Below are 72,089 nucleotides of genomic sequence, written 5' to 3' on the forward strand. Positions count from 1 at the left end.
TGCCAGGCTCTGATTTTTCTGCTCGAGCAGGTCAGCCAGGAGCTGGGTTTTTTTGCCAGAATGGAGAACAGGAGATTCCTTCATCAGGAAAAAGCCCTTCTGAGCGGGCTAGGCTAGCCTAATGACAGCATATCCTTATCCTGAACGTACGTGCTCCTTGACAGAATTACAGGATACGCTTCATGATACCTCCTGATAGTAACTCCCCTTTATCATTGCACTCTCCTTTGAATTGTGCTCGTGCACTTGTGATCTTGTAATTCACCATCCAGTGTTTTCATGATGCCTGTATCACAACCTGCACAACTTGCATACGCTGCTAATCAGTGACAGAGCTTAAAACAAGCCCTCAGTCACAACTTCCAGTCCTTCTCTTATTGATTTATGCCTGTGATCAATATCGTGCCTTGCTGAGTTACTTCCTATCATCTAAGCTGCTGTAATGGATTTTGCACATCCACAGATCACCCCATCTGTGAGACGAACCTTTTTTTCAAGCAGACCAACACATTGTACCTCACAGCTGGCTAGGAAAAAAGCACATTATTAGTCCACAAAGAGTTATGGAAGATTAACTGTCAGGAACTAAATAACTATAAATCAAACTACAACTCATGAAGACGTATTTTCCAGCAGTTTAGGGTATACTCACTTACCCCTTGCTCAGCTGCTCACTGCTAGTTCCCACAGTCTGCCGCAAGGTGTTGCCTCCTCAGCTGGGCTGGCCCAGACGCTTATCTTGCTACACTGTGAGATGCACCAGGGAATTGCTGGTTTAAAACACCCCAGAGTGTCAACCACAAAAAAATAAATGTCCATGCAACAAGAACTTAGAGGGATAGTTCCTATACTTTTTCACTTGATGATCTCTTTCCCAGACCTTTTCATTTCCCATGCAGCACCACAGACCCACTTCCATAAAATATGGGACTTTATGTGCCAAGCTGAGGACAAGCAAAGGTATGGGATTCCTGCTTTAAATATTTCCCCCCCATTGCAGTTACAAAGGTAACTTCAGCTACAAAGGTAGCTTTCAGCCAGGACTAGGCCTGATGCTGCAGCTCTTCCTCTACCTCCCAGACACTTCCCTGTCAATCAATACTGAGATTCAAACTCAAGGGCAAAGATAGTCTAAAGTGAAAATCATTGTGCCACTTTCCTTCTGAGCTTAACAAGAGGAGCATCCCCACGAGCACCCATTTTTGCATGCTCTCTAGCTCCAGACTCTAACTGCAGAAGTCTGGTTGTGCCAAGGAACGTGGATTTCTAGCTGTGAATACTTGCCAGATTGTGCTAGGACAGGGTTGTTCCAGTTGCACTTTGTTCAGTGGTACGCATTAGCACAATGAATCCTAGCTCCCTGTAAATGAAACAATATTCACTTCATGTGAAAAATTATAGTATTTTATTTCTTGACTCAAATTTAAACCACTCTATATTTTCTTTGGTTACAGTGCATTTAACATCGAGCAGTCAGTCATCTGCATTATATACTCAGAGGCTCATCTGAGCATCGTCAGTTTCTTCCAGATCTTTATGGGTTTATTTTGTAGGTTCTGAACTACTCTCCGTTGTTTCATATTTTGTGGGTTACAAGATGAAATGCCAGCTTTTCTGGAGGAGCCAGCAGAGTGCTTCCATCCCAGAGCTGAACTCACTAAAATTAAGCTGTGGTGACCTACTATAAACGCATAAGTCCTTTTTTTTTTTTCTTTTTTTTTTCTATTAAAACTACATTCTTTAACAGTAGTTCTAAGTAGACTGAACAGAGTTTGCTGATTTTATTGGAAAGTATAATGTTTTGTGTAGAGTCATCAGGTGCCAATGACAACCTATACACTGGAGCAGTTTAGATGAAGTAGTTGTCATGACAACTCAATTAACTAAATAAACATATCTGAATGCAGCAGCAGCTCACGTCCTCTGCATCATCTTTACCTCAGCACAAAGCATTTTGAGTGCATGTGCAAATGAATCTGACCCCCACCCGTCTGCCTCTCCTCCTCCCCTCCCAACCAGGCACTGATGAAAATGAGGTACCCCTCAGTACTGCCCACTGCTCCTGGGCACTGCAGCTGGAATCATTACAGGAGTGTAGCTGCTTCTGACAGTGGAGAAATCCAGGTCAAGCCATTGTCATCTTCCTCTCACTCCTCCCCATTCTTGCCTTGAGGTTGGCTGATTAGGTCACCTTCCCAGACGTGGCTTCTAGTTTTACTATAATTAAAGGAAAAAAAGGACAGTTTGTGGATAAATACACACTAAACTGCCTGCTTGCCAATAAAATATGATTTTACATAAAGAACTAACACAATCAAATATGACTGCCAGCCTGAGCTTGTCTTTAAATCAAAAGGGTTTGGTAATGCATGCTGTTTTAGAAATATGTAGCGTAGCAACTTAAGTTACTCAGATAGCTCCACTCACCAAAGATCTATGGGCTCTGGAATAACTGACATATCTAAGCGAATGCTCAGGTCACAAGTAGGTTTTAATTGCCTTCACTACAAAAGTAATGTAATGTTGCTTCATAAAGGAATAACTGTTCCAGTACCTCCCTCAAAACGCAAAGCACCGAGGAAAAGAATAGATAAAAAAGAAAGGTTCCTTGTTAGGAAGTTGTGAGGTTACTGCAGGTTGAGGCCTTAAATGCAATATAAAGAACAGGCATCGTTCATCTGCAGTCATCTAGCACCAATGACTTTTTTTATGTTTGAGAGATTTTCATGTTCCATCTTTTACCTCCTGTACATTTTTCTGTCAGTAAATATTATTGGGAGGGACTTACCTGGGCTGTATTTATTGCTATTGTTAAGTAAGGCATAAACCAGAAGGAAGATGATGGACAAGAAACAACAAAGCAAAGCACAAAGGTACATGCCACAGTCTTAACAGAGCACCTGATAGTCTTTAACTGTTAGCACCATCATCACTATTTTCATCCCTGTCACATCCTGGTAGTGCCCAGACTGATTTTTGATCCTGAAAGACGCCGCAGATCTATGACAGCCCTATTTAGCCCAGAAAAATGTTTGGTGAAACCACATTTGAATTTTAAGAATAGACTTAAGTGGCCCTTGTCTGGTTTGCATTATTTGGTGCAGAACAGTTTACACTGAGGTGAATTTTATCCAATATTGAGTCTGATAGGTTAGTGGAAATTTTAAAGAACATAACATAGGGTCTCATCCAGTAAAGCATTTACGCCGCTTACTTTTGTCCTTCTTGGCTTTGGTGTTTTTCTAATAGGATATAAGTTCATGCCTAAAATTAAACACTCATTTTTTGTAATAGAGATTATTTTCTCTCAGGTCCCTAGTGATCCAACCAGTAAGGTTTTAAACAGGCTGGCTCTGTGAGTTTACCTGGCATCGCTTTAATTGTACTCTAAAAAATTACAAAAAGGAAATAATTCTACCTTTAAAATTTTTCCTGCTTTAAGAACACACAGATAAGTGCCAACTGAAGTGCTCAAAACCCCAGCAACAATCATTCCTAAAAACGCTATATAAAGCTTAAGTAGCGTATTCTCAAAGGATAACGTTTCAGTATCACATTTCTGGGCTGTCAGATTCAAGCAGAGAATGATGGATGAACTAAGTCAGCATTTGCTTAAGATACAACCCTCACTTTAGGAGAACAGACATATATTATGACTGTTTTTGAGGTGCATCATCCCATTGTACTACTATGAAAGCTTGAAGCCTAAGGATTTGGAGTCTCTTGTCTTGGGCACATATACATGAAAGTCAATAGAAAGTGCCAAATTGAGGGAATTTGGTCCAAAGAAGGTTTAATTATATAGAGCGGAAATAAAAGACCATCTGAAGAATTTCAGAAATGTTATGGGAAATTGTGAAAAGGACTGGTTTTGCTGCCCAGGCTGGTGTGAGGGAATTGAGCGTTCCTCTGCTTTGTCTGCCTTTGCAAGGTAGCCCAGGACTCTGAGTCCCTGATGGCTGAAAGACACTGACTTCTCTGCAAGTGTAAAAGGACTCGTGCTGACAGGCACTCAGGAGAAAATTCAGATTACCAATTCAGTAGGAGCTCTGGTCCTATTTATATGATCAATCTCATTGAAAGCAAGGAAAACTTCTTCAAGCTTTTGAACAAAGCATATTTTTTGTACTGAATAAAGCTAGAATTTACCATGCCTGCTTTTCTAATGGACAACTCCACACAGTAGACAAATCATCAGTATCTCTGGAACTGCACTAATTTCCACCAGCTGCAGATCTGACTCACGGTGCTTAAATGCAACTGAAATGTCTTCATATCCTGAGCTCTGCAATACATCTCCAGGAACCATATGACTGCCCACCACACAAAATTGAGAACCATCTGTCTGTCCCACTTAATAAGCCTTAATGTTTAATAAGTAAATGAAATATTTAATATTTATAGAAATTGGGCTGCAGGCTGTACAGTTGGCAAGTGCAAAATGGCCAACAGAATGTACACAGCTGCATTTCTGCCTCTGTGGATGTAGCTGAGGAACTCCTCTGATGCCAGACACTTTCTAATAAGCAAGCTTCAAGAGCAGAAAGTTTTCCTATGTTTTTGTTCAGCAGAAGGGCACATATCTGAAGCAGGGCATCTGGACACAAATGTAAGTATTAATAAATAGGATCTATAGTTCAAGCAACTAAGAAACTTTTTTTGTTGTTGTTCCTATTCACCATCCTCCATCCTTCTCTGCTTCTCTCTGAATTGTAAATTTACTTTTTCTTCATGTTACACTCACAACATTAACTGGTAAAAATGCTCACCTAAAACTTTTCAGCTTGGACATCTGTGAATAACCAGTTCAGATATAAAAGACACAACTTGGAGGATGTCAAAAGAGCTTCCTTACTGACAGTTAAAACCCAAGGATGTATCTGAATGTGGCATACTAGCAATATCAGACACCAGCCCCCATCTGGGCTATCTGGGAAGAATCTAACTAACAATGCTACTCAATAAAGTTTTACTGGAGCATTTATTTTGACTGATGCTCTTAAATTCAGAGCAATGTTTTATGTACTATGAAAATTAGTGTGGTAATCAGCTATCTTTAGTCAAAGCTAGAGTAAATACCACAGCAAATTCTAATAATTAAAATCAGTATTGTAGTTTTAAATAATGGGACTATATTTAGAAGGCAGTTGTCAAATCAAAGAGATCTTTTCCTTCTATTTGAGAGAAGTATTTGTCCTACCAGAGTGCTCTTTCTTGTTCATTTCTAGAGCTTAAAAACCCAATTTTAAAAACCCATCAATTGCATGGCTTCACTAATCAGCCATATAAGAGGCTAGTAAGACAGAGTGAGCAAGGCAGGCTATGGATATTTGAGATCTGCTATTCATTCAGTCTCGAAGAAAAGCATGAATCCAGGCGCGTAGTGTATCTTCACATTGCTCAGCCATTGATGTACACTCAGTCTGAATGAACTGGAAGAATATCAGTATTTCTAGTATGTTAGAACAAATTCCAGGAGAATCATCTAGTAAACCCATCATTCTAGACGACATAATGTGAGCAAAACAGAAAGTTGTATGTGGTCAGTTACGTGATGCTAAGGAGATATACGAACACAGTCCCATTCTAAATAGTCAGAAGTCAATTTGTTTGGATAATCCTGTATCTATCCGCCCCACAGAACACAACAGCCGATCCAAGGTCGCTGGAACCAGCTGCTCCCTGGGTTACCTCTGCTGGCCTGGAGGCTGTCTGAAGCACCTGGGAGGTGACACCCCCTGGTGGCGGCATGCTGAGGTGCTGCCTGCTCATCCCTTCTGTTCTCCAGGCACACAATCGCTTCCTTGACATTAGGCACCTTTCTAATTCTTTGGTCTTTTCTCCTTCTTGGAAGGGCGACCAAACCACAGCCCCTGCTAGAGCATCCCCTTGCCATTTCCCCTCGCCAGATAGACTGTTTCTTAATCACAGAACTCTTGTGCTCTTACATCCAAATCATCTCACTTTTTCTCAGTCTTTTTTTGTAGCCTTGTAGAGCTCTGTCCAGGTTAACGGGCTCTCTCAGATACAAAGCTCTCAATCACAGGAGATGCCTTTTAGCCCTTTTCAGCCTGATGATTGTAGAGAATGTGCTCCATCCTCTGCACACACCTTTTTTCTTTTCCTCAAGTAAGGAACAATTTGATGCCAGGTATGTAACATCAACTTCCTTTCTGTTAACAGTATTCCCAGTTTTCCACACTTTGTTGGACCTTTGTTTGCATCTGTTATTAACTCATCAGTTACTGCATTTCTAATGTAATAGTTAATAGCTGAAATCCACAAGTAATGCATTCTGCATGACTTCTGTTTTTAGCAATGAAATCTGGCAATGAACTATAGCACTCCCATTTTATTCAGTTTGTTTCCCATAAATATCTGCGAATCAGTACTGTAGATGAGCCAAAAAGATGTTGCTCTCAGATTTAGAATTACACCCTAATATTTTAAAAACAACTAACAATAAATTTTAAACAAACTGAGGCTTCTTTAAAAGTACTGATTTATTAAGTATCATTGATAGCACCTGTTATGCAAATGTTAATAAATAATGAATTGAAAGATATAAGATAAAATATAATAGAAATAATATACATTCTTAGTTTAAGTAGGTATGCAGTATAAACTAAAGCCTCAGAGTATGTACTTTGGCACAACTGTGCTAAGGCCAATGCAATTACTGTGATTTATGCCAACTACAGATATGCAGCAATTAAGTTATTAGAAAAATAAAATAGTTTCATTAATTTTCTCTAAAATAGAAAATAAAATAAACGTGATTTAAATGTCCTGCTTGTCAACTGCTTTTCTACGGGTGTTTGTTTCTATACACAAATCCATTTAATACAGATTTAGATCACTATGTTCTTAATGCTTCAAACATAATATAGAGCTCTTTGCCTGGAATTATTCATATTCATTTCAACACCTGGATATCTGACTCTTACCCAGGCTCTGGAGGAGCATTACGATCTACCACAGGGCTCAAAGACAAATTTAGCTTTCCTCTGAAGAACAGTTCCTGTTTGTTGCCAGTAGTTCTGGATTTTACTATAGGCATAAAAGGGGATGCCAGCACTTCATTAAGAACAGCTATGCAAATGTTTTAAAGCAGCTGTGCTGGCGGTCAAGCACTGTAGCAGCTGCAGGATGAATTGTAGGAGTATATCTTAAATACAATATATGTCCAAATGTAGTTTTTAATAGAGTGGAGATCGAGACAGATGTAGGTCGATAAATGGTCATGACTGGACAGTGTAAAGGATTACGGAATTCAGGATGAGAAGAGGTAAATGTGCCCCAAATAATGAATCTGTTTCTAGCCGGTGAACAGTCTTTCCCCTGCAGCACATTCTGACAAACAGGATGATTATTCTTCGTTAGTGTTTCATTATTACTTGGATGTTTTTCTTCCTAGCACACGTACTTTTCATTTTGAAAAGCAAACAAAACCTACCCTAAATCTGCAGTACTAAGTAACAGGTAACCATACAGTACAGTAAATTTAATTAACATCATAAAGCATAAAGAAATTTATGTTGAAACTCAGAATCCCATACACTAAGTGAGCATTGTGGCGCCAGAATTATAGCTTCTGCAAGGAATCAGAAACAAGTGTGATTCCTCTTTCTGTCTTCCTCATTTCTTAGATTACATTTTGGGAAGAGATAAGGTTAGAGGGATGGAGGGATTACCTAATGACCCTTTTTACTATAACTTTTTATTATTTTTTTTTAACTGGAGATGGTTTAACATGTACTGTTGTGAAAACTGCATTGCTATGGCAACCTACTAAAAAAAAGAATCACTGTAGGTACATCACATACATATTGACATGTAAGCACTCACATGAGGTTTTTCTTGAAAGACAAAAACACCTCCAGATCTTCTGTTTTATATATATGATTTAGGCATAGGCTGAATATAAGTAATCTCCTTTTCTTGAATATTTACATTCTCAGCTAACTATAACTGCCTTAACCCTGCATGAACTCTAGCTGTGCAAGTGACATACATTTTAATCGAGTGGCACACACTGAACTTCTCGAAATGAAATGAACATTTTATGTTTTTTCCCCACACAGAAGTGCTGTAAACTAGTATATATCCTTTTTAAAGTAATTTTTGAGTTTGGTTTTTGCTTTTTTTTGGTATGGTTATAATTGTTAAATACCAATTTACACATCAAATCTACATAAATGTTAAATGTTCATATAAACATTAAATACCAAAAGCCTGATTATTCAAGGACTCAAAAATATAGAAATGTTAAATGCTGAATCACTGCACATTAACTAAAAGAATGACTAACGACTCACATTAAACTGTATGCCGCTTATTTTTAGTTAATTTTATATCATATCAGTAATTTTCTTGTCCTGATCCAAGCCTTTGCACTCATTTTACTGTCATGCTAGCATTACTTATCCCATAGCTAGAGAGAGAATGTAATCTGGAATATATTTTTAATACCTTTTTTCAACTGAGCAACGGCCTTGGTGATTTATTTGTAAGAAAAAGTGCAGAGTGCAAATATATATGTATAAAACACCTTTTCAGATTGCAAGCTATATTAAATATACTATTCTTAAACCAAAAAAGGCATAAACGCATTTGCAATCAATAATTCAAAGTAAAGGAGTCCTTTAAAATCACCACATTCAAAAGAAAAGTAGATACAAATCTATTGTAATAATATTCAGGTGTAACACAGGACCAGTAACACAGAATACTGGGACACTCAGGTCTTGATGCATGACTTTAAAGACAGATCTGAAGAGGAACTGAGGCACTGTAACGCTGTAGTGTCAGACTGCAAAGCACCTGGCCCACTGAACATAAAACAGGGCCTTTTTTAGATGCTTAAACTTTTGCGTACAATACAGGGGAGAGCTAATTGTCCTAAGCCACAAACTAGTTTACAGGCAGAATACAGCATTTTCCAATAGGAAATTCTCCGGACAGCACCTTTGCTAAATCTTTTCTCTTCTAAGTTTACACAGTTTCATCTCCCCAGAGGATCCACCTTTTCATGAGTGTATTCTCACACAAACAAGGCACAGTCCCACTCTCCTTCAAAAACATGAGGCGCAGAGCTGCTGCAGCTTCCCTTTACTACGCTATAATTGCACAGGGCACTTACCCAGGAGGAGTGAGGGTTATGCACTTTCAGTTCTCTCATGCTTCAGAAGTAGTATCCCAAAAAATGCCTGTATTGCCAGACTTTATGATACTCTGCTTGGGGCACTCCCCACTCTTTACTTTTTGAAGGTGGAAAAGAGACTATGAACGTAGCATGGATCGGTTAGGAGGGCTGCCCAGGTTGAGGGGAGTCACGTTCTGGTTTCTGCCTCAAGAATTTTATCCGAAGACTGCCCAAGAAAACAATTTCCCATTAGTAAATGTGGGACTTGCAGAATTGCAGTTTTAGTAACAAGCACTTAAATTTCCTTCTATTCTTCTTGTGCTCAAGGGAGTTCTTTGGGCACTCGGATCCCAGATGGATATCTAAATAACGAATGAGTCTTCTGAGTTAAGTACTTCCCAAACTTCAAAACTAACGTCAGAAAAATTATGTAGGATGCATAATCTGTGGTTTTTTCCCAAATAACTCCAGGATTTTTCATTTACGAAACTCCCTAAGTTTTGTTTTTCAACTAATTCAAATGGTTGATTTGATTCAAAAATCAGCAAGATTTGCTAAAAGGAGGAACAGCTGTAACTGTTGTTGCAATCCTTACAGTTCCCCACAATAATACAATACTGTTTAAAAAAAAAAAAGAAAAACAAACTCAGTTTTGAATTTGTACAATTTGTACAATTTCTGTGCCAGATCTGGTTGAGAGATGAGGAAGAGAAAAGTCTGCTGGGAACAGAGGAGGATGGTAAGTTAGTAATTATGTCTCTTGGTACCTGTTTTGTTTACTAATCAAAGGTCTAATTGCTTTGCTCTATTTTAATTAACAATGTTCTTATTTTAATTAGTTACTTTTCCTGCATACATTAGCATTGAGAGAAACCACTGAGGATATGAATAATATGATGAAGAGTTTAAAGTTAAGCTTTTAAAAATGTTTTAACAATTTCACAAGTGTTTAATAATGAAAAATAAAGCTGTTCTTCATAAATGTGGCTACTACTTCTCCAAGGATTTCATCCTAGCCAAAAAAGTCTTTATTTCTTTTGACTTAAAAAGTGAACTGATATCAAATATAATTACCACAGGCGCCAAAATAGCTAATGTAGGAATATGAACAGTTTGATAGTATTTAGATAGGCGAAAATGTTCAAGCTGGACAAATCTTTTGAAACATCCCAATGCGACAGCCATTCTCTTAAGAACCAATCTCAACATTATTAGCCATTCTCTTTGAAACTTACGTAACTTTATCGTCTTCCCTAACACAGGCTGGGAAGAGCTGGAGAACTCATACAGATTGTTCCAATTCCTGGGAAGATATCAGAACAAACAACCTTTATGTAAGTACTTTAATTAACAAGGACATAGGTAGCAACTGTTGTCTTTTTCCTAGGAACTGTTTTTGACAAATGTGTTTACTTCCTCTGTGGGGCCAGTTAAGAGGCTTGGTGTTCAGGGAGAACTATAAATCCTCAAGTTTTGGATATAGCCCTGCCTAATGTTCCTGTGCACAACCTAAGAAGGGTTGGTCTACATGAAACTAATATTAGTATGTTAAACAGCTGGTGAGAAAACCACACACAGTAGTTAGCAGTTCATTGTCAAAGTGGCAATTACCAATTGGGATTCTGCAGAGGCCTGTTCTGAGTGTGCTTGCTCTAAGTTGTAAATGGAACAGAAAATATACTCATTAAACTTGAGGATAACAGCAAAATGGAAGTGCCGGAAAAACACAGTAGTGGATCATTACAATTTGTTTTGAAATAACGAGGATGTAATTCAACAAGGACAAAGGCAAAGTGCTACATTCGGTAGGAGTAATCCACTGTTCAAATACAGAATGCAATAAATACAAATATAGGAACAAATATATACAAATATAGGAACACTGACAGCTTTTTCAGAAAAAGGAGGAGGCAACTTTAGTGGAAGAAGTGTAATATGAGCCAATATTACCATGCTACTTCACAAACAGCAATTGCAATGGAATATATAAAAAGGAGCTGTGAAGTAATCCTGTCCTATTCAATCCAAATATATGGGTAACTAGAATACTATGACCAGGTTTAATTATCACATATTTGATGGGGGGAAAAATGGGGGAGGAAGGTTCACTGAAGATTCTGGAAAGCAACACAAATGACAAAAGATGTACAGAAAATGTGTCTGACAAAAAAAAAAAACCCTGAAGGAATCTGATCATTAAGTCTCAAGATACCTTGGGAAGACACAGCAATGCGGTTTTCAGGAGTGCAGAAAGTAACTAAGGAAACGAGGTATTCAGCATTCTGCTATGTACAGGACAAGAAGTGTGTGTTCCTTGATACAACTCATATCTGTTAAGTTAGACAAAGTTTGTAAAGCATGGCTAAAGGACTACAACGGATTGTCCAGGAAAGCTTAAGAAAAAATTAAGATATTTATCAGAATATCATGTATCTGATTCCTTCTTTAGGTGGTCATATAGTCATACCTCCCTCTTCCCTCCACAAGCCCAACCAAAAGAAAACAAGATTGTGAAAGCACTCACCATGTTTTATATTTTATTATGCATTTCCTAAGTGCTTAAAGATACCACACAAGACTACGCATTATGTTATCCATATGTAAGATACCACACAGTAAGAGACAGATCCCCAAAAGTTTTCATATTCTAATTCAAACAGACAAAAATTAGATAAAATAGTATTATCTCATTGTACAGAAGGCAAACCACAGAAAGCATCTTAGATCATACAAAATAAAGGCAGAAACTGAAACAGATCTTCCAAATCTGTATATTTAAAAATACCATATGCTTTTTGCAACTGTAAAACAAATTAGAAGTTATAGGAATCTAGTTAGGGCTTGTCAACCTAAAAAGATTACAGAAAAATAAATTTTAATAGCTTCACAATTCAGAAGAAATTCAAGTGTGACATTCAATCAAATAGGTAAAAAGGGAATAAACAAAATCCTTTTTTCTACTTCAATATAAATTAATTGCTAGACCAGTTTGTCATAAATTACTCTTCTTTCTTTCATATAAGGATGCATATAAGTTCATGAAGTTATTCTCAGCAGATGAAATTAAGTTGTCAAGATCATAACCAACTTCAAATGTAGGTCTCTTTCCAAAAACTATAAGAGCAAGAAATACAGCAAAGTGTGCAGTTAGTCCCCATATCTTGAATGACGTTTTACGTTCCTGGTCATCATATATAAAGCAGTGCATCCAACTTAAGTAACCAGATGAGGTTTTATAAGGCAACCTCTTATAATTTAAGGGCTTGATAAAGTATTCCAATGGCACGAGAAAAACATCGCTCACTTCATCTGGATTAGGAGTGGCCTGGAATGTATCCTCTATAAATCCTACAACTGGCGTAACCAAGTGATTCATCTAAAAGGAAAAAAAAATACAAGAAAAACCAAAAAAACCAAACCCAAACACTAAGTTTGTACCACGTGAACGAATGTTCTTTATTTTAAAATTTTATTTCAAAATTTAATTTGTTGCTGCTTGTGTCCATTGTCTTAAGAAGAGTCTGGTATCACCTTCTCTATAACCATGCCGGAGGCACCTGAAGAGAGCAACTAGATCTAGCTAGCTTTCTGTTCTTCGGGCTGAGCAAAACCACTTCTCTCAGCCTCTCCTCATAACCCATGTGCTCCAGCCCCCCCCTTACTATTTTCATGTCTGTCTGTCAGGCTCTTGCCAGTTCACCACTGTCTTTCTGGTACTCCAGTGTGCCCATAACTAGATATGGCACACAAAAAGCATTCTCACAAATGCCAAACACAGAGCAAGAAACTCTTCCCTTCACTCTGCTGGCAACACAGGCTGTGCAATTTAAGCAGCAGTGGTTATTTACAGTTACAGGTTTGAAAAGGTTATTATCAACCTTACAAAAGAAAACAACCCAAGGTTATTTTCTAATGATAAGCTGATTTACTCAGTTTATTGCTTACTTTATCAATTCCAGGCACAAGCCTACAGATGACCTCCACTTTCTCTGGCTGGAGCCCCACTTCTTCTTTAGCTTCTCGGAGAGCAGTATCAATTTCATCTTTATCAGTTGGTTCACTTTTACCTCCTGGAAAACACACTTCCCCTGGTGATCTTCTCAGCTAGAATTTAAAGGAGTACTGTTAAATATAACAAGTTCTACATTTCCTCTTGTATCCACAGACACTTGTTCATTTTGCAGAATAACTTTATCTTTCCAGTCAAAGAAGCTGGAAATGATGGTTAAGGGGTTTCTGCAGATCAGAAGAAATGTAGCTTATAAAGAGCTACACAAGAAAAAGACGGGCCTATACCCAACTAATCCATAAACCCTCACTGTCAGAAATACACATATCACTTATATTGTGTAATTCATATTGTACATTCTACTTCAGTACTTCAAAATTTCATCATCTTGCTTGCATAAGAGACTGACAGATGAATCTAGACAGACAACTTGAATAGTAAAATACTCTGGGTAAGGGCAAGAACTTCTAAAATACACATTCAAATAATGTACATTTAAGTACATTATCGTAATAGGCTTGTGCATCAAAGATCAGGAAAAAGTTTGTTTAGAATCAGTTTATCAGCTAATTATTAGGGTCTTAATATTTCTAAGACAGACCCAAAAAGCCTTGCATTTTTAGCAACTGAAAAACAGACAAGTAAATAACCTCTGTATACAGGCAGTTGTTTGGGATTGGGGGGGGGGGGGGGGCGGAAAACAAGAATTGCAAAAGAAAACAGAATGCTGGCAGAAGAGTTCTGGGGGACTTTAGTTGTTGCCTTTCCTTTCACATATGAAAGGGAGAGAATAGTAAATGTAAAAGCCACATTAATAAAAGCTGCACTGCATTGCCAGTTTTCTTATTGAATTCATAGTAAACAACCAAAATTTCCTTTTCTGATCTGGAAACCATCTTTTACTGTCACAGGTTTCTGGGTATCCAGCATTTTTGTGGCATGTAAATTTGTGAATCATCGGTGTATAAAAGTATCTGCTTGTAACCGTGGCCATGCCACCCGGACCAAGGTTTGAGAAGCAGGCCCTGGAACACGTGGATGGGACTTGTGCTAACACACGGCCACGATTTATCTCCCCTCAGCCTGCCCCGCCGAGGGATCCCTGGCGTCCCCCCGGGGCGGGCCGGGCCGGGCCGGGCACCCACCTGCATGGCCCGGACGGTGAGCAGCAGGTGCAGCCTGCCCTCCCGCACCAGCAGTGGCAACAGAACGGAAGCTTTGGCCAGCGGCAGGCGGGAGAACTTGTCTCCGACATCGAACGCCCTCAAGCGCGGCCGCAATTTCTCTTTCACGCTCTTTCTAGAAGCAAACAGAGAGGAGCGCTGTGACACCCACCCCGCGGCCGCACAGCGGCCCCCCGCAAGCAGCGGGGGAGGTGTTTTACCACAGAGATGACCCGATCGGGTGCCGGCAGCCGCTGACACACCGCCCCGTGTCAGCAGAGGAAGGGCCAGGGACGACCGGTACCTTTCCAGCTCATCCTCCTGCTCCGCAGCCGCCATCTTTGGCGCCTACCCACTCACCCACCCAGCTACTCAAGAGCGGACTCTCACCTCCCTCCCGACCGACGGCCGGTTCCTCCAATCAACACGCGAGATCGCGGGCTACGCCTTCTGATTGGCGGCGGGCAGGCCACGCGGGGGGGGGGGGGGGGGGGTGCTGCGCGGGGCGCCTGCGCGTGGCGTTCCCGCCCTCAGACCGGCGCTGAGGGGCCGGGCCGATCTGGGCCGGTCGGCCTCTCAGCCCGGGGGCAGCGAGGGGTTGTAGCCAGGTTTCCCAGGCTGCAGTTTCCGGGAGAAAGGTGGTGGTAGCCGCCAGCGGTTTTCTTTCCAGCTGTGAAAAGCAGACGCCTGCCTGGCGATTTGGTACGGCGCCCTGCCGAGCGGCCTCCGGGGCCCGCCCTCAGAGGGGCGAGGGCGGCGGCTCCAGTGCGAGCGGCTCCAGTGCGAGCGGCTCCAGTGCGAGCGGCTCCAGTGCGAGCGGCTCCAGTGCGAGCGGCTCCAGTGCGAGCGGCTCCAGTGCGAGCGGCTCCAGTGCGAGCGGCTCCTGTTGCTGTAGGTAAGGGGCCCGTTTGTACAGGCACTAGCATTCCTCCTCTCATCCGCTTCTCGGGGGCTCTGCAGAGCAGCATTGCAGCCGTGCCACAGCCTGGTCACCTGCGGCCCAGGGCTCTTAAGAGCTAAAGGGCATCAACGCACCCTCTTGAACACCGACGCCGAGCTCAGTACTCGTTAATTCACAATGGGGAAAAAAAGCCCAAGGTCTTGGAGCTTAGTTTAATCATTTAGTACAGGTAGGAAGCAGTGAGGTGCCACTCAAGCTTCATGCTGTTTCTGGGCAGTAAAATTTAGCTTCCAGTTCTCGTTTGGGCCATACAAGTAGCAGAAGTAATTTCCTGCTATGATGGTTTTTCATCCAGTTTTAACAGCTAGTAATCAGTGTTACCTGCAGTTAAAGTGACCCCACAATGGTACAATCAGCACGCGATTCCTCAAAAAACCAAGATACCATCCCTCAGGTTACATGGAATGTATAAGAACTAATCTCGGTATAGTTACCTTAATATTTACTTTTTTTTCATTGCATTAAGCTAAAGAACTGAATGTCTTTTCCATGTGGTATGTGCTTTGTACAGTTTACTTAACCTCAAGTCCTTGAAAGCTTATTCAGCCTATTTGTTACTTAAAGTACACGTATATATATTTACACACAGAAGCTCACATGTAAAAGTGCAGTTTATATACGTTATGTATAATGTGTTACTTCATATAGTAAATTAAAACACAAGCATAATTACGTACACATGTCTGTGTCCTGGCTGCGTCCCTGGTGATTGCAGCAGAATATAATATCAATTTTATGGCCAGTGTTCTGTTCAGGTTTCACTGAAACTTGGACAGAACTTGTTCACCTTTAAGCTATTTTACATAATCATTCTAGGAAAAATTATATAGAATACTAGCTTTAGAAAATGTTGTAGTTTCTGTGAAAAGAGCACAATTAGTAGATTACTGCTTATTATTTATCCGCACAGCTGTACATGCCACTGAACTATTGTTCCAGAAAACTGGTGCGATCAGATCCTATATTTCTCTTTGGCTTTCTCTTTCAGAATGCAGATGTGCTAAAAATGAAATAAAAAAATACAACTTTAGTCCATCTTTCCCTTCAGAGAAAATGCAAGAGTGATTTTCAGTCATATTCCTAGCATTGTAAGGAAGGCACACCAGAATAGTAATCTTTGTGAGTTTGGTTGCAAGTTTACTACTTGCAGTAAAGTTGAGATGTTAAGATTGCTTCCAAGCTCATCTGTAATTTATACTTTTGTATATTCTGAAGAGGTCGGGTTTGTTCAATGGCTGTATCCTTCTTTATATTGCTTTGCAATAGCATAGATCCAGTATGTGTCTTCAACAGAACTGGTTTGTCTTTTTAATAAGACTTTCAAGTGAAAAACTTTTCCACTTAACCAGATTTAAGAAAGTACTTTTGAAAACTTAGGAGGGAAAAAAAGATCTCTTTCTATCAATTATACTCTTTCCAAGTCTACTAGTCAGTGCAGCCTAAAGAGACTGTAAAGGAACAAAGGAAAAGAAGATCTTAATGGACATGTTATAGAGTGTGGGAAAAATCTTGACATACAGGCCACACACAGCCATCTTAAAGAACTGTCTAGAAAGCAGCAACACAGGATTTCACCAAGACAGACAAATGTCAAATAAAAACCAAATTACAAGTTACTTTCTTTTCAGATGGGGCCAGCAAATTTTATGCTGCCAACCATCCTGGAGGATTCAGAATATCGTACAGCATGGCTGGGCCACGAGACTTGTGGAGTAGATTCATAAAAAGGTAAGGCGTAAACAAGTTTTCTGCATTTACATTGAATTAACAGCTTGGCATATTAATAATGAAAGTGGCCTTCCATTAATACTGGAATAATGGCCCTTTTAATGGAAGTTTCTAGTCAAATTTGAAGTTTTATTAATTGTTGAGGAGCTCCTAGTATAAGCTAATTTTATTGCTGGTTACCTGTGGTAACAGTCATATATGTAACAATTGAGGCACAGATGTATGTACTTACATTTAAATCTCTGAAGTATTCATTATAATCAAGAGCATATCCAACCACAAATTTATCTGGAACTTCAAAGCCTATATCTGTAACAAAAGACAAGTCTTTTTATTCTTGGATGGTGTAAATAGCTTTTAAGTACACAGTTTGTATTCAACACATGCTTCAGCTATTTAAGGGTAATACCTAACAAATACATTGTCTTGCTTTCAAAGTACTTAGCATGCTTCTTTAAGAATCAGAGCTGTAAATCGATGACAAAGGTTAGAATCTATACCATCCCTATCAGTTGGTAATACAATCAAAGTGTTAAGAGAATGTATTTTAAGAACAAAATAATTATTTAAAACCTACTTATGAGGTAGTTGTGAGAGAGGGAGACAAGGAGTGAGATTTTACTTGTGTAAAAGTAGATGCACTGCATTTCCAGTGTGAAAACAAGGCAAGTTTAATGCAGAGTCAAAACAAATGCCTTTTAGGGTCAAAGCCAAACAATACAATGTTAAGGTTTGATTCTGTTATCTGGTAACAAGTAACCAAACCTGCACTCAGACCAACCAGGGGGAAAAAAAAGGTGGTGGTTGTGAGGTTTCAGCAGTTATCAGTTTACAAGTTTTTATGTAGTTTCTCCCCATTTCTCTTGGCCTTCCTGAAACTTATATGCCAGTTTTCAGACTTACTGCATGAAGTGAAATTATGAAATCGTGTTCAGTACATTCAGAAAAACACAATACTTACAGTCTGGTCTGTAACCTGGACTTCGATGTGTCCTTTTAACAAGCAGACTGTAAGGCAGAGCAGAGAAGGTTGTGTTTTTAAAAACATATCTTGCTTTAAGCTGTATACTTCACTTCTCACACCCCTTCCCATAAGCTTCTACAATCATGCAGTTAAACAATGAGATTATTGTAACAGAAAGAAGTAGTGTTCAGCCTTATAACTGAGGAAGAAGTGAAGGCTGTAATCTAGGATCATTCTGAAGGCCCAAATGACTCTATTGTTTTACACTTACTTCTCTTCAATTCTATATCCCAAATCACTGTCTTTTCATGTAGCAAAGTATCAGCAAACTAGAATAGCACAGACAGGTAAGAAGAGGACAAGCTGTGCAGTGTCACCACGATTTCTTCCACAAAGTCATATCCATTCCTGTTTTTCCTGTGCACTTCTGAAGAAACTGAGAACCTCCTGAACAGGAGGTTCATACGAGGAGCATAACTGATACATAAAACAAAAAGTGTTTTTTCAAAGCATCGTGTTTACTTGACAGAGACAGGGATATTCCAAAAAAATTCCTTTTAGAGATCATCTAAAAGCAGATCAAGAAGTCATCTTGCAAGGGCTGACAAACTCTTAGATTCTAGAAATCTGTATGACCTGAAAACCTGTATTATTGAGGATATTAAGAAAAATTCCGAGTGTTGTCCTTATAGTATTGGGGCAACTGAGAAGGTGTGTCGGTAAACCTACGGAAAAAGCTGAATTTCCTTCAAACCTATGGAGGTAAGAATCAGGGAATCCATCAGAGTTTATGGATTACACAAAAAGATCCAGGAAACCTTTTCTATTCATTTTAACAATGAAGGTGGTAGGGCATATGTACATTTGCCAGTTTAATTAATACATATTTTTTCACCAGCTGGATAAGGATTGCTTCCTGCTTTTCCTTCTTGCCCCAGACTTCAAACCAAACAAAAAACAAATACCCACCAGCATACAGTGACCAGCATCACCTAAATGATTTTGCTTTATCTTCTCGTTACAATACATTAGTAAGTGGCTGTATCACTGTACCTCACAACTTTTACCATCTTTGGATCGTTGTCTTTTAGTTTCGAAAGTAGCGCTTTCATTGTTCTACCAGTCTCAATAACGTCCTGAAAGAGATAAATAAATTATCCTCTGAGTCTGAAAGAAAAAACAGTTTGTCAGTGAACTAATTTAAAGCATAAAACCCAGTCAGCAATCGTGGGAGCCCAGTGACATAATTAATAGCTGGTTTTGTATGCAATAGGTATTAATTTGCAAAATGGGGAGAAAATAAGTCCATGTCGTTCCCTCCCCCCACACTCCAATCTTTACTTACCTCTACAACTAACACATTCTGGAAAAGATCATGTAGGGAGAGAAAGAAAAGAAAATATTTACATGGCAACATTCACTGAATTATAAACTGGAAAGGTTTGCGCTCCAAATTTCAGTTACAAGTTGATTTTCAAAGGAGCTTGTCACTTAACTACTTAGATTATTTTAGTGCTTTGTGAAGTCTTTCTGTAAGTATTTATGGAAACATAAAATATTGTGAGAAAGCAACCTATGTCATGTTTTATATGTTATTCTATGTATAGCAATAGCATTCTAGAACCATACTGTGTGAGTCAGTTTAAGATGGTTCATTTCTGGGGGCAGTGGGATAAAAATGTGGAATAGGATCAGTACTGATTGCGTTAAGTTTTCATTGAGATCAGTGGGAATTACTCACTGTTTCAAAGCATGGCATTTTAAACCAGTGTTAAGTGGCTGTAAAATCAAAAATCTTAATATTCAAAATGTAGTATCAAAGTCTTAATAAAGATGGACTTCCTGGAAGATACAGGTAAGAACTGTTCTTTCCCCTTGAAAAGCTGAAAATGCTATTTCATACCTTCCCATTTAGTGTAGACAGTTCCTCGCCAACAATACTGATTTTTTCTGTAGGTGAACCATTCTAGAAGGAGAAAGAAGAGAGGGAAGTCACATAAAACATGCTCAAAAGTGTTATCTTGTATGTGTATGAATGGTGGGCTGCTCTTGCTTTTTGCCTATCAACTTGCAACTTTACACAGCACTCCTTCAGTAAAACAGCTTTTAAGCAGCTGAGAGCAAGAGCAGAGAGTGAAGTATCTGTGTAGACAGATGTTTGCACAGAACAAGAGTACATCCATATTCATGGAACAGACACCTTTGCTTCCAGCTATTTTTGTTACCACACATTTGTTTTAGAATTCCATGAAAAATTTATAGGATGTTGTAAACTGTTGTATTTAGCATGGGGTAAATTTTGGTTAGTGCACAGAGCTCTAACCTTCAAGCAGGGGAGAAGATAAAACAGAAAAAAAAATAGCCTAAGTTGTTGCTTTGCAGTAGTTAGCTCAGGCCAGCTACATTTGGTTCAGGCATGAAAACGTGTCTCACCAATATTATCTATAGGAATGAAAAATAATGCAGAGAGAGACAATAAGCAAGTGTCTGATGCTAAGCTCCTCTCCATACTCCCTCCCACCAAAGGGTGCCATGGTAAAGACAGAGTAGAACTTGTATGGAAGCTTTGGGCTGGAGAGGAGGATGTTGGACACCTCACCCTGGCTTTGTCATGTTAAGTGTTTTGCTATATGTTCATTCCAGTGAATATACAATATCCATCTGATCTTTGGGGTGGATCAGTAAATCAGTTGCTTTTCAATATGTAGTCAATTGAGTTGCTTTCACAGAATCACAGAATGGTAGGGGTTGGAAGGGACCTCTGGAGATCATCTAGTCCAACCCTCTTTGAAGAGGTTATATGCATAAACTCAATTTTGGTGGGGTTTTCATGTAAACTACCAGTATTCGATTTCAATCTATGGAGACAGTCAATTTTCCAAAGAAAACAAAATTACTTACGCAGTAGCTTTTTATTCTAACAAAATCCACAGTAATAGGCACAGATTTATCACCATTTTGGTTTAGTGCTTTTATATGGTCCAGCAAATCAGCAAAGAATTTATAGCCTCCTTTAAGAACACAAAGTGCAACAATGTGGTGGCTTCCTATATCTTGCATGATATCTCTAGCCAAACGTTCTGTCCTGGAAGGAAAAAAAAACCAACACAACAAATCCTGTAAAGTATTTTGTAAATCATATTTGTTTGTCCATATATTAAGCAATGCCGAGGTTAATCTGATATTGCTGTTAGGTCTTTGTAACCAGAAAATTGTGACCACAGGAAGACGTAGGAAAGTTAGTTACAAGATGATGCCTACTCCTCTGGACATAGAATCATAGAATGGTTTGAATTGGAAGGGACCTTAAAGATCATCTAGTTCCAACCCCCCTGCCTTAGGCAGGGACACCTCCCACCAGACCAGGTTGCTCAAAGCCTCATCCAGCCTGGCCTTGAACACCTTCAGGGATAGGGCATCCACAGGTTCCCTGGGCAACCTGCTCCAGTGTCTCACCACCCTCAGAGTAAAGAATTTCTTCCTAATATCTAATCTAAATATACCCTCTTTCAGTTCAAAACATACTTTTGATTTAATCCATATCTCTAAACAATGCAGGATAGGAAAGCTTACAGATATTTGAGATAACATGGAAACTTAATTGAGGTTGTAGAGGAATCCTCTCCGTAAAACTCCTCTTGTATTAAAGTCCAGAACACAAGTGTTATAGCTGCAGCATTTCCACGTTTCTCATGGGCTATGCAGGGTAGGGCCTCAGGCTTTCTATTTGGAGGGAAATGGATCGTTGGCATCACTATCACTAGTCTTTGTTGTTTACCCTGGTACCTGTCCAGGATGAGTCCATGAGGAATGAAGACTGTTTCTAAATCTTCTTCATAATGCTTAGGAATGCAAAATAGATTTTTGTTGTAGCCACTTTCTTCATCTCTTATCTGCAAGTGAAAGGGAAATAGCTCCAAGAGTAAAGACAGAGCCATACAGGAAAAAAAACTTCCAGTCTCCGATACTGCGGAGAAAGACTCCTTTCCCCACCCCAACACCCCCAAAATGTGTCAAAATGAAAATATGGGAGTTTTTGAACTTTCTGATAGAACATTTCACAATCTGTCCGACTATTTAGGAGCTACTGTGCTTGTCTGAGATGTGAATGGGTAGAGAACTACTTTGCCCCACTAATTACAGGAGAAATTCTCAACCACCATCGACTCCTAAAAACACCCAAAACAACAACAAAATCCCTTCTTGTATTCTCCATTTCCTCTTCTGCAGAGCACAGTAGCTTGCTCGTGTGGTAGACAAGTAAAAATTAAAATTTCAGGCAAGTAGACTGGGATTACAGCTTGATCTCCAGTAAGCAGGTGACTTTGGGATGATGCATGCCCTTGACCATCATTTTCCATTGTGCAAAAGAGAAAACTCTGTCTCCTAAGTGTGAATTCACAACTGAACTTTTGACAGAGGTAAGTGCCTGTCTCAGAGGACAGGGGAGATGACTTACCCCAAAGGAGAAGCTTTGAGAAGGTAGTGGGAAGAGGAGAAACTGCAGAGGGTGCCCACGGGTGGGAACCAGAGACCTGCTGTGCTGCAGTTCAGCCCTGCTAGCAGATTGCTCCTCTGGTTGGGGATGGGGTGGGAGAGGCCATAGCTACTTCCCACAGATCAGGGCCTTAACCCTTTTGCCATCAGTCTTTAGAATTACAATTCTTTTTTCAACATGCTGGCTCCAGGCTGTTGCACTCAGAGGTGTCTGGATGTCTAGTTACATATTCTCCATTTGGGCTTCTCTTATGACTAGCCTTTTGGTCCCAAGCAGATCTGTGTCTTTGGATTCTACCACCCTTCAAGACCATAATGGATGCTTTGGTCTTGGTTCATTTATGAAATGGTGGTACAAGAGCGGGCAAGAAAAAATGTAATGAGGTAGAAACAATTGTGAATAAGAGGGCTAATATGCAAGTATTAGAAATAAGTTTAGAAAAACCTCAAATTGAAAGTGAGATTTTGTCACATCTAATATTGTCCTATTATTGTTAAATATACAGAACTAATTGAAAGAAAAATTCGAAGCTGGCTCAAAGCTTCATTAGTGGACAATAGGTGAACTCCACACCGGTTGCATTCAGCAGAACTCAATACAGTGGCTTGCTAACAGGCAGCACAGAGCTATGAATTAGGCAGGAATATCATAAAGTACTGCTAACAAACAAGTTAACACCTGCACCTCTTTAGACAGATGAATTGTTTTTAATTCTCCTTTTTTGGCATAGAAGAGATGCTTAGGAAGAAAGGAAAAAATGGACTGTAGGGAACAGAAGTAGGTTATTACTTGCAAAACTCAAAGCAGCCACAAAAATGAGATAACCAATCACTGCAGTTTATTTTAAATTGGTCACAAATAGCCTGCTTCCTTTAAAGATACAACTAGAGAGACAGGTGTTAACAAGAATTTCAAAAAACAGATAATTACAGTACAAGCCAATGCATGTAGAATCTCATCCTGGCTGAACTAACCGTATTCTGCAAAATCTCAATTCTGCAAAATTACTAGGCCTTGATGTTCCAAGTTAGACTTACAGAATAGCCTTGCAGTTGAACACTGTTTAGAGTGTCATCAGTACTATTTTGCCTGGTTTAGTTACTGTTTTCTTCGTGGCTGAAGTCAGCAAAGCGAAAGCTTAGGTGAAGGATTGCTTTTAAATTAAGTTTCTTTCGTGCTTTATTAATCTTGGAAGAGATACTGGCAGTTACGCTGGTATCAGCTGTAGAAGAGGCTAGACAGTAGCATCTATGAGCAGGCTTTTATGTAGTGCAGAACTGCTTATTGCTGTTTGAGTTATTATATTAGCCCAGTTGGCCAGTTTGAAATGGGCTAATTTATGCCTGTGTGAGGTTGCTAGTGGTGACAGACAGAATACACATACAGGATATGGGAGTCTGTCAACAAGAAGCAGTGAGGATAGGACATAATTAGAAGCACTGGTCAAAGTTACAAGCCTGTTTATTTGAGAGTACTGGAACATACAAGCATCATTTTCATTTGGAGTACAGAAAAAGCACCTTTAAGGATAGTCACTGACATGATAAACAGTTTAAAAGGTGCTGTAGGGTGGGTTGTTTATTTTGTTGTTGGGCTTTGGGTTGTTCGGGGGTTTTTTGCAAGATCACCATCTCTATTGTACTCTGCATAGCTGCAGCTTAAATGCAGTTACTACACTACATGCAATTTGAGCAGGTTTTTTTTTACCCAATCATGATACTTATTGCCATATTTAATGGACTTCAGCCTTACAGTTTGCTTTTGCAGTTATAATTTGAGCTTTCATCTGCACAGCAAGTTAAAGTTCATACCTGTTGCCAATGAATTTAGCTTCCTGCTGCATTTGATGAGAAGCATCACAACTGGATCAGCTCAAGTGAAGGATGAGCTTTGTCCGTGTTAATGTAACTATTGAATAAAGCTAATCTTGAAGCATACAGGTGTGCATAGTGATTACTGCTTATTGCTACTCACACAGTGCAGTTTAGTACCTTTTATTTGGTTAACAACTATGCTTATTGAGACTATTTTGTGCAAACAATATCTGCTTCATTAATATCTTGTTTGTTGCTATGTGTGAAGCATTTTTTAAGGTCTGCTGAAAGGTTCATGAACAGAACCTTCATGATTGCATCAGTTGGAGCACGACATCACCATAGCAACATGCTGCATATACCTTACAGGCTCATAAAAGCATTTTTATTGTGGCACATGCTAAATAATACAGCAACGTCTCATTATAATAAAGCAATTTACTAAACTATCACACAAAGTCATTAAATTTTTAAATCATGAGCTTATAACTTGAGGAATTAGTTGTTTAATTTAGATTCGGTCTCATCTGTTGTTCATTTACTGATGTAGGTTTCTGAGGCTAAGGGGGAAAACCAAAATGAACTACAACAATTTTGTACAATAAAGAGATTCATAAATAAGTATTGTTTCATCAGCACAGAATGAAAGAATATGAATATATTAAAGTCAAATAAATAATGTTGTAAGTTTGTAAAAAAAAGAAGAGTCTATTAAGATGCCTCTGTTCTGAAAGCCAGTATTTCTCCTGAGTAAATGTAAGAAACAAGGCCTTTCATTAGTCAGTATTGCTAATGTTCTACTATTTTTGCTGAAGCTAACCTCTTCCCCCATGCCTAAGGCTCCCTTCAATCAAATAACCAAATATGAGTACATTATGCTTTCTTACCTGCAGTCCATGAGCCATAATCTTACTTTGAACTATGCTATCGGAGTATGAGTTGGTATTATTAGTGCAGTTTGTCTTGCTCTATTTTCATCTTGCAGTCAGATCACGACCTGCTTCTAAAAGGTCAAAATTGCCATCCTTCCTACAGGAAGGATTACTTCCGTCTACTAATGCACTGACATCACAATCCCAGGTTCTTACTTGATCAGATTAACCAGAAATAAAATAGGCACGAGCCCTGCTGCAACCAGTCAGAGAAAAAGATATGGGGAATGAGGGAGATGCAAAAAAGAAGCTCATGAATCAAAAGTGTGAAGGACTAGGTAGGTAGGGTAGTGGTTTTTTAATTGGAAACACAAATCAGATATTTGCTTGTAGCAGGTGGTATAGGTGTAGTAGGTATTATATGCCAGTTTCTTACACAATATTTGCACATCCATTGTTGTGATAAAGTCCACATCTTTTCAAAATCCTTGTGCTAGCTTGCTGTCAAAAAATCAGTGTGTGAATAAACAAAGCTGCATTTTTGAAGATAACTTGAAGCAGAGGTCTGCAGCTGTTGAGACACGGTGAACCCTGTCTGACATTCTTCCAGGTCATCCTTTCATAAAATGAGGGGGTGATAGTTCCACTAACATTTAAAATCAAATTGTGCTGACATTCACTGTAATCGGATTATTTTAGTGTACCAAACTGCAATATTATCTGGGATTAACATGAAAGTCTTAGATTTCTGAAAATTAATCCTACTAACGAAATAAGCTATAGCCATCTTGCATACAACACGCTACAGAATGTTGTTACCAGACTGTGTACATTTTATTAATTCAACTAGTTTAGTATTTTCTTCGGGAGAAGGCAGATTAATGAAAGAAGATTTTTAACATTTTTTGTAGTCTTACAGATGCTCTTCAGATCATGGCTGATAACACTTGGGATAATGCAGAAATGTTCTTTCAAGCGAATTAATGGGTATATCCACAACTTTCAGGGGTATGTTAAATAGTAGTACTATTTGGGAACTGTTAATGCCTTGAGGCTACTTGGTCCCTATTTTATGCAGTTAGCAATACCTTCCTTCTATTAATTCCCTGTCATATTCCTAACCTTACATATGTGAGCTCCCTATCTTGTGAAAAGCCTTGCTTTTCTAATTCCTAGTGTAAAGCACTCCTTTCTAGCTGGCAGTAACTTGTGTTCAAAACCTGGAGTATTTTCTCAACAAAATCCTCCTTTGAAAGCAAGCATTAACAAAAACCATACATGTAAACAGTGGTGGCTATTGCTCGAGCAGAGATACTCTCCTTCCTTATTCTCAGCTGCCAAAAGGGAGGTGAACAGCAGCACTGCTGAGGAACTCATGCAAACATACATTGCTTTTATAAGTGCTTGTTGAGAAAAGTGAGAGAAAGAAAAGGGGGGAACTCCCAGACTAGTTTGTGTGTTTCCCTTCTCATGAGCATTTCAACCCAGTGTAATTTAGCTGCCCTGAAAGGATGTTGGTGCACTAGAGAGCCCTGAGAGGATGATGCCATGAAAGAATACTAAAAGTGCTGCAATATTGCTCATACTGATTGCCTGTGTATCACACCTACAGTTTTATATGACTAGATCTAGGATTTAAATATTTTTTTTCTAATTATTTGCAGGACAAAAAGACACATAGGTTTCACATTTGTTTGTTGATTCTCATGTAGTTCTTCACGCTTAAACAGAATTTAGTGTAGTTTTGCTAAAATCAACAGTTTCAGTAAAATTACTTGTTTTAAACCTCTTTCTAATGCAGGGGCTAATTATCGGCACTACCTCAGTTTACAATTTTCAGCAGTCTAACTAAGCACGGTTACTGAAATTACAGTGAAGAAATAAATATTGTGTGCATATCTGATATGATCTGTAGCATTCAACTTAGGTCTGCCCTTTTTTTAAAGTGCTCTGTTCTTCTCTATATTATGTATTTTTTTGCGTGCTTAATCTCTGTATAGGGAAACCTTGACTGCAGATCACACATACTAGGCAGCCTTCTCTCTGAACAGGCCACCTCAAAATGTTCTCAAGTGTAGTATGTATGCTTTGGTTCTGTCTACTAGAAGACCACCTCTATTATGTAAATTACTTCTATAAATCCCTGAAGTCTTTACTTGAGGCAAGTTTGATTCCCCATAACTCACATTTTTATAAATTATACACTGGACCTTGCAAATCTTTGTGTGTCCTTTAGGCACCATACTGTTTGACCTGATTTGAACTGGGCCCAGTTCTAAAGTCCTGTTTAATTTTGTTTTAGAAAAGGATTGCAGAAAATCCCTTCCACTGACTTTATTTCTGAGTTTTTGCTGCATTGGGAATATTGTCTGAGCTACAAATGAGCAGTGACTTTTTGACTAGAGTCCATGTTTAGAAAGAGCAGAAAAAATTAATTCATAAAGGGTACATGCATATATATGCATGTATTATAGAGTTATAGTAATATTGAATTTTCTTTAAAAGTACTGGTTTCTCTTTAGAGAAACTGACAGCAAAAAAGACTGTTGTGACATTGCTTTGTGATATGGGCATCTTTTCAGCTGCAATGAGATTCCTTTAATTGAACTGGGAAAATAAGTGTATTCTACTAAATACAGACAGGCTACCATGTGGCCTCCAAATTTCATGAAAGGATTAATGAGAAATAGTCAGGTCAACAGCCCACATGGGGAAAAATGTAGATTTTGGAACTCTGGGAGACTTGGAATAGAAAAGTTTAGTTTGGGGTAAAACACACCCTTTCATTGAACTTTAAGCTGGTTCGAGAAGCCTCTGTTTACTCTGTCTGAAAGTCAGAAAACTACTTCCCAAATCATATTTGTTTGAATGAATTTAGGATTCTCAGTATTCCGTAGAACAGTAATAGTAACCAAATACCCCTATCACCTGGAAAGTACTCGAAAATCCAATAAATGTGTTAGTGGTCTCAATTAGTAGCAGGCTGAGATTTGCATTATGAAAGTTACTGCTACAATAAGTGTTTTTATTGTCACATTCTGAAGAAAGAAATATTCACAGGTGAAAGGTTCGTGGTAAGGCAGCCCTTTGTCATTGCTGAATAATGAAAATAGAATGTAACCAACTGGCATCCTTAAATGGTTTCTCAGTTTTAAGTTATGTGATCATACTCCCATAGGAAAGAACAAAAAAGTTTAAGTGTGTATGTATTTGTTATATAGGAGCCCCAAGTGCCTCTTTTTAAAGTTAAATGTTTTGAGGAAACTAGTGCACCAAACGAGTCGGGTATCAATCTGTTGCTGTCCTCTAAATAACAGGATACTGAAGGAGCCACTAAGTGTAGCCCATACGAACAGACTGGAGATTAATTAGATCAGCACTGATAGCTTGGTAAAACAGCAGCCAGTCAATACAGAACAACACCGCTCTTGTCTTTGTATCTATTCCCTGAACTACTGAATCAATAATTAGTTTTTTCAGGACATGATTTTGCTGTTTACATACCTGAGTTTGTTAAACAGTTTTACATTATATTACAGTCTTGAGACTGCTGCAATAATTTCAAAGGTCCTCAAGAAACATTGTATAGGCACTAATTAAGTCCTTTCAGGCATTTTCCTTTAATTATTTTAAATCAGAAAGCAAATACATTATATTGGATGTATTGTACAACTGTTCCATTAAATTACTAAAACCTTACAAATAAAACATCAGAGAAGGTGTCCACTAGAGGGAAGCCTCTACCATGGAAGACATTACTTGCCAAAGGGGAAGAAAAACCTACATTTTATGAAGGAAAATTTCTAGACTAAGAAACTCTGTGTTCAATTAATAAGTATACAGATATCTCACCGAAATGCAAATACAATCAGGTAATTTAAAACAAGCATCTTAAATGTTTAGACCAGTTCTGAACTTGTATAATTGTGGATTAAGGGAAGGCTGCTCTGATTTGCACCACTGAAGACTTGACCCAATGGGCTCCGTGTTCCAAGTGGCTGATAAAGCTTTAAATTAAAACTGAGTACTTGTATTCCGTGCCTGATGTCCTATTAAACCTGATTAATACACTTTGAAACGGCTCAATTTCAGTAATTTGGAGCCCATCCTAAATCTGTTTTTTATTTGGTACTTTTAGGTCTTAGATAAGACTACCTGCTCAATTGGTTTGCTAAAAACCCGTTTGGAAAAACCACACTGCACATCCTGTGGTAAACAGTGCATGTTTACAATTAGAATTAAGTCGTTATCATATCTACTATATCTACACATCTACATATCTGTCCTGTAGATTATGTAGCTTTTTACATAGAAAATTTCATGAGTATGAACTTTCATACTTTCCTTGGCTATTTTCTGTCTGCTCTGAACATGAGATTTTACTGAAACAGAAAAGTGATCTAAGTCTCGACCAATACTGGATATTTGTAAATGTTGTGCTTGAAAAGGTCTTCTGCTTTTACAGCTCCTCCAACGTCTAGGAAACAGACTGACTGATGGCAAAACATGAAAGAAACATCCCTGTAAAAGGTGACTCAGATTTAAGTTTGAATATTTCTTGAAAATACACTGACACCAGTTCTTAAATAGACTAATGACAAATTCTGCAGAGTCAGACATTCTGATTGCAGACCTGGAGGAAACGTACAATATTTATTAACAGAGTCTTTCTGCCCATAACATAATTGGTGGAGTGACTATGTGAAGAAAACTTTCGTATACCTACATTTGTTTTGTAGATAGGATAAATGTTTCAGTCTCCTGGACTGTCTATATTAGAAAGTCGTTTTGAGAGGGGATCTGGTTGGGACTGGAGCAGTAGAGCAGAGAGAGAAGGAGTCAGGACTTCTGGATTTTATTCACAGCCCTGACACACAGTTTATTTGCTGTATGACTGTGGCCAATTTATTTTCCTGACTGCTCCTGTTGTACCTCTGACCTTCCTATGTGCCTGCTTTTCCCTCGTTGTCTCCTGTAATCAGCCGACCTTAGTTTTCTGAGACTTCTCTCCTGTGGGGTATGCAGGTCATTGTTATTTTTGGGAAGGTGCCATTTAAGAAACACTGTTGCTGTCATTACCTAGGGGTGAAATTAATGATTTGAAAAAAGTTTGTGGTCTATTTACTTGAATGTTAAAATACAGTTGTTATAGTTTAATATGTCAGTGAGCAAACATGAGTTGCTCCATAACTGCCATAGTGTCCAGTGTGTCTGATCAAGTTCCCCCCACCCCCCGACAGCTGGATGAATTGTTTTACCTAGGGAGCAATGGGTGGTCCAGGAAGCGCTCTCGTCTGCTCTTGGGGAGCTGGACTCATCTTCACTACAGAGATGTTTAATAAAAATATTTGTTGAACAATGGCTTTATCTGAGTGTGTGATCACAGCTGTTTTATTTTAGCAATGTAACAGCAATAACAATTAAATCCATATTCCTCCTTGGATATTTATTTTCCTGAATTCATTCTTAGTGTGGTGAAAGAATTTGATGTGAATTGCTGAGTTAAAATAGAACTGCATGTAGTGGATTTCAGATTACTTGCATTACCTTTGTATGATTTTTCTATTACTTGAGACCTTAAAACATAGTATTAAAATACATACCACAGTGAGGCCACATTTTAAAATAGTCTAAAATTCTTCCTTCTAGTCTTTTCTAGTCACTATTTTTAATTGTTAACAATGTTCTGTTCTGCAAAGCCATGTTTGACTATTAGAAAAGCTAAGTGCCATCTTCCCATAACAGCATGTAAGAAAAATGTAGATTATGCATTTTGGTAAAATAAAAAGAACGGTCTCTTAAAATACCATGCAATTACTGCATTCAAATAAAGATAGCTCATCTCTAAATCTCAATTTTATAAAACCAGCTATTTCAGTGTTGCCAATGCTTTTTGTTGAGATGTTGAATAATGAAGATGACACTTTTCTATGAGCTTGCTTAGAAAGATTTTACTGCTGCTACTTGTGTTTACTTATAGGCAATTCCAGTGGTTGGCAGCTTGCAGTGAAAACCACTGCTAGTGTGCATTAGCTGTGCAGGCTTGCCCACAATCTAAAAAGGAAATTCAGTGTTGGTCAGTACAGTTTCATAAAACGATGGAGGAAACAAAGAGAAAGCTTCTGTTACTGATTCTCGGGTTTTCAATTCCTTCCTCAGATGTCCATCAAAGTACTCCAGTTTACTGCCTGTTGAATCTGATGGCATAGATGACCCTACCACGTCCTTGGGGAGGTTGTTCCAGTGAATGATTATTCTCACTGTAAAAAAAATTTATTCTTATATCAAGATGAAACCTCTCCTGGTGCCCCTTGTATCCATTTCCCCATGTGGCACCTTGTGAAGAGGGAACGTCTGTCTTCTTTGTAGACACCCTTTAAGTATTGTAATACTGTGATGAAGTTCCCGCTGAGCCTTCTCTTCTCCAGGGAGAAAAGACCTTAACTCCTTAAGTCTGTCTTCACAGTGCAAGTTCACCGGCCCTTTGATCATCTTCGTGGGCCTCCTTTGTACCCTCTCCAGTGTAATACGCCTTTTTCGTATTGCTGAAAACTTTGTCTTTTTCCAGCACTCAGGTTTCCTGCCTTCACTCTCCTTGCAAGTTTCCTCTTATTCTAGTAATGAGAGAAGAACTTCCTTTGTCCTAGTATCTTGTCACCTTATTCACTGAACTTGTTTCCACCTGATTCTTGCATCTCAGGAGTAGTATTACAGCTTTTCCATTGTGAAAGCATAATCTCATTCTCTTCACCAGTTACCTTCTTTCTGTTCTCCCGTCACATATAGCCTATTATTTCTCTCCATTCACTGGGTTATCTTCATGGGAAATGTTAGGGCTCTCATTTCTTAATTCTGCACTCATGGCAGCTTTTGACGCGGTTAATGTCTTCCTCCTTGAACACTTGTTCTTGTTTTGCTGTTGCTTTCATTATATCTCCTTCCACTCAACAATTTCTGATTTCTTCTAACCTATTTTATTTTCTCTCACATTTTCTTTTATGAGGGAAAGCTTTAACACAACAATAAGCAACATCTACTTTAACATAATTAATTTTTATCCCCACTAGAGATAATAAAAAGTCCTTCCTTAATTGAAATTAATGGATTATGCCCCCAATGCACATCACACTGTGTTTATATAATTTGATATATTACTTTTATTTATTTTTTATTTGGTGCTGTGATGAATGGTGTGAATTACTGTATTGTTGTAGTTATTGTATTCGGTTATTTTACTAGAGTCCTCTGCAGCAAAAGCCTCCAGAGTTTCATAGTTAACCATGTTTCTATCCTGCATGTATACCCTAATTCAGGTAATTGCTTTTTCTTCAGTCTTATACAACCTGTATCTCAGACTGACAGATTTTATATATTTATACATAAATTTTGCCAGCCTAAGAACTAAATATGGCTGGATCATGGCACTGGACAACTGTTACTGAAACAAGATAGGAAGTTGGAAAGATGTTATGCTGGAGGCTTCTTATGTTTAGTTTTGGACTGGTCTCAAGTAAATCCTTTAGTATTAATAAAATAATAAATAAAATAATTTCGATTTCTCATTAAGCCTCCTTAGGCAAATTTTTTTAAAGCAGTATTTCTAACAAAAGATAAGTTGTCAGCACTGATATTTCTGAAACTGATTTATTTGCCCTTTCAAAAATATTTTGCTAGTGTTTAGAAATGGTGCAAGAAATCGATTATTATTGTAACAAGTGTTTTCAGCCCTGCTTTCCTTCTGAAGTTGTCATTCTAACCTAGTGGAAGGCCAAGCCTTGTTTATGTAAAATGTATAAATGTTACAGGTTAAATCTCCTGTCATACTAAGTCATATGTGAAATACTGTTTTTTTTTTTTCTATGCAAAACCATACATTTTACATAGGAGCAAATCTGCAATATTTGCTAGAAGCCATCTCATTGAAATCAGAGAGGTTTTTAAGGGAGTTAAGCAAATTAGATATACAACTCAGCATTTCTGAAGATACTAGCCTTCCACTGACAGCCAGCTTCTATTCCCAATTCATTATGCCTCAGGTTTTAGGCCTAGGTATTTGAATTACTTGTATGTCACCTTTACTCTGACCAGAAGTTGGAAAATGAGGTTTGTGACTACATAGAAATTAGTAGGCTGTATAAAAGATTTTTAATGAAACACATTGTTTCACAGTTCCCTTATGCTATTATAATGGCTTTGATCTGTGAGAAAATTAATAAAACCAGAATCTGAATTGTTGAAAATGTATGCAGTTGTACTGTAGTTAATTTACATCTACTTTAAGATGTGTATTCACTGATAGTTAAACCTATGTCGTTGTTTGTTTAAAGAGTGGAATTAATATTAGCTAAATTTTAACCCTCAAATAACACTAATATTTAAAATGCAATAGTTAAGGCTTTCGCTTGTTTCTATCAAATTGTTTTGTTTGAAAGCAGTTGATAAAAATCCAATTTTTTCATTTATACACAGTTTTGTTTCATTTAAAACTGTTTATCCGGTTTTGACATACTGCTGAACTGGCGCTGCTCTTAGATGCCCCAAACTCAGTGAAATTAATTTCCTATTCATTTTCATAATGACAGTGAGTGTGTTATTCAATAAGAACAAATTAGGTTTGTTTTCAACTCTCCTAGAAGAACCTTGGCTCAGAGCAGAAAGCTTGTATGTCATCAAAAGGATCTGCCAAGCCTATTAATAAGGAAGAGCCACACGAGTTTTAATGGCACAGTGGACATAGCAACTGGTTTTTGCTCTGTTCAGCCATTCACAAGAGTATGTCATAATGAAGCTAAAAGCCATGGTTGAATATTAATGAAGGCAAACAGCCTACATTCTTCAGTCCTTAACTAGTCTTTTCCACATTTCATTTGAGTCTATTCCAAAACTGACATAAAACTAATAACCAAGCGGGAGCCATCTTATGTAACATTGTGTGATGCCCTCCTGTGACTTGGCAACTTACTTTTCTTTTTCCTTTGTTGCTGTTAACATGCATTTCAGAAAGTGCCATCCAGCACTGACTGAAAAAAACAGATGACATTATAGAAGATATGATGCAGTAGTAATCAAGAGAAACCAGAATGTAGGACTGTGGGCTCAGATGCTGGCTGAAGATCACTCAGTCTAGCCACAAATCTAAAAATGCACCACTGTATGGTAAAGCTGGAAAATCTCTAACATCTTGTCTTTTACTAACAGAAAAGAAGAAAGTTAAACTCATGGAAGACAGCTGAGATAATTTTGGTCATTTCTAGACATGTTGAATTTTCATTAGAGCAATTATTCTTTTAAGTATCTTCTTTTAAGTATCTTCTTAAACAGCTTCCATTTTAAAACATCATCCACCATGACTGGCTTTTCAAAAATTCGTTTTAATCAGTAGGGGTCCAATTTGGGAAAGCACAAAAGTCTGCATTAAGGACTATCCTTGTTGAAGGCAATAGCTAAAACCATTCTTAACTTCAGGCATGTACTAAGGCTTCAGTCTGGCTTCAGTCATAGCAGTAAAGAAGTTAGAATGATTCAGGCATAGAGTAAACTGGAACTCAAAAAATCTCATATGCAGCTTTGCAGCCTCTCATCTTCTAAGAGAATGTCTGTGACAGCTGCATTGTGGAGTGGCAGAAAGGAGGGTTGTCTAGGTGTCACAGGTAGAAATCTTACATTTTCAGTTCAAAAAATTCCACAAAGACACTGTCAGTAAGAGGCTGTAACAGCAAAGTTTTTGTATGGATAATATGGTGCATACAGTGAGTCTACCCAGGAAAAACAAGACAAGCTATTAAAAGAAAAATAAGTTTTGGACAGCTAGGGGGTATAATAGTACTCTCACACAGCTGTGTCAATGGGCTCAAAGCAAAGGCTTCTGCATTGAGTTAAAAGACACAGTATGTTGTTATGCTTAAGTGTATTTTTTAAAAAATCCATCATCTCAAGCTGTGTTTTCTACGTGGAAGCTAGAAAAAGTTGAGGAATAGGCTGCTGTCCTGGTTCCGGTGGGGATAGGGTTAACTTTTCCTGGTATTCCATGCCATGTGAGCCACGCCCACCCTGAGCTGCCGGGGGAGGGGGCAGGAAGTTGCTGCTTAAAAGCGGGCTGGGGCATCCCGGGTCCGGCCGGTCGGCGAGCGGCGGTTCTGTAATCGTGTTTGTATATTCCCCTATCCGTGTTGTTGTTGTTTGCCTGTTCCCTTTGCTGTTCTGTTAAACTGCCTTTGTCCCAACCCAAGAGTCTTGCCTTTTCTTACGATCCTTCCTGTATTAGGAAGGCACGTGCGAGCGGCACGTGGTTCTTTGTTGCCATCTGAGGCTAAACCACGACAGCTGCCAAGGAGCAGCAAGGGACAACTGCTGCCTAAAGGACAAGGAGCCAAGCACGGTAACATAGCAGGCAGGGCAGGGGCCTCACCAGACAGGGCTTAGTTCCACATTACCTGACTGAGGTGAAGAAGACAGGCCTGGGTATGGGACTCAGGTCAACCAGGAGTCCAGATCACCAGAAATGATGCAGCAGGTCCAAGGTCAAGCTGGGAAGTCAATCCAAAGGTCAGGCCCAGGGATCACCGGGGAAGTCCGCAGCAATAAAACAGATCCAGCTGAGCTGGAGACAGGTACGCATATGGTATAGCTCTGACAGTGACTGAACTATTGAGATGTTCATGTTAGATAGGTGCTAAAGGCTGATCAGGTTCTTCTCTTGTTCCAAAAGCAAAAGGAAGCAAATATTTTTTTATCAACTTTTGAATGTTTGCTTTTCCCTATGGGCGCAGCTACCTCAGCTTTTCAGCATACATTAGAATTTCTATTCCTTTCCCAGTTTGTTCCCTTCCTTCTCTATATATCTAGACTGCTCCCTCCGCATTGCTTAAGGAGCAAACACATATTTAGAACTAACTTCATATTGCCAGGCAGGAAGTCAATGTCTTATTTTCTTTCCTCTTGTACTGCTTCATAAAGGCCAGCAGCAAGCTAACACAATGAAATCAAAACGAGTAATTGCCATCTTCCTAATACCCAATATGAACAGATACAGAAGAGATAGTGACTAAATCTAGGGAGACTAGGCTGATGACTCTTGGGTCAAATGATACAAGAGCGACAATTCTAAATGTATCTTCTCGTGCACTGTGGAAGTTGGGCCTACTAGTTCAAGGTTAAGTTCTTAAAGGTATGTGTCTGTGCCAGACTCTCTGATTTCCTATAACTACCTCTGAAAATTTTGTCTTTATTAGCTTTATGGGAGGCCTCTTTTCCCTCTTCTCTGATGATAGTGAACTTCTCAGGATGGGGACTGTCTTTGGCTAGTGAGTAGATGATCTTAATGTAAGGTGATTTTATGTCGTAATGCAAGCAATGATAAAAGTACTGCATTGGATACAACTCAAAAGCAAGAAACTAGTTGTGAAAGTATCAGGAAAAAGTATGTAAGCTCCTTTGTGCATATACTAATTTGTTCTTGTTTGCAATGCTTAGAGAAGAAGAAAATTAAGCAATAGAAATTAAGCAGTATTTTATAGTGGTATAACTGTGAATGCAGTTAATTAGGACAGGGAAAAAATGATCCTAAAAATAATGTTGGAAATGAAGTCTGGTTAAATAGATGATAATGCTTTTGCTGGCTGTGTGACAAGCCCCAGTACAAGATGTCTAGTCTGTAGATTCCACCACTGAGTAACTCATTGCCATAATTCCTGTAAAACAATACAATTTTATCATTCTTCCAATAAAATTAACTGCAAACTGGGCTTGCAGTGCAGCATTTATGCTGGCCTCTGTGCCCCAAAGGTCATTGTATTGTCTGCATAAAATGTTTGAGTCATATTTGAAAGAAGAGTAATGGGATAAAAATGTCTTCGTTGGAAGTGTTTGCTTCCCTGGAGTGTAGGAGCTCTTGAGTACTTACTTAACCATAGTTCTGTAGCAGATGGTGAGCAGCCAAGCCACTATAATGGGATGAGAATCTCTAATGTCAACGTTGGCTTCACGGATGAAAAACACAGAGTTCTTTATAGAGCGAGGTCTTACTTTCATCTGCAGCATAACAATAAGTGTTCAGCTGCATTTTAAGTAAATGGTTTTATTTCCTACAGCAATTAAAGCATCTATGTTAGGGTAATAGGAACTACCATCGTTATGCATAAAAATCTGGTTCTGCTGAAATAAAGACCACTTGATTTCAGTGGAATTGAGGCTTCACTAGTCCATTTAAATGTCAAATCACAATAGCAGGCATTTGTGCTTGAGCAGTATCAATAGCATTGTGGATATTCAGTGTATTAGCACTGACAGCATCAAAATTAGATGTCATTGTGAATGACAGCATATCAACATTCACTATATGGTTATCCTTTTGCCTAATGACTCCGTTTAAAAGTCGGTCATGGCAGTTCTACGAGAAAAATCATTCTTAAGTCTGAATCTATGCTTTTTTTCCCCAAAATAAACAATGCTAAAGGAGACAAGCTTATGCTGAGTCTTCATTCTACCATTTAAAGAAGAAACACAAAGTGGAATTCATGCAAAAATATCGCAACACTAGAGGCAGACTCAACTGCAGGCCGGTCTTGCTCCCTGCCAAGCCAAACAGGGAGCGCTGTAGTCACTTTGACATGGAGTTCACTTTCAGCTTGCTGAGTCAGCTGAGAGCAGGGTATCCACTGTCCGCTCTAGCAATACAGCACACGATTTGGCTGTGAGAACAGGGTACATTGTGTAGAAGTGTTTTCTGAACACTTCAGCTCTGCAGATAACAGAACTTACCTGCTATCCAGCTTAGACAGGGCATGTGGTATGTGTAACTATGTCCTCTCACTGGGAAAATACTCTGTCATGAATAACTACTATTTTGTTCCTTGCCTATCAGCTGGAGTTGCTGTTTTCAGACTGTAATAAAATGCTTTATTCCAGCTTTGCCGCAGAAACACCTGCATTCCCACATCCTGTCACGCTCACGCTTACACACAGACACTTTCACTGCTGCCTCTAGTTTCAGTCAGGGAATGAAGCATTCTAACGTCAATATGCTCATGATAACCAAAACATTATTATCAGTAATAAGAAGATAATTCTCTCTGCGCAAAATTTTTTTGTTTATTAACCAGCAAAATCACATCTTACCTTAGTATCTGAGGTGATGGGAAAAGGAATTATGCTTGCTGGATGAAATCTGAAATGGTTTCACTCTGAACCAGCTGGGAGTCACAGGACTGGAATGACTGGGTCAGGAGAGCAGAGACCATTCTGGTTTGGCATGAAAGAGAAGAGAGAGGGATATAAGGGACATGGAAAACATCAAGATGTCTGAATAAACAAAAGGGCTAGGCCTCAGCTGGAGTAAATCGGAGAAGATGCAATGAATTCAATGCAATGAAATCTACTTGGGTTTACTCTAGGCCCACAAACTTTCCAGGGTTTGACTGATCTAAATCATATAGCGATTCTTTTAAAGTTTATCCCATCACTAATTATTTGGTGTATCTAAGGGTCTGACATTCACTTTGTGAGGCTTTTTAAGAACTGATTTTACCCAGAAACCACAGGATTCAGGGCAGCATTTTTTAGACTATTTGGTGGCAGTGGTGATTTTTTCTCTTTGAGGTTTGCTTTGTTCCACAGCTGTGGTTTTATTGGGAATAGTCTTCACTTAGCATCTGTTTTTTCATTGCCTGTTCCTGGAGATATTTGCTGAAAAACAGCATAGCATTTCCAAGTTGCAAGTGAAAAGTGTGTGCCCTGTCAGGAACCTTTCCCCAACCTTGTTAGAGTGCAGGTATGCTACCCAAATCCTACTCAGAGCTCTGATTTTATAAATAGTGGCCAAAGTACAAAAGACAAAACCTAAACAAACCTGAACATAAGTCTAAAAGCTATAAACCCAAACAGTCCATAAATCAAATGATAAGATTCCACAAGATGAAGAATTCATGAATAACAAGCATGTAAGTTCACTTGGTAGCATGTTGGAAATATGCCACCTCCTGCAACTGGTAATCAAATCCACCTGAACTAGTGGTTTATGGCTTAAATAATGTGAAATATTTTCCATCTACTGTATTAGAAGCTAGATTAGAGAAATCAAAAAGAAAGGTTTAACTACTCAAGAAAATAAGAAGCGAAAGTTGTGTTTTCACAGACATTTCCTTTGCAGTAAATCAACGCTTGCCTCCTTTTAGTGTCCTCTTCACTTATGGAGGAGGAGGTTACCTTTCATTTGTCAGAGGCAGCAAGATATTTCCGCTCTTGGAAATGTTGCCGTGAACTAGATGTGTCTCAAATGGAGTCTAATTTCTCTTTACCTTTCTAACGTTTCAGCCTTTGCTGATTCCAAAATAAGGAATTTTGAAATGTAAGTTCAGAAGCAAACTGTGTCCTTTCAACAGTTTCTCTATTTAGTCAAATAAGAACATCTGTGCAATTTTAAGGGAAACCTTCCAAAGTGTTAGTGATCCACTGATTTTTTTTTTCAGTTGGCAACTGACATAAATAAATCCAGGTCTGGACCCACGCATGTTTTCTTGAGACTTCATTTTTTCTTTAGTCTCTAAATTTTTGCTTGTTGGTGAGAGATAAAAATCTGTCTGTAGAGGAATACATCTTATGGCTTAACTTTATCATCATGCAAAACTAGATGAAGGGCCCCTAACATAATGTAGATGAGAGCTTGAGCACAACTCATTCATAGAAGTTGCAAGTCTCCAAAAGAAGGCTGCAGCATTATTCTTAAAATTCATTGCTCTTTTAAGTCTATTAATCAGTAGTCTGAATGAATGCAACTGTTAGCACAGTATATTGTTTGCCATATTCAGGAACAGAATTGAAGCCATATTAAAATCTCCCATCATGATAGCAAAACGTAAGAAGTTGATGCTTTGAGGCTTTGAGCTCTAAACCACATCAGCCTCTAAGAACTGGAAACTGCCAGTGGTTGTCTTAGATAACCATAAGAAAACATGTGGTATCATACTTATCATTGCATGGTAACACATGTTTATTGATGATTTCTTGCTTGTAACTGGCACATTTTACTTAGCTATTTATTCAAATAGTTTAAGTAAACCCTTTAATCAGGTTCAAGTCTGAATTAGGTTTAATTGCCTCACATTTCCAGACGTTAGTTTTCCAGTGAACTGAATAAAAATATTAAATTGCATGCCTTGAATAAAATAGAGGCACAGGGTAGAGGCTTGCTCAGGATCCTTCAAAATAGCAGCAGTTTTACATGGTGTAGGAGAAAGCTTTATTCCTGGTGTGTAAAGAGCTAAATACAAAATGTATTATTTTGAAAATAGGAGAAAAAAAAAAAAAATTCCTCCTGCAAATTTTCCCCATAAGGAAAAGCAGTAACACTCCACAAGCTGTTCTAAATGTTGTTGCTTGGTGTTTTCTTAGACCTCTTAGAAGATTCGGTAGGGTGAGATGAGAGGGGGCAAGTTACCTGAAAACAGTTGCAGTAAATCTCAGTAGTATTTAAATTGAGGAAAAGGTCTGTAACACATTTTAGCATTATATGGATCAGTGACTATCAGGTGTCTTTGGAAAGGGACATGATATAAAGGGTGATATATTAGATTTGTATAAATTGCTTTCTAGTAAAAAACCCTACATCAAAGCAAACCTGATGATAGCAATGAAAATTGGTGTAATCTTTGGCATGCCAAATGCTCAATCCAAACCCAAGCTATTGTTTCACTTTGTTGGGTTCTGGAAACATATTTCCCAACCGTTAATTTATGTCATTAAGTACTGAATACTATATAAAAACAATACACAAACTTCCACAATTTAACTGAGACATGGTATTACTTCCCCCTGCAATGTTTATTTTAATGTCATAGCTTTTTCATGCTTTAGTAGAAGAGTGCTGCTGAGCACTGGGGGAAGCATCAGAGGAATGGCATAAATCAAGACTATCCCTATATTCCTTTAATTCCAAACATCAGGTTTAAAAAAAAAAAAAAAAAAAGGAAAAGCAAGCTCCTTCTCTGTGTGGTGGCATGATGGGCTCAGATCAGGACAGACCAAAAGCTCATTAGGCTACATTTGCTCTTGTCCTCTATAGGACTAAACTTCTTCCTTTTACCTCTTTATATATAGACGTTCAAGTCTGGTGACTTAATTTCTAAACCATTATGCTGGGAGGGGCTCAGCCAGGTAGCATCTCTTCCCAGGCCTGCACACTATCTCAGTGAACTTAAAATGATGTCAGCATCTTCAGGTTCTGGAGACACAGAAATATCTTTGAGTTGAGCAAACCTGTCAGCTCCACTCTGGACCAAGCCCTTAAATGGCTAACTGTTTTTTTGTAAAAAACTTAATTTTTCTTCCCACAAAGTCTCTTCAGCTCATAGTGAAAGGATCACAGATGTAATAAAAATTTTCACTTCTAAATGTTTTTAACTCATTGTTTGAAAGATGATAGCTTCTGGTAGATACTGGAGAACAGAACAAGCATAGTGATACATTCCCAGAGTATTCAACTGCCAAAATTATTTTATATTCAGGGACTTTCTGAGCCAGAGAATCATCTTTGTGTTTAAAAGCCTTTATTAGATGTTTGTTCAATTGATTTGTTCAAGCTTTTGCAAGCCTTTGTGATCTTCCAGCATCCACAACATCCTGTGGCAAGAAATTCCATGCGGCAGTCTGTTAGTCTGATGATTGTGCTGCTATTGTGTTTCTACAATGCATGGAAATTAACAACTCCGTTATATTTTCCTGCCCATTATCTTAATACAGGAAATTACTCAGATATTGCTCAAAGCACTAAGCTAGGTTCTTGACTGATACAAATTGAAATCAATGGAACTACGGTAATTTATGAAATAGAATGGTGTTATTGCTGTGCAAGAGCAGTCTTGAGTTTGGGATTGAGGTCAAATTTTTCCATTTGTCCACATAGTTTACCTACAGAAATTCCTATTAGATTGGCTTTTTGAGGACCCTGCCGGTACTCCCAGGAGGGAATAACTGGATGAGTTCTCTACTGTAGAGTGCTGACCTGCTGTCAGGACCGTGCCTTACCTGATGATCTAACCTATCCTGTCTGACTTTGCAGTGCTTTCAAATGGCAAATATACAGGACATAAGGTGACACAAAGTCTTTCTTAAAAAGACCCCAAAATTTTTCACCCTAAGGACATATGACATCTGTAGAAAGTCCGCATTCTGGTTACTTGACAGTGGAAAAAAGAACATGTGGAGCTGAGTTCTTGGAGCTGGCTTCAGGCTACAGTATTCTTGGTATCTCTTAAATCTTACAGGTAAGTATAGAAATGCATCCCATTACACAGAACTCCTCCTTTCTGCTCTGGTTTCTTTAGGGTGGAACTTCCATTTCATCTTCATTACACACATTTAGAATGTAACTTTATGTTCAGGAATCTTAAAGCCTTGAGAAGGTACTTTGTTGGGGCAGATTCTGTGAGAAGCTTCTGGAGGGCTCTCTTAGAAAGAACTTATGCATGAGACCAATGCAGATAGTCTTTCTAAAAGGAGTTAGAAGTGGGAAGAATGTATCAGAGTGGGCATCTTTTGAACAGCCCATACTTAAGGATCTCATGCAGGACTGCATAATTTGTGGATACCTCACTGCCAGTAGTACTTTGGCTGCAGCAGTGATATGTGTAATGCTGGCTAACTGCCCAAGGATGTAGCCTTCTTTCTGGGCAAATTTTGCAGCCTGCAACCATGTCTTGAAGAAGCTGTTGACCTGGATCTTATTTCAAAATTTATCTCGGCACCTACCTTTTAGCCTGGAAGTTCTGCCTTCTACTTTCCAGAAAGTCAGCACATATGTCCCACCTATCTTGTTTCCTCCCAGTTTTAATTGCTTTTAATTCTGAGTATCAGATTATCTTTTCCCATTATTTTCTCAGCAGACGGTTATTCATGGAAAAAATTGTTCCTGGTGTCTGGCTGTGGGGTGGATCATATTCCAAACACAAAGGATGACCTAGTTTCGGTATGTGATGTGGCAGTTTTCCTCAACTCTGACTGTATTTCAGTAGCACTTAGCACCCTCACCTAAATCCTGGCCACAAACTGTTTCCCACTACAGGAGTGTTCATTTTCAGTATAAAAATATCGCTAGCAAAATGACAGATTACCCACATTACTGCTTTTTAATGAAGCAGACTCTCTAATGTAAAATAATCAGTGTGGTTTTCGGTTTGGCTCAGAGATGGCTTACAATAAAATATTGAGTAGTTAAATGGTAGGTCAGAGTAATGCTAGAGTAATACCAAATTGTGCATGCCTGTCAGATTTTATTCCTGTACTTGAGGGGTTGCTCTGTTTTTACTTATAGCAGGGCCTGTTTACCCCATTGGGAAATGTCCATTCCAGGTTCTATCTCTGCTGACTTTCAGAGGACTGAAATTATATCTTGGCTCTCATTTGTGATCATAACTTGTATTTTTAGTTAAACATGAGCAGCTCACACGTTCAGCTCAGGACACCTTTGGTAATGCTTCCTGTGACAGACAGGATGGAGGCTTTCATGCTGTTTGGATGCTTTCACTAAAAGAGTGCTAAGTGACAGTCCTCTAAGACAACACATAAAGGATGGAATGCCGGTCGTTGCTTACTTATGCATATGAATGTCAGCTACAGGGATTTCAAGGAATTTATCTCTCTTGAACAATCAATATATTCATCTAGAAAACATCAAAATATTGACATAGAAGATGCAGTTACAGAGCTTGTCGTGCAGGCCCTAAAAAGCCATGGCCAACTGTCTAAACTGTTTCTGACTTGAAAACCTATTCTACTTCTTGAAAAAGGGCTACATCAGTAGTTTCATGTCAAAAGTACTGAGTACTTCCAGTTAGTACATAGGATCCCTTCTGTTCTCTGTCTGCATGCTAGTGCAGTTCAAACTGCTCAGAAATATGCAAGACCAAGTCTTAAATTATAGCTTCCCCTCATCAGTTAATTCCTGCGGGCAGGGTCTTCAGCGTACATCTTGTGAAGACAGCACCGGGTCTGTGTATTTCCTAAGGTCTTCATAAGCCCTCTGTTTTTGACTTGATTGCTACCACTGTTGGAAATGTCGACCTTTTGGAACAACAAGAAGATGTGTCAGTCTCATTTCACAAAGCCGTTAATGGTGAATCCTCTGTTAGTGCTAATATTTTTAATTTTTCTAACTTCACTGACCTGGCCTAGATTAGTTGTAATGATAATGAGAAGCATGTTTTGAAGGTTACCATCCAGGTGGCAGGAATTTTTGTTGTTTATTATGAGCTGATAAATCAGCTATTACTTAATTTACACAACAGCTGCAAAAGTAATTACTGGGATATATTGAACTTATGTCTAATGAAGGTGGATTTCTAATGACAGCTACATTCTGAAGTTCTTACTCATAAAGCAATAAAAAGAGCTTTGAAAATTTAGGACAACTTCAGAGGATCCATCTTGTGAAAGCTGTCTTAAAGAGTAAATTCTATTCATAGTCATTCGGTGAGAAACACACTAATTTTTGGCTTCTTCTTCAGATATATGTGCATTATTAAGTGGAGAAAGGACAAAAATTAGGTTAAATTATTGTCTGTATGAGGACTAATATATTATGCACATTGCTGAATGATGTAAATGCAAGAAAAATAGTATGATTTTATTTATTCAGATGGGAAGAAAGCAGAATAGTTGGAGGAAAGTATTTGCACTGTAACAAATGAGCTAAAATATGGGTACGTAGTTATCTCCAGAACAGTTCTCATGTTGTCAAAAGATACAGGGCATGGCCTCAAAAATAATAAGCGTTTTGTATCCTTGCTCCATACCAGAGGACACACAAGCTGTCTTGTTACTTCTTTCTCAGATGTTCAGTAAGATTATATCACAGTAAAATATAAGACCTTTGTGTCTTGCTGAGAATCACACAGATGGGAAGCGTGGCTGAATAGAACACTGTAAGCATTCTGAACCCAGTTCTTGGAGGGATGATTAGAGTATCAATTGGGAAGAAAAGAATTGGGTTGGGAAAGCTGTCTTGGGAATTGGGATAAGAAAGCATCTCTGGCAAGTAGGGGAAGGGAAGATGAATGTGAACTTGAGCTGTGAATGAACTAGACTATTTGGGTAAAGTGGGACAGGAGGCAATAAGAAATGAAAGGACATACTTAGATAGATCCGGTATATATTTATTTTGTTGGAACCTCAGAATTTGAGGTCTTTCATCTCTTATTCCCCTTTTTTTTCTATAAATAACTCATAGACTGCCAAACACTGCAAACTACCTACCTGCACTACATACCTGCAAAATCTTTCCCTTGACTTCAATGGAAGCAGAATTATCTGTGCATATTTAGTTTATAAGCATTGCAGAGCTAGGATGATTTAAATAGTTTTATGTTCAGGCTGACTGGCATTGAGCCATTTGATCCTGTTCTGTGTTCATTGTATGTGTACAGGTTGGATGATTAACTGGACTCTCTTCTGCTTTTCAGACAGTTTCATTGAAACTGTCTTACTATGGAATGCATGTATTTTTCTTTTAAAACATTACCTTCTGCATTCCCCCTTATGGCATTTTTGTGTTTGAGACCTCACTTTTTAACAGTTTATGATAAATGTGATTCTGTCACTTCATAAAAATTATGGTTTCATATGATGTAGCACAATGTCCTAAATAGCACTTATATCAGCAATGATGCAGGCCTCTGGCCCTTCTGATTGCCAGCATCAGTCTCTATAGGGACTCCAAAGTAGGTAATTTTTGTGCAACTCATATTGGCTCAGCAATGCATCACACAAGGAAGCAGAGTAGAAGCAGTGTTTTCCAGTATCCATGCTTTAAGGCAAACCCAGACTGAAACTGAAATTTGAACTGTAATTCTGAGAACTCCTATCAAGGAAGGAAAGCAGTGATTGTTCATTGCTGTCAGTTTTGACAGACAGCTTTTTCTTACTGCATTAATTTTGAGTCCAAACTCTTATTTGGACTTTTTAAAGTCCAAATTTCATAAGAAATGTTGTCCCGGGCACAAGACAGCAAATGTCAGGTTGACCTACAGCTTTGCTTTTCTGAATGTCTTCAGTGCTGCTTTTTCCTCAATAATGAACAAACTGCATAGTAATGAACTATTATTTATTCCATGGAATATGGAACAACCTGAAGTAGAATGGGGATACATTTTACAAAGGACAGCACAAATAGAGCACAATACAATAAACAGTAATCCTTGCCTCAGTTCAAGTCTCCATTTTTTAGAAGGGATAAGTTGGAAGGCTATGCAGTTTGATAGGTAGGATACCAAGATTTATGTTCTTGTTTCAGTTCAACCCTTGACTGTCTATATGACTTCAGCCAGGATTTTTTATTCTGGTTCTTTAAGGTCCTTTAGGGCTTAAAGATGTAGAAAAAAGCCAAAGCATGATTTTTTTATTGTGTCAAGCAGCTATATTCCTGTCTTTTTCCTAGTGATCTTAAGTTAATTCAACGTTTTTGAAGATGCCCTATCTTAGATGGGATTTATCTCAACAGCTTTAAATGCCAAAAGGTTCATTTGGGAAGGATTCACTTCAAATACCTTTAGGTAAGCTTCTGAAAGTTAATCATCTAAGCCTTAACTAGACACAATAACTTAGTTCTGTACTGTAAGTTTGTTAGAGAAAAATAGGCACCAGCAAGAGATAGGATGGACTGCTGTGGTATCATGATTTAAAAAGAATGTGAGTTCAGGCTTTAGCATTTACCTTTTAGACATAGAAAGGTGAGACAAATCCAAACTTTTGTCTGCATGTCTTTTACTGTACTCCTGAGCATTGTCTATTGCCATCCTTGCCAACAAGCATTTTGTTAGCTGCTTGCATAATGGTGTATGCTTATGGTATGTTTCTGATACTTACCACAATTGGGGGTCCTAAATGGTTCTGTACTAATTGTTAAGAAGGCCTTATTTCTCAGTATGCTCTTGACGCAAATGGTTGTTTGAGCATCAGGCACCTCTGCTGAAACTTCAGTCACCTGAACTGTGAATAGCCTTAGTCAGCTGACACATTTGCCATCGCTGTGATGATTTCTCTTCTCTTCATTCTCTAAAACCTGAAAGATACCACACTGTCTCTCCCTGATGGCAGTTTATTGATTGTGACAATTACATCCATAACTATATAAGCACTGATCGTTTGGACAGTTAACCTGGGCATGTAATTCTGTAGGTTTTGTGATTTTGTTATACTAGACTTATTAGTTGCTTATTTTTCCCTTACACAAGGGAAAAATATACTTCCCATATTCAGGTTTGCACAGATGTATCATTTAAAAAATAAAGATTAATAGGTTTTGTTAGAGGGTTTTCATGCACATCTGATCTAGATGCTAATAAAGCACAGTAATGATGGCTGCAGTGTACTTCTCTCTCTGTGGATGATGATTTTCTAAGACAGCATATTTCAAAAAGCTATTAAAATGCTTTGTTTGTAACTTGAAGAGTGTATGCCATGAATTCATTAAAATTTCTTTCATCATTGTACTCATTAAATTATCTTTAAAGGTCAGGCCCTGTTATCTTGATACGGTGACGTCAGTGAGAGCGTTACATGGCTGGGCAAGCAACATTTGACTCTAAATCATCCCAACTAATAGGATAGATTGGTGTAAGAGCTGTTGAAAAAAACTCCTCCTAGGTTTATGATGCTGTGAGTTCAAGCTTATGTTACTTGACTAGAGGTGATGCTTACACAAAGTCCGATTAATTTAATGGAGAGGCTTCCAATTGGGGCTGTTGGGCATTTCTGGATTCCAAGGAATGGAGAGGAATTCAGTGGCTTAAGTGAGCTTTGAGTATGCAAAATGTATACGTTGAAACCTATATTGGTGGACAGTTTTATTTCACCACATTTCATGTAATCATCTTTGCAAATTATAGATAGCAGATTCCCTTTCTTAGTAAAAAACTTTTTAGAAGCTTCTGACTCCAAGTTCCTTTTTCGTACAACAGCAGGGTATTTGTTGTGTGAAAAAGACTACAGTGCACATGTTTTGTGAGGTGAATAGCATATATTCAATGTGAATGATTATGCAGTTGTTCTGTAGAGAACATGTTCTATGGATTTAGCCTAATGAAACATATGCTTCCTATTATATCAAATACATTTTTTACAATAACCATTTCAACATTATGAAAACGTTTAGATGTTTGCTCTATAATTTATATCCTTCTTTCAAATGTCACCTCTTAAAACTCATAATCATTTTATGAAAAAATATTTCAGCTCTTTTAACAATTATTGCACTCAGAAAACAAAGGAAAGCTAGTCATATGTATTCCATCCCAAACTGTGTTTGACCTCATTCAGAACTAATAGGGTATTTTTTATAAGATTAAAAAAAAAATTTAATAACGTTCATCTACCACTCAATTCCATTATTCTTCCTTAATTGTCTTCTGCAGTTGCTCTGTCTGTGTCTGCCATTCTGGCTTTCTCTTCCTGCGAAGTACTCTAGGAGCCTATTATGCAGAAGAGGAATGAAGCATGTGAAGACTGGAGTACACTCTGGCTTTCTTTTTCTGTACAGTGCTTTACCAGTGTGTTATGCAGGGCAGGAGAGAAGCACATGATGGAGTAGTGTGTGAAACCCTGGACTTTTTGCTTTGCTTTTAGGAAGAAGAATATAGAGGTAAAGGGATCTTTAGGAATGATGAGTTTCTCTTTGCTGGAATGCGTTCTCCGGATTTCAGATAGGAGGTCCATGAATACACATTTCGGACTTTTTTCCCCTCCTTCCTTTATTTCTTTAGTCTTGTGAGGCTTAATTCCCATTTTCTTTAAAGGGCAGTGGGTCAGGACTTTACAATTTCCAATCTACTTTGATTTTTGTGTTCACTATAGTTGACTGCAAAACAATTTGATGGGGCAGATTTTTTGAATGAATAAGTTTAAAATAAAACCAGTGATGTTTTGTTAGTCTTGCCACTTTTTTCCCCCTGGTTCACCCCCTTTTTTCTGGCACCTTAAAATGCTAAAATACTCTCCCAACTGTAAATCATGTATCTTTTGCTTACTTTCTTCCTATATCAAACTAGCAGTATATACATAGGCTTTGAAAAAGACAGAAACTACTGAAACAAATCTCTATATTGTGGGTGTGCATTGCTTCTCTGTAAGATGATGAGAAAAAACAGTGAGAAGTAGTCATGTTGTGTAAAACAGTTGGGACATACTTTCAGTGCGTTAGGGAGAGAAGAACAAGATCTTTCTCTTGTTAAGCAATACGTTTCTTTACAAGCAAATTGATCACAATGAATCTACTTAGGCAGTTTGTTCGTATTCTTTGTGTCGAAGTCTCGTTCTAACTTTGTATACCTTTGGATACCTTTGTACTTCTGATTTCCTTAAGATCCTTCTGATTTTCTTGTGGTAGACTAACCCATAAAGTATGCCTGAAAATGGAGATACAGGACAAAGGGCATTGGTCACTGCACCAGGGGTAGACAAGCAAACTGAGACAGAATGTAAATTAAAGGCCTCTCTGAGTAGAGAAATCTCACCAATATAAACAAAGGTGCAATGGCTGCAGGCCTGTTTGGCAACACTAACCAGTTAAGTGGGTAAAGAAATAACTTTGCTAATAGATAATTCAGTGGGCCTGTTTACGTAATGCGGACTGCTTACCTGAGGAAAGAGTTCAGGATAAGGCATATTAACTTTTCCATTGCCAAATAACAGACACAGGAGCTTATCTGAAATGAATTTTAACTCACTTCTCTCTTGCTACCCAGGCTTCTCTACGCTTGTCTATACTCGGTGGCTGCAACTGTAATGCATTTAGTGTGAGCACAGCATTGAAACAGCCTCACACTGAAAAATGCTACTGGTTTGTGGTTGATCCTCTGTTCTGCTTTTACTGTACACTGACACATGCACTATGTATTTGTCCAGCTAGGCGGGACTAACATTTTTGTTTAGACTAAGAGCCTCTGTCCAAATAGGGACAGCTACAGACATTTTAAGATGTAAACAGTAAAAGTTTTTGAGTGTGCCTATGCTCAATTTTAATTACACATTCAATCTGCTTACGTGCATTTGAAAATCACATTTGGTTTCCACTTGCCTCCCCAAGGGCCTAACCACTGTTGAAAATTATCTGCAGGACATATTTGAAAATGAGACATAGAATGTGTGTGGATGTTCACAACCAATCAAGTTACTGAAATTTAATGAGTTTGTAAGCTGAAGTGATTTAAGCTATCAAGTTTTACTTTACCACTGGGGATGACTAGGAGTACACATAGTCTGTTTGTGAAACTCAGTTGATGAGCAGTGGCTTATTCCAAGCACTTGCAGTCATTAGTGCGCTCCACAAAAGTGGTATTTCAGGCTCATGTACATGCTGTGATGAGCTATATCTAAAACACAACATTTTTTTCCCTGCTGCAATTGCAACCAAATGATGAGCAAACGGGGAAAAAACCTCAGTCCCTCCCACTTCTAGTCTTCAGTGTAGCTAGAAGATGCTATCACAGGAGTCAAGCCTTTTTCAGTCTGGTATGCAGGAAAATCGTAGAATGGGGCCTTACCCAGTTTTCACATTCATAAACACTGATTGACTAAAAAAGAATTTTAATTTCCAGATACCTTGTTATGATAATATTTGGAATATAATCACTTCAGTAATTTTCCTGCCTAGGGCAAATGTAAACCCTGGCTGTCCTACACCTTTTCTAGATATGACATGTGATGCTAAGATGTATTCCAGATTTTCAAAGTCCTTGAGGGCCAAAACATTACAAAGCCCATATATATTTGCTTTCCTTTTCTGTTTTTAATTCCCAGATTTCAAAGCACTTTTCAATTTTTTATTTACTTCGCAAAATCTATGTTTGGTTGGTACTGCTTAGCCACTTTGGTGTGGGGACACTGATGTGAAAAGTGTAAGTGACTTGCTATGAGGGACACAGTGATACTTAGTGACATGGTGAGAACCTGAATATAGGGGTGAGCCAAAGGAATTTCCCAATGAAGTCCCTTTAGCTAGTTATACAAACAGTTACAATGTATCATTCAAACTAACTTTTTCAAGTTTGGTTTTTTTTGGTTTGTTTGTTGTGGGTTTTTTTTAACCAATTACTCCATTTGCCCACAGCACCTATCGGAAATCTGCCTAATTAATCAAGAATATTTTCACTAAAGGATAAAGTTCACCTTTCAGATCAGCATCCATTCTCACAGTGGACAGTAGCAGGCATTAAGTAACAGGTATATTCTTGATTCTGAGACTGAATCTGTGCTTTCCGTAGGCCTAGTGATGCTGAGAACAGCAGATAGGGGTTGCACAAGATGTTTAATGAACTGTATGCTAGTGAGAGATAGTTGTAGCTTTAACACTAGTATCTCGCCGCTCAAAACTTGTCCTTTTTCTCTTCTGCAAGTTTTAACTATGCCATCTTTATTCCAGGAGGGAGATAGATTACTTTTCTGTGAACTCTTTAGTGCCCGTATTCAGATATGAGTGGGACTAATTTCTGAAGCTGTGTCTGAGATGTAAGTGCCTTTTGCGACAACACACATCAAAAGCTTGAGAACAACAGGGACATTTTGGAAAAAGCAAATGTTTTTAAATTTCAGCCTAATTTAATGGTAAAATAAAAGAGAGCTGACAACTTTTGGCATGGACTTTTGCATATTGTGTGAGCTTATCCAGAAAGGCAAGAGGACAGGAGGTTTCCCCTTGTTGAAGGTTTCCATAGTTCTGCATCCTCCAAACCTTCCATCCTGTGTCTGTTCTTGAATTCTTTTCAACTTCAGAATCCCCAAATGTTTTACCCCAAGTCAATGTGATGAGGAATTATTACATGCCAAATACCCCATTTTTTGGTAGACATATGTCTTTGTCACTGTACAGTGAATATATGATATATCTTTAATTATGTCATATCTGAAGAGTTTCTTTTTTCTTTGCCGCCTCAGTTTGGACAAAACTCCCTAGAACTCATAATGGTAACAGCAAAACTTGCATGTGTCTAATCAAAAAAGTTCAAGAACGTCTGCAATTTGGTCTGAATTACTCAAATTCATAAGTGAAATGCTGCTTAAGTGAATTATGGAAATCAGTAAAAGTGACTGGCTTCCAAACTGTTGTTATAAGGAGTTTGATTCACCTTGCAAAAAGATGTTTGTGGTTTTAGTGAATTTTTATGCAATTTATGCTATCATCTGCACGAGTTGTTATGGTCTACATAATGATATCTGAAAGAGCAATCTAATCCTTAAGTGCATTAATGGATTAGGATAGTGCTAAGGGATACATTGTAAGATACTTGGAAACACATTACCTTAAGAAATAAAAGAAGATTCTCCTTGAACAAAGTGAGGTCCTGTGAAATTCTTTGAAATACGGTTTAAAATAGCTGTCCGAAATCTCTTTGTTTTGAAAATGCATTTTTTTTTCAAACCAAAGTGCTTTGTACATTGTCAGTTTGTTATTTGGCAGGCTTGTGAGACTAGAAACACAGACCTGGTAGTTTTTATAAATTCCAAACCAGCAGTTCAGCCCTGTGAACATTAATGAAAACCAAAATGGCACTATCATAGGGCCATGAAGGTCTGTCTACAAGTGCTTACCCCACCATAGACATCCTCTGACTAAGCAATATTGTGTTATACAAGTTGACAAACAGAATAAACTAGATAGATAGAAAACCAATTATATCCAGAAGTTTGCTTAGATTGGTTAGACTTCCATGAACTTCAATAAAAATCTTTCTGTTAGTTACAAAAGGGACTGCACCGGGTCTGTGGTGGTTATGTGTTTGCTACAAAGGTTTTTGAGATGTGTGGTTCCTTATAACACTCATCAGACTTTAAGCCTGTTAAAAGAAGTTCTCACAACTTCTTCCTTCATTCAAGGTCCTTGGCAAAGGTCTAAACAGTAATGAAGTGTATGTTCTTACCCAGGATTTCCAAAGTCAGCTGCCACTTCTGCATTTCAGTGTAATCGTCTGGTTAACAGCAAGCCTTTTGTCTCTAACTGAAGGTAAATAACTGTATATTGTGCTGTTTTCTGTAAAGCTAGTAATGCTTTCTCTCATCAGTAAGAACTGATATGTAAATTGGTAATCTTGAGCCAGTAAAACATTCAACATTCAGACTCCTTTTGAGAGACCTCTTCCTTTATAGTGCATATAAAGCAGTGTTTGTGTTGTCAAATGTCCTTTCTTTAGTGTCCTTTACCCTTTAATGAATATTACCGGGGGACTGAGGAGTTGGTTTGGCAAAACTCTCATTATAATTTGTTATAGATCTGAATTCAACTGACTGTCTCACCCTAGCTATTCTTGTTTCTGTAGTCAGTGTTAATATTACAAGGCCTTGACTGCCTCTACATTTCAATAGCTTTGTAATGTGGTTGAGTATTGCAAAATAGATAATTATTTAGGGAAAATCTTAGGAAGGTGATAAAAAATAAAATTTTATGTGGACCTGGCTAACGTATCACAATATTGATCATTATCTTGAGTCTGGATAATCATAGAATCATAGAATCTTCATGGTTGGAAAGGACCTTTGAGATCATTGAGTCCAACCAAACAACCTACAATCTCTGCCACTAGAGCACGCCCTGAAGTGCCACATCTAGACTTTTCTTAAATACCTCTAGGAATGGTGACTTAACCACCTCCCTGGGCAGGCTGTTCCAGTGCCTGACCACTCTTTCAGTAAAGTAATTCTTCCTAATATCTAATCTAAACCTCCCCTGCCACAACTTCAGACCATTTCCCCTGGTCCTGTCATTATTCACCTGGGAGAAGAGGCCAACACCCACCTCTCTCCAACCTCCTTTCAGGTAGTTGTAGAGGGCAATGAGGTCTCCCCTCAGCTGCCTCTTCTCCAAGCTAAACATGCCCAGCTCCCTCAGCCTCTCCTCATATGACCTGGTCTCCAGACCCCTCCCCAGCCTGGTAGCTCTCCTCTGGACACGCTCCAGCACTTCTATGTCCCTCTTGTACAGAGGGGCCCAGAACTGAACACAGTACTCGAGGTGAGGCCTCACCAGTGCCAAGTACAGAGGCACCATCACTTCCCTGCTCCTGCTGGCCACGCTATTCCTGATACAAGCCAGAATGCTGTTGGCCGCCTTGGCCACCTGGGCATGCTGCTGGCTCATGTTAAGCTGGCCGTCCACCAGCACCCCCAGGTCCTTTTCTGCTGGGCAGCTTTCCAGCCACTCTTCCCCAAGCCTGTAGCGTTGCTTGGGGTTGTTGTGACCAAAATGCAGGACCCGGCACTTGGCCTTATTAAACCTCATACAGTTGGCCTTGGCCCATCGATCCAGCCTGTCCAGGTCCCTCTCTAGAGCCTTAATGTAAATAACGTAAATGTGTAAGTGAGATACAGCATTTGAAAAATGCTTCCTAGCACTTTCTAAGTATACCTGATAAACCCTTCTGGATGGGAGAGAGGAAGAGAATTCCAATTATTTATCTAAGTTACAGAATGGGAGATATGGAGGGTAGGGGAAAAAGTAAGGGATAAAAAATGGCTCTCCTTTCCTCTCGTTTTTTGCTGCAAATTGTTGTGGCTACAAATACTTTAGAGTTTCTGGATACTGCATGAGGTCTGTGCATTTCTGTTTTGAACTTGGATATTATAAATAGTTAAAATGGTTAAGAAATGGTTGAAAGCAAGCTAGCTTTTTCATGTTCGCTGTAAATAAATGCAACATGGTGAAACTGACTTTACTGTTACAGCAATTAGAAAGCACACTCAGGATGTGCTGTGAGTTTAGTACAAGTGCACTGCTTTGGTGTTTTGTGCTCTTGCAGCATGGACATGCTAACAATCCACTTCCATTTTGCATCTTAGTACATTTCGGATTTTGGGGGATGAATTTTCTGACTGGCTCAAAGGCAATGCTAGGGTAAAATTTTAACCATTCATCAGATATGTGTATACATAATGGCAGGCTCAAAATCGCATAAGGAGAGATAGCCCATTGATTTTTAATTTCAAACTTATAAAACAATCATAAAAATACAGAGGTCTGCATATATAGGTGCATATTTCCCATATCTGTGTTTCTGTAACTTCAACAGTCCATTGTAACAACTTAATACAGGTGAAACCCATTCTATTATAACAGTTTCTCACTGCTTTGAATGTTAAATTAGTGTGAAACTTGACAACAATAGAATTAGCCTTGTGAAAAAATGGTAAATCAGACTCAGGGTAAACCAGTGCATTCGATGCCTTATGTATTGTCTGTGAAAGTTAGTATGAAAAGTAATCAAGAATAATATGGAATTTCATTCCACCTTTCACTGAAAGACTTCGACATGTTTGGCAAATATTAAGGATGGCTCCCAAGACTTTGTGAAAAAGGTGGCACTCAGAGCCACTCAGAGCTTCACATTATAAGCAAATGTAAGTAAAAAGAAGCTGGGACATTTCCAGACTTGCACAAACCATGATCTGGAATCTTGAGACCAGATTTATCCTCCATTTGAATTACATCAGAATAAATTTGGCTTTCAGTTTGTTCTTGGTTTTGACTTGAGACTCTGGAAATGTTGAATTGCTGGAAATGTTTTCAAGTCTGAGATTCAGTAATCACTTCTCTAATAATTAACACAACTGAGACAGTTCTATATAAAGACAGTTAAAATTCTTGCATACATTAAGCTTACAGAGAATCAGTCCCAAACAAAGCAAGCTGTTAATTTTCAGTTAAGGATGATAATGTCAATTCCTATGCGTAGACAATATACTTGCTAATATCTGCTCTGATGGTTGTTGATAGATCTTTTAATTTGGTTAAATGAAGACTGGAAAATCAATCCACATAAAGGCATTTTCTTCAACAGTCTGTTCCTAACATGATCTTCATTTGTGAAATTCAATAGCAGCACAAGAAAACAAGTCTTTGATACTTCCTCATATACATCCTATAGGAAGGATTGTATTGCTGCAGAGAGTAAAAATTTTACCAACAGACAATGTTACACAGCCAAACTGTTCATTATTTATCTGTGGCCTAACATCTAACATTCGACGAATGAATTTGCAGCAAAATAAGGTTACTGGAGCTTGTTCAATTGTTTCATGTGGTTAGGACAGCTGTAGGCAATCTGTATAGGCCCTTCTGCTATTAGAAACCTATACATGTTTAGGCAGTATATATTTCATTTATGATCTGCCAGAAAATATATTAAAACTGAAGATCACTGTATGAATATTCCTCTATGAATGTTTACAGCAGAAGAGGAATTTCCCAAGACTAAAAGTAACCACAGTAATTTCATTTGAACATCTCATGTAAATGAAGTCCGTCTGTCTTGAACGTGTCTTCTACATGTACACTTTAGAACAGGAGAGGTTGCTTGATACAGATTGTGTCACTCAGTCAGACCTGCTCTTAAATTCCAAAAAAAGTCTTTACATGTCTGGTGTCCACATATGTAAAATCTCTGTTTTTCTTAAAGCATTGATTCAAGGCTTTGAATTTTAGCCTTTTAACAAACCAGGATTATTCAGCCAGAAACAAATCATGTGGAGAGCTGGTGTCAGTTCTGGCACTCCACATGATGTTAAATGGAAATAAAAGTAGTCTAAGGTGGAGTGATATAGCAATCAAATACATGCGAAACCGAGTCCCAGGAATCAAACTCTATCTATTTTGCCCATCCTCCTCCAACTCTCCATAAGAAGTTTTCCAGATGTATGCTCATTCTTTCAGTTCTGCCTCTAACTTTGCATCTGTTGTCAATTATTTTGTCTTTGTCAGCTGTTCAAACAGAATCTAAAAATACACTAAAACATCCACTTGCAAACCTTTCTGCCCAGGAGCCAGGAGGTTTTTGACAATGGTTAGCTCATCATTTATTCCAACCAAGGAATGAACCTCCATCTTTCTTTCCTGTCCAGGAATCCTTATAAGTAAAAACATAATCTGACAGACAGCCTCTAAGGTTTGAAGTGCATGAGAGTACAGAGCGTTTCTGAGTTACATGGATATACACAGGCAGAAGAGTTTAATTCAAGAAACACAGACTTCCTCACAGATAAAGATTTAGCCAAGCTGAACTTTATTGGAATTTTAAGGATTTGCTAAGGACAGAGAAAAGTTGTTTTGGCCCATTTTTGGTGGGCTTCTAATTGAAACAGGACATCATACTTCTGTCCTAAAAGCATTATTTAAAAAGTATTGCCTATCTTGTGACTTGCAAGAAACTATTTTGACATCCAGAGAGTTCAGGATACTGAAAAAAACCTCATTAAACTGTGCCATCGTGAGGAGTGGTGCTGCAGCTTTAATTACAATCCACAAGATGGTACAAAAAAAAAAAAGCTAGAGCGAGTGTGCCAAAGCCATAGAGCTTATTGTGCTTGCCTGGGGGGGTGAATGCCTATTGCATTTCCACATGCCTGTATGTGCTGTACTGACAGTTAAACGAGTGTATTTTCTTTGTTTATATTTAGGTCTTAGTGGTATATGGCATATGGGTTTCTATAAAGATAGTAATTAGAAAATCATACCGCTACTGTTGTACATCCACTTTAAAATTTTGTGATGATTTTGTCTGTTGTGCAAAATAACCAAAGTTAGATACTCACTTCCTTCTCTGTAAATAAAACCAGGATTCACCTGACAACTGAAACCTCAGTGCTGTGCATATTTAAGCTTTGAAATCCACTAAACTACTTGTTTGCTTACAATTAAGTATACATTCAAATATTTTGGGGACTCTGAAATTACTTCAGAACATGTACATTCACACAGTGGCTGAGCTGTGTTTAGCCTTGGTTAACTCTAATTTAATGTGCCTGGTGTTGCCATAGGAGTTTTCAACTGGAATACTGTTGAAACAAATAAACAAACAAGAATTCTTGTGATATCTTCAGAATAATTAGCAGGAATGCCTCAACCACTGTAAGGTTAAAGATATTTCTTTTCTTAAATCCCACAACCTGGGGTGAGCTGCTGTATTTCACCACCACTCTTGCTTTGAAATGTGAGGCAATTCCAGCGGCATCTCAAAGTAAAACTTCCTTCTCCATGGGTAGTACTTGTACTCAACTGTACAGTAGTACAGTACTCAACTGGACCAGCAGGAAAAGGTGAAAGTAAGGTACCAGACTGTAAAGCAAAACAAGGATACATTACGTATGAATTATGTGGCAATGTTAACTAAAGTGCTTTGCTTTCATATATTCATAGACTCTGTTCATGCTGCATATTTAGACTAGGCAAGTCAGGAGCACTCTTATGGCTATGCACCAATCTCAGCTGAAGACTGCAGGAGCAAAAAACATATTTTGCTGATGTCAGTCATCAGAACTCTATTTTTTATTTGAAAATAAAAAATACCATACCAACATAGGCAACATAGAAACATTGAGGGTTATGATCCAGGACCCCTTCCCCCTGCAAGGCAGAATATGCATCTTACATGTGAGCAAGTGACTTCATAACACTGGTGCGTTCCTGATTGTGTGTAATCTCATGCATATGCCTATGCCTGCTGCTTGAATTTATGTTGTCGATTGTATAATAGAGGATGCCTGCAGCTCCATTATGAAATAGACAAGGAGCTGTTAGACCCTGTCAGAAGGCTGGAAGCCACTACTTTCTTATGTCTAATGTGCTGTCAGGAAAGGCAGCAGCAAGCACGCCTAAGGTCAGACAAATTGTTCTGTGGGGCTGATCTGGCTTGTAGACCTTAGTTTAGCTTCTAAGTGTTCCATTTCATTTATTACCCTACTAAGTTATGCTTTTATCCATGCTTGTATTCTTACTCTAATAATTCTGAGTTCAGCTACATGCTTAGGAAAAAAATTAATTGTATGGATTTATGGATTCTGCACATAAGAATCAGGCACATTATTTTGTTCTTTTAGAATATCTTTTCCTGGCATTCTTGAGTGGGTTCCCATACAAAGAGTGAACTAGTGTGTCCAGGTGATTGTCATTGTCACAAATTCTTTTTATTCAAAAAAATCCACATTGCTGTACAGATAACTAGGGCAGCTTTTATTATAATCATTGTCTTTCCAGTTATGCATGTATGAAATGTTTACACAGTTTGCTTCAAGAATTTCTTGTTTTGCAAGTTCGCACAAAACACCAGAAATCACTCACTTAAAACATACATCAAAAGGGAAATGGTGATAACAGATGAATGCTTTTATAAAACTAGCCAGGGACAAATTCAGCTAACAGCAGCTCGGAACAGAGCAGATGCAGCTCAGATGGGAGTCTCTGGGCAAAGTTCACAGATTATATCTGTGGGAGAGTAAATTCCAGGCAGAGCTCAGTTCTGCAGAGGGCATGTGCTGAATGCTGCAACCACAGGGGCTAAAATGTAATGCGCAATACCTGGTGTGCTTTCCCGTTTGTACTTCTCCTCAGGAGAGTGCTATTGGATGGCTACCGAATAACTGTCCCTTCCTAACAAAGTGGGGTCCTTCCATGTGAGGCATTCAGAGTCTCCCCCATCACACGGCATTCCTTTTATATACAGTAAGACTTTGGAGGGTAGAATCAGATGTAACATATAATATCATTCCATATAATATCATGTTGGTCCAGGCAAAGCATGGACCAACAGCTTAGGTCTTGAAGACCTGGAGATTCAGAAGATAACACTTAAAAAAAACATTTAATGGCCCAATTTTGAAGGCACGACTTCTAAAGGCACTGAAAATTGATGTTACAGAGTTACTAGGATTTTCAAAACCAACTATGATACCTAATTTGTAGTGAAAATTAGGAATCTGGGCACTTTGAGAATCTTACTACCTATGTAACTGTGATTTCAGGTGCTTAAGTTCCTTAAATATCTCTCCTTAGGTGAACAGGGAACTAAAGTGATACTGGCTCTCACAAGAGCTTACAGTCCAAGATCACTTAGATGACGCCAGATGACCATAAAAAGGGTCAAAGACAGTTTTGCATGTTCTTAGCAGAATACATAAAAAGCCTAAAAAGCATGTAACTGTATTTATAGAGTTACTGTTTGGGTAGATACTGTGGGGAAAAAAGTTTGATGCATGCAGGCTGTATTATCTGTACTTTCAATTTGCCACCTTTTCTTTTTTCACTTTTTTGTTTTACTGTGAACTTGGTTTATGTACAATATTTCCAAATTTTCAGTAGATTACATTTTGAAATGGACATTCAGTTGTCATGCACTGAGCATATCTGCAAGACCGTATATGTTTAAAGAGTTTTAGACTCTTTAGATCACAGCAATGCTCTTATCTAAACCTGAATCCAATGGAAATCAAGCAGAAACCTGCATGAAGCTGGACTCCCTAATGGTACCAGTTTTTAGAGATGACTTAAAGCTTGCTAAGATGAAAAAACCCATTCAGTTGGTACAAGAGTTCAAACCAAATACAGACTGTTATCATTTACAGTCATCTGGAAAGGAAAATGCTCTTAATGCAATGCCAGTAAAGGATATTCCCTTGAGTTTTCTTGCTCTGAGCTACTGGAGCTTGTTTACATTCCCCAAAGAAACTGTGTGAAAGCTTTCACACACAAAGTCAAACGTTCAGAGAAGTTTAAGATAGGATTTATGTTGTTAGAATATTTTCACGTCTTTTCCTAAAACTTAACATTTTAACCATAAGAACACCTGGATCCTGCTTCCTTTTTTCCTTCCATGTACTAAACACTGCGAGAAGCGTTAGACTTCCAAGCATTTTACTGTGAAAGTCGAAAGAAAGCTATCCAGCAGGTCAAAGCATGGAAAACAGTAACAAACACCTGCTGCTTCTACATGTGGATAGATTTTTCACTTAAGTGGAAATCACTTAGCTGAAAATCAAAGCCCTGGTGGAAAGCATATCAAAGCAGTTAAAACCAGAAAAGCTCATAGAAGTGTTTTATGAGAAAGCATGTAGCTTAAAGTGTTGAACTTTCACAGATAAATGTGCAGAATTAGTTAGCTATTTTATCTCTTTCATTTGCTAATCAATTTTCCCCACTACCAGCCTATGACAACTAGTAGGCCTGCACATTTGTTTCATGTGGTCAAAGAATGTTTAACCCCCTACTGACCCTCTAGTGTTTGCTCTCCTTCCCTCAAGGCACGGAAGACTTTAAAGTAGAAAACCGATGAATGAAAAGAATTAATCTCTTGGGGGCTTTTGTCATGAAAGCTTGAAAGGGGATCAGAACAGTCTGACATGTTGACAGCTGAAGTCAAGAGGAAAATTATGATATAATATAGCAAGTCAAAAATGTTATGTGCCATCCTGTCCAAAACGCAAACAAAGTGTACATATTGCCTTATTTCTTTTTTGACTGCTCTTGCTACTGGTAACAACAGTAAATTCTATACTGGAACACCTTGAAAAAGATGAAGGGTATTCATGGCTGCTTTTTAAGAATAAGCTGTTGAGCTCCTCAAAGATGGGTGTAACATTAAATGAGCTGCTTCTGACCCTTGTGTCTTATCTCTTTTACAGTCTATAATGGATCTCTAGTTGCTGTTACTGTTCTGGACAGTTTTGTTCATGCTTTGTCTTCTTACTTTGTTTGGAAGTTGAGAGGCTTCGGCTTGATAGATTTAAATGTTTCTCCCTGAATACAGCATTGGCCAACTCCCTATGCCAATGGTGACATTGTTTCCTGCATGAATTTGGGTTCCTTTCAGATCCTTTCAGGGTCTTGCTCAGATACCTTTTCAGATATTTTATTGTTAATTTGAATTAGCGATTTGCCCAGCAATTCTAAAAGTAATCAAGACTGGGGTGGGTTTGTAACTTAAATGGCAAGAGAGAGAATATGTACATGTGCATTCAAAGACAACAGCCATATTCTTTCCAATTGTCATCATTCTAAACTCTGCAAACAGAAAGGTATCGATAAACTATGTCAAAAATAACACATTTTCAGTTCTCCTGTGCTTATTCCTTTTCATTCTGCTCAGCGTGGAGAGCCAGGTATGGCCACAGCTATGCTCAACAGCTACTGGACAGTCGTCCCAAACCCAGGTATATTTTCACAGTGGTATTTTAAATCTGTGGCTGACTTTCTGGTTAGCATAAATTTAGGAGTCTCCTGAGCTCCCAGCGAGCTTTGCCAGCAGGGCAAACTGAGAGGCATTGCTTTGAGTTTCCAAATTATATTACAGTGGGCCAACAAGAGTTTTTGATTATAATTCTGCTAGAGGATTTTTATTTGCAGTAGAAGATGTGAGAGTAGAGCCTATTTATATTAACAACAGGATAGTCTGGTTGCACAGTGACCTGTGGAGCCCGTGCAGTGCCATGGCTGCATTGTATGACCAGCACCACACATGCCAGGACGGATGGAGGCAATACTGCATATGTATGGACGTGTGAGTGACCGGGAGGGGGGTTAGAGACCTGTTGCTTCCTCCTTCAAATCTACCTCTTCGCTTATGTTATTGCATGCTACTGCTGGCCTTCCGGAAATGAAACAATTATCAGTAATCTGCAGTGTTACCATTGTAATCGCAAAGCAAGTCTTGAAATATACTTTCTGAGAAACACTGGAAAATACTGTCCTTTTCAGCCGGAAAAATGCACAGAACTTGTTTCTTCCCCTCCCTCCCCCCGCCATGGGCACGAAGGTGTGGTGGGCACGGAGAGGCAGCAGTGCCCGCTGGCAGTGTCCCCTGCTCTCCGAAGCGCGGGACAGGCGGTGGTGCGGTGTGCCCCGTTCCTGGGACCCCCCGGGGCGCAGGGCCGTTTGGCTGCCTGGCCAGCAGGTGTCCCCCTTGTCCCAAACAAACCCAGCTGACCATGGATTTCGCTTAATCTAATTAAGTTTAAACCGTGCTTAACAATAGGATTTAAGCAGCTCCCTGTGAAAAAAGAAGGTTCAAAGTGCTCACATTTCTGCTTCAAACAGTTATGCCTCTAACTGACACTGGTTGTCTTACCACGCTAAGCAATGGCACAAATAGCTGGCAAAGGGAAGTACCTTGGAAATGGGAACAATGAAGAGTGAACATTGAACATCCCAGTCTAATCCTAGGCTGCATTTGAAGACTAAAACATCCTGTATATGTATATATATGTATATACAGACACATGCTGTAGGGAAAAATGGAAATCAACCAAAATGGGATAAGCTTTTCAATTTTCATTTTTCAGCTGTGAAGAGTCCAGAGTTCAGCAGTTGAAATCAGATCTTTGAATTTTCTGGATGGAAATGGAAAATGTTTGCCTTCTAAAAACTATTGAAGAGATGATACTTACCTGCTCTTGATGTACAATTTAACAACTGTTTTCTAATTTGACTTTTTTTGAGAAGTAAACCATGTCGATCCAGATTATAACACTTTAATAGTCATGAAGAAAGCAGACAACAAATATCCTGTTGCCTTACAAGCCCAGTTCACATTCTGACCACGCAGCTTAGAGTCTAATCATCTCCCCTAATCATATCATGCTGATTAAAACTGGTTTATAACCTCAGTTTTCTGTGTGGATGCAGAGCACACTTTCAACCAAGCTGTTAAATGTTTCCTAACACAATTAACCAAATTTTTCAGAGTTACTATAGTGAAACACTGCTAGTTTCCCCAGTTTGTGTAAGAGAAACATCACCAGTAATGACACAGGTGATATTAGCAAATTGGAGTTTGCTAAAATGAGTCCCGAAAGTTCAGGACTTTCACGATCTTCAGCATTGTGTGTTTCTTCACAAATGTGATATTCCCATGTTTGAGATGGCAGCTGGTAAATGTGAATACTGGACGGTAAAACAAACATAAAAAGAACTTTGCATTATGTGGAAAACTTGTACTTAAATTAATATCAGTCTTCCACTAAACTTAATGAGAGTTCTACAGAGCGTGGAATGCTGGATTCTCATATAGCAGCAATATGGAAAATACTAACCTAACATTTTTGAAAACTTGCTTTAAAATACACTAAAAAAATTAAGTCTAGATATGCCGACTTCAGAAATGAATACAGATGTCTTGAATTTCTTCCTTTCAGCTTCAGATAGTATTAATGTACAAACTCGTAGTCTTCACTGAACTGATTTCAATGAAATAGGTTTCAGTAGATTTGGTTTGAAGATCCACGTTTGGCTGAAGTTTTTTGTCTGCAATTCATAGGTCAAGGGCAGAATTTTTCACAAAATGAAAAGTTGTACTCTGAGTAGGTAATATGCTTAACATAAACATTCATTATGATGAAAGATCCTTAAAAACCTGGAGGTTCAGTGAAGTTCTTGAGGCTCAATGGAGCATAAATTTGTCTTCTGAAATTACAATACTTTACATGCTTTTAAGTTTCCTTAATGACTCAAAGTGGTTCAGCTGTAGCTCAGGGTTGATCACATGTAAAGATAAACAACATAGGATTGCACATACACGAATATTTACATTTTTATGTGCAAAGTTGATATGTTTGAAACTTGGTAAGTATGTTAGCATTTACCCCAATTTTAGGTAAAAACTCTGTGATGAAACCGGACTTAATGGAGTCACATATTGGTTAATAATATTTGGTCTTCAGTATTTGTTGATAAGAATAAAATGATGAATGTATTTATATTAGCTACGTCTAAGCCAGTTAGCTAAATATGAATTGAGTTGACATTTACTGATATTTTGGGATAGTTGAAGCATAATTTAATAGTAACCAAATGCTAAAAATATCTAGCAGTTTATGGCAGTGTTGCTGAAAAAGTACATGTAACTGCCTGGAAGGTAGATCATACAAATTATGTCTCATATGTTTTAAGCAGAGCTGTGGATTTCTTGTATTAGCACTAAAATGATACTGACAAGTGCTGCCTTCCTTCCAGAATTACTTAATACGTCTCTTCTTAACTAGTTGCAGTATATATGAGTTGCATACTTTGGTCCTTAACTTCTGGAGTTCAGGCCATCATCTGTTACATTATCCTTCCTGTTTGAGTATATTTGGCGAAGAAAATGAGCACTGCAAGTAAGAAAGCGATCCGTTTTCTTTTTCCACTACTTTGGCCTCGACTTCAGTTGTATCATTCTCCTTCTGTCAGGTGAGATCATTATTACATGTCTTGTCCTGGACAGTTATTCTCATTTGGGGTGTGTAGGTTTTGAAGCAATCGATCAGAGGTCAGATTTGGTCAGGGTGGGACCCTTTCCAAATTACTCCTGAAAAAGGTGGGACCAGTTCCTGAAGCAACATTCTGTGAGTGGAAAAAATTATTTGGTGAAAAGCTGTAACATTTAATGGATCTTTTATAAGGCAGCCCTATGTAACATAGCCTGAGAATAGACAGACTAAAAAGTAGAACATGAACGGATGTCTTAATGAGAATTCATCAGAGTTAGCTCTTCATTTGGAATATTAAGTTGAAGTAAGTCTGAATTGCTTCTCAATACAATGACTTTCTGATGATGTGGTCAGAATTATGATTCCATTATGGAGATTGTGTTAAATTATTCTTCACCAAATGGGACTAAATCACTGTCCTCAGTCCACTGTTGTGGAAGTTTGACATCACACCCAGCTCTGGATCTGCCTTTTGCTCCTGGAAATCCATCTTGATCAATAGCTCAAACTTTAGTTAAAGGAAATGTAAAATAACCAGGAGCCAAGTTAAAGCAATTTACCTTGCTTTTTCGTTATTATTTGCAGGACATAACTTACTGTACTTAAGCAGCAAACACCAATACAATTAATAAATGGAAGATACCTAAGTTTAGAACAAGTGTGGAACTATAAATTATGAAGGACACATTTGCCCATGTGAAAGACAATTTAAAAGGTTTAAGTTTTCCAAAACAGCAGAATTACTGAAGTGATAACTTAAGTGAGTGCACTTTCACTAGAGGCTGGTAGTTACTAGTAATTGTGTTGCATATACACTTTAGACATTGACCTCATGTCTCAGACATTCAGCACACCAAAAGCTTGGTTGCTTAGCAGTGAATGCTAAGTGACATATTAAGTTCAACCAAATGTCAGTCATTGCAATGATGTCATGTTGTCCAAAACCCATTAATTACTTTGAAAATTCCCACAGTAACTGAAAATCTCAGATTATCTGCCTGAATTAATGGGAGCCCTGTAATTGAATGATGGATCCCATGCTGTTATTTTGTACCCTATGTACTTTACATATACATTTTGATAGGGAAATGAAGGTGGCAAATACTGCCTTTGGTTATCTCTACTCATCTTAGAATCACTGCCAATTTTAATATTGTCATGAGGAACAATTCCACTAATAAGAAATGTGAAAGGCCATATTCCCCACAGTACCCTTTAGAATCTAATATCCAGTATGAGTGATATGCAAATATTTTGGTGGAATTACATGGCTGAAATTTGGAGAGTCTGCGCCAAAACCTCTCACTCCTGTTTTTGCAATGTTCAAAATTCCAAGGCAGAGAAAAGGAGGTTTTTAATATCTCCTATCAATTGAAGTATCATTTTTCTTTTTTCTCTTCAGTCAGGAATGTAGAAAGAAAGTCAGAAAGTATGTTTGTGCGCTGAGTTACCAGGCTGTAGTTAAATTCCGTCACAGCGCATGTAAATGCTTGGGGCTTCATGCATTTGTCAGCCAAGCACTGGGAGGTGAGGACAAGCAATTACAGGATGCAGGACACCGTTACTCTCAGGTGCTTTTTGTGCATTCTAGGCCCCTTCTTATACCTTCTGGGAGAGATAGGGCAGAACCCTATTTGGTGGTATGAATAGCCAGTCTCCCCTTCTACATTTGCTTGCAAGTCATCAGCAGTTAGTGTATTTTATGTGATCTGGCTTTGGTGCTGCTGTATTTTATAGGGTAACACCTATAGAAGAAGAAGAAAACTCCAAATTCATATTATGAGACCTGAGGAAATATTTCCTAGTGAACAATATTCCAGACAAAACCTGTCTCTTTGTTGATGGAAACTGCAAACACTTTGCAATCATCTTGGGTTTTCTGAAGCGGGATCTTGGAGAGATTTTTCTTTCACTTTAATGGATTCATTGTGAGCAACTTGCCACTGTGAACTAATATTCAATATTCAGAATTAGGTTATGTTAAAGTTCTTCCCAATGCAGCCTCACATACTTGATTTGTAGGGAGCAAGTATGAGAAAGAAAGAAAGATTAATTAAAATCTGGTCAGGCTTTTTATGATTAATGATCAGGCCAACTTCTGCTGGTAAGAAAAAATTATGAAACTGTCTGGTCTATCAATCAAATTGCACTGAAGAAAGACATGTCTGAAGCTGCTGGAAAGGAAAGCATGATTCACAGGATTGTGAAATGAAATGTATCTGCACATTCTCTTTAATAAAGAGATGCATACTCATGAAAAGAATTTTCTTGCTATTCAACTGTACATACTGGCAGCAAAAGATGACTTGATGCTTCTTCTGTTATGTTTCTAATTTGCCATTGTTTCTGTCTGTCATTCTTCGCGTGTGTAGAGGGCATGTTCAAACAGAGGTCTCAGAAACTGACTAATTTGTGGTGCAGTCAGTAGGCTTTGGAAGCCAATTTCTAGATACTTTATTTCTTGTGGTACCCCTCAGTAGAATGGTAGGACCTGATGGAGAAGTGGTATGGAGTATTTCTTTATTTGTTCTGTCAACTTGTATCTTCCAAAAAATTACAAACTCAGCATTTGCCAGGCTGGCTTTATATATGTCTCAAAATATCAAGAGTGCATATTGTGGGGAACATTAGGTTTTATTCAACTTAAAATGTAACTTTTTTTCTCAGTCCTTCCTTTCAGGAAGACTGTGTGTTTTTTTAAAAAAAAAAAAAGAGAGAGAGAGAAGGCTATTTATTGGAGTCAGTCAGTCTTATATAGCTTATATTGAGCTTAAAAAAATAATAAATCACAAGTAAACACCCAATCACAAGCATCAGCTGATTATTTAAAAAGTAGGACTACTGAACATTCAGTGAAGTTTCTGAGGCAAAGTAAAACCCAAATTCGGTTTATCAAAGTTGAACTAAGTCTTTTGGAATTAGTGGAGTGATTTTGGCTTCATTCCAGCCAAGGACTGGTCAACAGGATCTATTTTGAGGGTGAGGAATGCCCCAAAATGCTGAATGTAGAAGTTAAGGCCACTGGGGCATATCATTATCCATTGCACACTGTGGAACGGACTGTGTAAATTACCTTCCTAGACTGAGAAACCGAAAGGCCTGCAGAAACCTGGCTGTCCAAGCCATCTTCTGCTTTTAGCGAGCTCATTTATTTGCAGCATTTTGCTAACGTTGCCATTTAAACTGACTAAGAACCAAAACCATTGTGACTTGCCCCTCCCCAAAGGGGTATCACCTTTCCTCATGCGCTAACTCTGGAAATGCAGTAGAAGAATGCAATATCCTTGAAATTGCAGTTCTCTGCCAGGAAAATCAGATTTCACTCCTGAATCTAAAAGTATCTCTTATTATTAATAACAAACATGTATGTAGCAACTGTATTTGCATTGCACTTTACCAAAAGGAACAAGACATTCTGATTAATTTGCAGGCTAAATAAACCAAACATGGCATATGAAATTTATCTTTTTAAAAATATATTTATCTTCCATTACCATAGACAGCTGTCTATTTTATGTTCTTGGTGTTTGTTTGTTGCCTTAAAAATAGGCTTGTAAAACAGGGTAATGCTATTATTCCTATAGGGAACTAAAGCACAAAAAACTCATTAGCTGGAGTTCACACAAAAAGATATGGCAATTGAGGGAACTAAAGGACATGTTCTGGCAACCACACTGTTGTCCTGACCTGTATTTCTCTTGAAATCAGGCAAAAGAAAGCAACAGGGAAAGAAACAACTTTTACTTTAAATGATTTGTCTTGTTGGAAATCCTGCAAGCAAAGACCGTGAATTCTTTGCTCATTTTTAGAACCTCAGGAAACACCTGCCTTCAGAAGAAAATCCTGTAAACCCACAACTCTCAGATGGAATATATCTGATTGTCAGACTTCTCAGTCATACAGTGGGTAGGAGAATGTAGAAGCGTATGTAGAAAGATCATGTTATCACTAATCACAGAAAGTGGAAGAGGTATTGCTTAAGGCATATTTTAGAATATTTTAGATGCTTCTTGGTGTTTATTATTCAAGCTCAGTGATTTTTTTTTCCATATCTTGGAAAATGAATTTTAAAGTTAATTTTCCTGAACACTGGTGCGTTCTACACAGCCACATAAAGGTTCAAAGTTACAGAACTTACTACCTATGAAAATAGTTGGTCCTCTTACTAAGTTTTCAGAGGCAAAGCAAAAATTAAAAAATCAAATAAAAACTTGCCTTTCATTTCAAATTATTGAGGATACACACACTCTTTTGCCGAAACGTCTCATACATTGACGTCAGTGACCTAGTGGAAATGCAGTAACGTTGTCAGCAATTGGCTGCATCAAAGCACAATTTCTGAAGTCCAACTCTGTGGTGTTGCAATAAAGAACACATGTAACATTCCCAACTAATTAACCAAACAATATTTTAGACATGCTAACTTATCTGTATACAGGAAAGCCAAGCTGTTCTAAACTTACACAGGGGAAAATAAGAAAGATTAAAGCAAATGCCTTTCTTAGACTGGGTTTGAAAGGGTCACTTTGGATGTTGATAGAAGGAAAATAGACTAATCTAATGTAAAGATTCTAAGCCTAGTGTCTTAACCTTGATTTTTTCTTTAGCATCCCAGAACCATAGCACTGGATCATCTAGATATAAAAGAGTCCTTCAGAATTTGAATGTCGTGACATATAATTTTTTCCACAAAGTGATCATGCTCTATCTGAACAGCAGAATTCATCTGTTTAGGAATTCTCTGCACATTTTCACCTTAACTGTATTAATAATAAATTTATATTGTTATTTTAGGTCATCTTTTGACTTACGTATCTCTTCTCATCCTCTATGAGGAAATTCATCCTTCAATATGTTTTATAGGCATCAATCTTATAAGCAATTCTTTTTCTCCAGTTTACTAGCCTTTTCTGCTGTCCTACCAGCTGATAGATTATGCCTTCCACCAGCCACTCTTTTCTTTACAGTTGTTTGCACTTAGAAAATTAGCTCAATAATTTATTACAGTGGAGTTGTCTATGCAGTCAACTAGGGAAGTTTCTGCACCCTGTACAAGCTGACTCTTCCGGAGGCAGATCTACAGAGTTCTTTGCAAAATTCTGATTACAACTAGCTATCATCCAGCTTTGAGCGTGGGCAAAGCAAGCATGTGTGTGTCTGCAAAATACCAGGGAGACACTCCTTTGGGGTTTTCTAGCATTGCCCTTGTTAGAGCACATTCCTGCATATCAGCTGAGTGTCAAAAAACTATGCTGAGGTCTTGATAGAACATTTTTCAATGGCAATAGGAAATACCCCCAGTAACTGAATCCATAGGAAATAACTGACCCAAATCGTATTGATGATAGAAAATTTGCTGAACTGTGGTTAACACTGTCTTTTTTTCCTCCTGATGTGGATTTCTTAAAACCAGGATACAACCAGTCATCCTTGTTCTCTTTCTATTATACTTTATCCTGAATTCATACAAAGCGTTTCTTTTGGCTTCCAATTGTGAAGGCATGATAAATTGTTAATTGCCACGGGGCACTTAAAAGCTGTTTATGCTTCCATCCACTACTGTTTTGGTTGTGTTTTAGTTTAGAATTGCTTTTGAATGTGCATCACAAACATACATTTTTTTAAAGTGTTATTTTAAAAGGCCAAATTAATTTAAAAGGAAGTCTTTCCCCCAAATGGCCATATATTTTGGATGGCACATAGTCATACTACATAGGAGAATAATACAATACTAGAATACTGCATTAAATTAAAATAAAATCAAAATCCGTGAAATTCCTTAACCTAATAAATGCCAGATATTCTAGATTTTGTGCACCAGCGTACTTGCAAAGTCACTGACTAGTGACTAGTTGACAAATTACACAGAATGACTACAACAGAGAGAAGACAGATTTGGGAAATAAATGGTATTGAATGAAGCTTAAAAGACAGATCTCCTTGGTGAACTTCTTACATGTAGCTTATATTATCCACTGCAATTTTAAAGTGATCAAATATTTATATCACAATAAAAAGAGCCAGGGAACGGTGGGTTAAATGAAACTAATGGTAGGAGTTTAATGTTTACAGTCTTGTTACTGATAAGAAGCATTCTGATCCATGTTTAACAAATAACCTTGCATATGGTTTAATCCGGATTTGTAAATAGATTGGCTATATATCAGTTCCCAGCCAGTATAACAACATTGAGCTTTGTGCAGTTCCAGCTAAATGTAGGAAGAAAAGCAGAGACACCTTGTTGTACAGACTTTGTGTAAATAGTATGCCAGGTATAGGCAAAAACCTGCTCCTGCTGAAGAAAAGGGAAGTGTGTAAGTTACAAATTCAATGTAATTAAAACAGATCCAGACCTCATTAGTTTAACTGCTCAGGGAACTATTTTATTTAGATCTACTTTGGTTAGAGAAACCACACATTAGCCAACTTGTTAAATATGGACAAAATAATAAGTAGAAATAAAGAAAGTCTTCACTGCCTATATATAAAAATTATACTAGAAGTATTGCCACTCATTTTGCTCTCCACAGACAATGACTGATAATTTGTCTTGACTTCTGTGTCATAAATAAAAAGATGAAGACAGAAATTATTGGGTGTATAGTTTATTCTGTTGAGTAGTATCTAAACTAGTCTGTGTAAAATAGGAAATTGAGGCAAATTTTTTTACAGCTGTTAAATATTTTTAAAGGTCCTTTTTTTTGAAAACTGTTTCAAGTAAATGCAAAATACCAAAAGCAGTAGTGGTTAAAACTAACTAGTTTTAAATTTTCTTTGAGAAAAAAATCGTGAGTTTCTCCCCTTTTCAATGCAAAGCTATGAATTGGCTCATGTTTTGCTTGAGTGTTCCGTGGATGCCAGGAAGCCCTTCTACAGGCCAGCCAGTGCTTGTGCTCCATAACAAACATGATTACTGGGAGCACTTGGTGTGGTGAAAGTCCACTGTGAGCACTG

The 72,089-nt window shown here is 38.3% G+C and overlaps 2 protein-coding genes across 3 annotated transcripts; both read right to left on the bottom strand.

Annotated features, from left to right (window-relative positions):
- Positions 1–10,880: 10,880 nt before the first annotated feature.
- Positions 10,881–14,714, bottom strand: NUDT7 (nudix hydrolase 7). 2 transcript variants are annotated; one of them, XM_074582871.1, is made up of 5 exons: positions 14,622–14,714; positions 14,300–14,453; positions 13,091–13,249; positions 12,450–12,521; positions 11,658–12,259 (listed from the first exon to the last, which is right to left on the bottom strand). In XM_074582871.1, the coding sequence occupies exons 1-5, from the start codon at positions 14,654–14,656 to the stop codon at positions 12,209–12,211; spliced, it is 471 nt and encodes a 156-aa protein (XP_074438972.1). In that variant the 5' UTR covers positions 14,657–14,714; the 3' UTR covers positions 11,658–12,208. The 2 variants fall into 2 exon arrangements, with proteins under 2 accessions (XP_074438971.1, XP_074438972.1); XM_074582870.1 differs by having other exon boundaries at positions 10,881–12,521.
- Positions 14,715–15,393: 679 nt separating this feature from the next.
- LOC141741809 (hypoxanthine-guanine phosphoribosyltransferase-like) lies at positions 15,394–25,313 on the bottom strand. Its single transcript, XM_074582876.1, has 9 exons — positions 25,170–25,313; positions 21,757–21,863; positions 20,872–21,055; positions 19,874–19,936; positions 19,316–19,333; positions 19,024–19,106; positions 17,968–18,014; positions 17,239–17,315; positions 15,394–16,278 (listed from the first exon to the last, which is right to left on the bottom strand). Exons 1-9 carry the CDS (start codon positions 25,185–25,187, stop codon positions 16,231–16,233), a joined length of 645 nt encoding a protein of 214 aa, XP_074438977.1. The 5' UTR covers positions 25,188–25,313; the 3' UTR covers positions 15,394–16,230.
- Positions 25,314–72,089: the final 46,776 nt, after the last annotated feature.

The sequence above is a fragment of the Larus michahellis genome, chromosome 4, assembly GCF_964199755.1.
Source record: "Larus michahellis chromosome 4, bLarMic1.1, whole genome shotgun sequence".
In the NCBI taxonomy this organism is placed as follows: Eukaryota; Metazoa; Chordata; class Aves; order Charadriiformes; family Laridae; genus Larus; species Larus michahellis.

Excerpts from the sequence above, each read along its gene's own strand:
- NUDT7 (XM_074582870.1), bottom strand. The coding sequence starts at position 14,656 with ATGGCGGCTGCGGAGCAGGAGGATGAGCTGGAAAG. Across the intron at positions 13,250-14,299 it reads TCACCGTCCGGGCCATGCAG|CTGAGAAGATCACCAGGGGA; the intron begins GTGGGTGCCCGG and ends TTTAAATTCTAG. Across the intron at positions 12,522-13,090 it reads TTGTGCCTGGAATTGATAAA|ATGAATCACTTGGTTACGCC; the intron begins GTAAGCAATAAA and ends TTTTCCTTTTAG.
- LOC141741809 (XM_074582876.1), bottom strand. Across the intron at positions 17,316-17,967 it reads TCCAGGTTACAGACCAGACT|ATATAGGCTTTGAAGTTCCA; the intron begins GTAAGTATTGTG and ends CTTTTGTTACAG. Across the intron at positions 16,279-17,238 it reads AATACTTCAGAGATTTAAAT|CACATCTGCATTCTGAAAGA; the intron begins GTAAGTACATAC and ends TTTCATTTTTAG.